The sequence below is a fragment of the Dioscorea cayenensis genome, chromosome 10, assembly GCF_009730915.1.
Source record: "Dioscorea cayenensis subsp. rotundata cultivar TDr96_F1 chromosome 10, TDr96_F1_v2_PseudoChromosome.rev07_lg8_w22 25.fasta, whole genome shotgun sequence".
Taxonomy (NCBI): domain Eukaryota; kingdom Viridiplantae; phylum Streptophyta; class Magnoliopsida; order Dioscoreales; family Dioscoreaceae; genus Dioscorea; species Dioscorea cayenensis.
The window spans coordinates 20,305,158-20,365,827 of NC_052480.1; the positions used below are offsets into that span (position 1 = coordinate 20,305,158).

Genomic DNA, 60,670 nt, shown 5'->3' on the forward strand with positions numbered 1-60,670 from the left:
TCATCACATTGAATGATTGTATGTTTTATTGTGTGATTACTAAAATTATTTGTTACTCTTCATTTTTCTTTGACATATATTGTCAACATAATTAGTTTATTATTAAAATGATGTATATATAATTTAAATTTTAATACATTTTTAGATATGATCCGTATAAGACATACCTGGTAAAGAAAAAGGTATTAAATAACAAATCTGATTCGGTTAAGTATAAGTTGATTATTTTTAGGATTGATGAAAGATTTTTAAAAAGTGTATAATTTAGGATTTTGTGTGTGTTTTTATATTATTCTCAAAATGTTATGTTAAAATATTTTCTCAATTACTCTTTGTGTGTTGATTTGTTTTATAATGTTGATCTAATATTTTTAAAATTTAAATGGATTATAAATCTAATGGCTTTAAAATTTGAGCAATTGTTTGTTTCAATTTCTAAATTTTAAAAGAATTACTTTTTTGTTCCTAGGAAATGTGACACTTGATGTAGTAAGACTTGTTACATTTTCATGAGCCAGAGAAAAGCTAATTAAAATAAAATGTTCATTTATTTCATTTTTTTTAAAAAACCATTTTAGACATTTAAAAAGACAATAACTCAAACTTAAAAATAATATAATTAAAATTTGAGAGAGGTTGGACAATTAACTTTTAGGGGTTGGTAGGGAACAAAACTCAAGGTACATTAGATGTCTATCGCTAAGGTTTCTGTGTGAACAACACTTATGAGTATAACGTTGAAATGTTTGAAGGAGAGCATGAAACCCTTTTAGACCAAAAGAAATGGAATCTCTGAAAATCATGCATGATTTTAGTGAAAAGCATGCCCTTCTTGAAAGTTCTTCATGATAAAGGTACTCTGCCATCCTCCAATAATTCTCAAAGCAATAGGTTCATAATTATTCCAACCAATCAAATTCATAACATTATTATATATATATATATATATATAATATTACTGAAAAATTCTTTTACTTCAATATCGATGCTAGAGTAAAATATAAGTAGTTAATTTAAAAAATATATTCTTTGCATCTTTGTAATAGGAGAATGAAAATTCATTTTTCTCTAATGCGAGAAGTTGAAATTTTAACTCCCTCTCACAATAATGATTGAGGATTTTTACTTATCCACATTTGGCTATGCCTATATTAAAAATAAGGGAAAATTACTGTTCACCCATCGTAATTTTCAAAACTTCCCAAAACCCCTCCTCACTTTTACACACCGACGCGCCTTCAGGTGTTTTAACTTCCCTTTTACCCCTCACCGCTTCACTTGAATGGGTCGTATCGTGAAATCCCATTTTTGCCTTTCAAAATGGTGGGAAAAGCGACCAAATCACATCATGTTCAACCTTTTCAAGGGCTTTCTGCTTGGTTTCGATAGACAATGCCTAGGAGTTGCATTACATCTTGTTGTTCTCCCTCATTTCTCCTCATTTGAGTTGTTTCGACTTCGCCCTGCCGGTTTCGTAATACGGTGAGAATCTCTTCGATGCTATCAGCTTTGACCATTCCGCAGGTGTTTATTATGGCGTACTCATTTGTGGTAGTCTCGGGTGAAAGTTTATCATACCCGAAATATATAAACTCGGTTTCTCCAACGTAAAATGAAGTTGATTTCCATCTGATCGGGTCAAGTGCACTTCATCTTCAAACGAGTCGTAGTCGATTTTATCGTCGATGCGAGCATGTGCCATTGTCGCCTCCGCTTTGAAAAACGAGTTCATTTCGTCAGTAAAAGTTCTTCCTCGCTTATGGTTATCTATTTGTATATTTTAAATAATGTTTAACTATTTGCTATTATCCGCTTTAAATATATTACCAATATGTTTAATAATTGTCATCTCCGCTTAACTACTTTATCTTTACATGTATAACTATTCATATTAACGCGTAAATTCTCAAAGTCTCGCAGAAAACGCGATCTTTTTCGCTTGATCCGAATTGTCTGGCGCGGCACGTGGCGTGGCAAGGTTATGGTATCCCGCAGCATAAGAATTAATGACCGCGATTAATTCTTATGCACGCAGTAACATAAATATCCCGAAACACCCGCTCGTTGTCATCAACAACGCTCGGGTCCACCGTAGGCTTAACTTTTTTTCTGGATATGAAGAGTCACCGCTGGGACTTCACACCATAAATAACCAGGAAGAACCCTTCCCATGGACAACCACTCCTCGTCGTCCCTCATCATTATCCTCCTCCTCCTCCTCTTCCTCCTCGCCATCTCGCTTCCTGTATGATATTCACCGAGTCGACGAAAGTTCAAAGATCAACTCTCATCCGAAAGGATGTTTCGTGAACCTCCTTCCTTATCTTGAGAATCAATCGCCGTAATCACGCAAATAGTTAAACTATCTTTTTCTCGCTTCAGTCGAAATGCTCGCATAATCGCCTCGAATGCAGAGGATTCTCCACGATGGACGACGGGCAAGCAATTAAGCTGAGCATTTCGACTGGGTAAGAAAAGAAAGTTTTCACGTATCAGCGTGATTAGTGAGGATTCTCTAGAGGAGGGAGATCAGAAACATCCTTTAAGACGGAGTCGATATTTATCACTCGAGACTTTTTGTTACCGCTTAAGAACATTACGCCAGCAGTACAACTATTACGCTCGTGTTTAACTATCGTGATCTTCGCTAAGTCCCACCATGACACATCGATTAATAGTCGCTTTTCATGAATGTGTTTGTTTAACCTTTTTAATGTCAGTACGTCAGTGTGTTCAAGTTGATGCGCATGTTATGCAAACCGCCGTGAGCATTCGAATGCATGCACACTTGTTTCGTTATACGAGGGTCGAGTCGTGAGTGTCCAAAGTCCCGAGAGGACGTTGTAAATGTTGTAAATGTTTTATAAATAAAACGAAACAAGCTTATTTGAATGTGAACTTCTGAAATTTAAACAGAGACCTAGTAAAAACAATGTGGGAAAACAAAAAGAACGCCATTGTAAACAATAGAAAAAGTTAAACAATACTCAAGTTACTCTTTAAACAACGACAACGGTGTTTAAGAAAAATACGTAAAGATGTTTAAACAAATGACTCAGAGGTACCCATCTTCAACGCCGATGTCAGCTGAAAGCATTCAATTTAAAACAATAACATATATTTTAAACAGCTTAAATCACTATATTTAAACGCTTTTACGTATTATTTACATGATATAGACTTTTATTTAAACCAGTAATCGTTATGTTTAAACACTATATGTATCTGCTTAAACATAAAAAAAGCTCGACGCTTAAAACAGATACTCACTGTCGAGCGACTGACAATATGTCTTCATCGCGACAAATGACATATATTTTTCCTTTTTGCCCTTGGGATGGAGGGAAAAAAATACCGCCCAATCACATCACGCCTAGTCTAACCTCTACGCACTTTTTGTCTTCATCGATGACATAGATATATATATATATGCACTTTTTTTGTTTGCCTATCCGACTCGCTGTTTGTTGTTTACATCTTCTTCTTCTTCTTCTTCTGCTTATTTTTTTGCTTCTTCATTTTCATTTGGTTTAGTACGATTTCGGTTTTCGACCGATATATTATGGAGAGTTTTTGTGGTATTGCTAGATTCAACGGGAGGGAAGAGTGCTAATGTTCACGGCTCGCACTTCTGGGAGTTGGTGTTAATGAGATACGTGAGCGATGGGGTCCTCAAGTTTCTCTTGTCGTGGTTAAGTTCATCACACCGTATGGATATAAAAACGGTTTGTCCCAATAGAAAACGATGTCGACTTCCAAATGGATGTGTCACGTGCACTCCATCTTCAAATGTGTCAGAAGTGATCTTGTCGTCGAGATGTAAAGATGTGCCATTGCCGAATCTCTAATGAAAACGAGTTTTACTCGTCAGAAGTTCCTTCTCTTTAATTTGTTCCAGCTTGTTCTGGGGTCATTAGTGTTTAAATATGTCCGGCAATCGGTTAACATCTTGTACTAGTCGCTTACGTTATTAGTTAACTCGCTAAGTATTTAATTTAACGCTTTAAATATTGTCATTATCACTTAAACATTATATTCTCCGCTAACATATTGATCTTTTCATTCGATCGAAGTGTTGGCGTGAATTTAGATTCTCGCGAGTGCTCCCTGCTCATCCCCATGGTGACCCTCGACGCGTGGGATGTCTTCCTTCCTCGCCGATCATTCTCGCGTCGCTCGCTGGATATTGGACAACGCTTTTGACGGTGTCGAACATTTCGTGGACGTATTCTCAAAATCATGCAATCAAAACGGAATTTTGACTTCAAATTCATAAAGAACGAAAAACATCGAGCGATCGTGGAATGCGCCGCCGATGGTTGTCGCTGGCGCCTTCATGCATCAAAAAGAGTATAACAAAAATACTTTCGTAATCAAGACAATCAACCCGCCACACACTTGCATGGGTGGTGGCATAGGTTCGCGCCACATCCGAAAAGCGCCCAAAAATGGGTTAGCGCACGAGTGATTCGAAGCTCAAGGACCGCCCTCAGACAAGGCCATCGACATTCGAAGGACATGTTATGGAACATGGTGTCCACATACCATACAAGCAGTGCTTGGTTGGGAAAAAGAGCATGCCCGGGTGGTCCCTCGACTCGAAAGTGACATCTCCAGCCCACGATCGCTTGCTTTGGTATGTGGATAAGGTGGTCGAGACAACCCGGCAATGCATGCGATCGTGGGAAAGAGACTATGATCGCTTTTAAACGCGCATTCTTTTCTTTCAACGCTGTATTGTGGGATTCAAGAGGGCTTGCAGTCAGTCAGCTTCTCGATGGTACCCACCTCCTTGAAAAATATCGGGGTACACTCATCGGGCGCCACAGGAAAGATGGAAACAATGGTTTTTTTTCCACGCCGCCTTCGGGTATAGTCGACAACGAGACCGATGCCAATTGACTTGGTTCATATCTAAGTTAGGCGATGCTTTATACGAGGATGGAGATTATCATGAGATAATTACCTTCGTGCTCTGACAGTCCAAGGGCCTTGTGAGCGCAATTGCGAGAGTCTTCCTTCTTCGCCACACGCATACCGCCTTCGACATTTGAGGCCAATTTTATGAAAAGCCAATGTCGACTTGGGAAGGCATTGAGGGAGGAGTGTCGGTCTATATGCTTCCGCATCATGCGGGCATCCACGGCTAAAGATTTCGATGATACCGCTGAATGAATCGGCAGCCACATCACCCAAGCTCATCAACGGGTTGATTAATAACCTGATATGGCACATTGGTCGAATTATCTGCTCAGAGGTGATCGCTGAGTGAGATGTATTCAAACGTCAGCGAGTCGCTCAATGCTTGATCAAGGAAGCTCGCCATTTACCGTGACGTAAAATGGTCGACTCCATAAGGTCTCGCGAATGTTGATTTACACTTAACATTTAGTGTTACCCTTTTAAACATTCTCAATCTTTGTTTAATTACACTTGTCTCGACTTTTAAATATTAATCCTTTCGCTTAAATATTTACAATAATGTTTAAAACATGTTTACGAATTATTTAACCATCACCGCCTTTGTTTAACCTTATTTGCCGTGTTCAAGTCGATGCGCATGTTATGTAACCGCGCGTGAGCAAGCGAACAAACGGGGAGACCCTACTTATGCCCGCATATACATTCAAGGTAGAGATCATTGTCGAGGATGACCGAAATCTTCGTGTTGGTCGTCAGGTCGATGATCGCTACGAGCGATCGACCGAAAGCAAAGAACTCCGTAGATCTCGCCATCGTAACTTGTTCATGTCGAAGGTGGCAAGTTTATGGTATCCCTCAGAACACGCTCATAGCCGCAATAATGCGCATGCACACCAACGCACATCGATTTATTAGCGGGTACTTCACCGTCGACAATTACAAACCGGCGTATAAGGAAGCTATATTCCCCATACCCGACGTACGACGTGCCTTCGGACGGAAAATCGTGAGCTTCACTTTGCGATCACCGCTGACGAGAAGGCACCTGGGCGGCCTAGACGAAAGAGGATCGAGTCGCAAGCGCTTTGATGTCCGCGAAGTTACATTGCAGCCACCGCCATGGATCCGTCACAATCGAGATCTTGCAATGAAACTCGTCCCGACTAGGCATTGTAAATAAGCCGATCGACTGACGTGGAAACATCGTGTATTGATGGGCAACTTTCCATATTTAAACTCTTACTCTTTACAACGAATGCATTTATTTAAACAGAGACATTGTTATTTTTAAACGGACTACATCGAATTTGAAATATTTTCAAACCCGATGTTTAAACGATATATGGTATATTTAAACAATGAAACGGAAATGTACACAATTACAACGTAAATTAAACAATGAAATGAAACTGAATGGAATTTAACCCGCTTTACAATTGAAAAACAAACAAAAATTTACATTGAGATATACAAGTCATGTTCTTCCGAAACCAAAACAATGAATTGAATGTCCAGGTTTACATTCGAAAACAAAATTGACATTGAGATATACAAGACATGTTCTTCGGTCACAAAATTTAACCCGCTTAGTGACGAAACCCCTTTCTCATGGACGCCACGCCTCCCTCCTTAAGTATGCGGGTAACATACCTTAATCTCGAGGTAAGGAACGCCCTCGTCTGCAGTAGCCGTAACTTCTCACCCCAAAGTAATTGCTCGATAAACCGCATGACGAGACTCGCGCAATCGACGCTCCTTGTTTTTTCGGGCGTGGGTTTCCATGTCGCGCACGAGTGGGTACTTTTGTCGTCGCCGACTCGCCAACTCCATATCGACACAATTGTCGAATAGATTCCACTGCCGAGATATGCAAGTTGAGATTAGAATACCGATTAAATACCAAACACTATTAATCGGACATAATTAAAGAACTTACCATGTCCAACGCGCCTTTATCGCACTCCTGACACGAAGAATAATGCCTCAGTATTCTTGTTTATCATTGTCGAGGACGACGTACATGGAAGTGGCCATTCATGATTATCCGGAGGATGACAATTTGAACTTCAGGCAGGTCATGCGACAAAGATCCCCGACCATAGCCATAATTGTTTCATGTGCGCCGTCCTCGCTGACATAAACAAAGCGCAAAGCGGTCTCGAGTGATGGAGGCGCTCTTGTAAGGATATGGCTTTTCGCTCACCGACTTTTTGTATTATGCATACGAAAGCGTCCATCACATCATCTGTGACCATCTCCTTCCCCTCAAGCAGCGTGTACAATTTGTCCCGTGTGGTGCTGACAACGTCATTCTTCCACACGACAGTGCTGAGGTTAAACGATAACAGATATAATAAGACCATATTGTAAATGTTTAAATGATATTATCAATTGTTAAATGATATTATATATAATTAAACGTTAAGTAGACAAATTAAATGATAACATAAAGACATTAAACACTATTAGAAAATCGTTAAACACTATAATAAAAACTTTAAACACTATCATAAAAACTTTAGACTTACCCGTCCATAGAGCAGTTGAGGAAGATCCTCATCAACTCCTGCTCATATTTGTTAAGACGAGACATGCCAACCCATGGGAATAAAAAGCTTTTTCGAGCCGTCTCGTCCCATTGTTGATCGGGCCTTGATCATCTCTCTCGCCGCTTCGGCTCGGGGTCTTCATGGGGCACGCCATCAGCACCTTCACGGTGTTCGAAAGACCAACAAAGATCTTCCTTCGATGCGAGGACGATCGGCGACAAGATCAACCTGCACACATCCTTACATGGTTGTTCTTGTCGTGGGATTGTGCTCCGCTTCGACGCGGGACAACGCCGACAACATCAACCGCAGACACATCCTTACATGGTTCTAGTTGTGGTGGATTGTGTCCCTCGCTCGATGCGTACATCGTCGGCCACGCATGACCAGCAATGCATTCAACGATCTTCTCAACCGCTGCCACGACGACAAAGATCATTGGGAGACACACCCTTAGCTTGTTCTTGATCCGCAAGGATTGTGTCCATCTTTGATGCCGCATCTTGAGCTGGCTCCACCGGTCCATCGATTCATTAAGAAGAGAGACTTCCCAACGAATGCCACATCATCACGATGTCCTCCACCGTCATGGCTATGTCATCAACAACGATGCACTCAAGAATAAACGATCACCGCCGATGGTGTTGCTATTGTTTTCATCGTCACCGCGCGTGGAGATAGAGGCGATTGTTCTCCTCTTTTTCGCAAGTCTCTTCGAATGTGGCCGCCTTGGAAACGACCTTCCCGATGATGTCATCGTCGCCAAATCCCGACGCCTCGCTCAGTCCCGGTGCTTCAGCTTTGAGGGATGGCGCAGTTGGTTGTGAACGTCCTTCCAGTGCCTCAACACGAGCGACAAGCTGAGGAAACTCGGTCATCAATATCTCGCACGCCTGCATAAGAGTCTGCGCTGACATCTTCGCCTAATGTCACCGGGCTGGGGTCGCCACTGGCCGGAGGGGCCGCCATGGTCGGGGGGCCGCCACAATCGGGGGACCGCCGCTGTCGTGGTAGGGGGGTTGTTGCACCGCCGGGTGGGGAGGGCCTCGAGCCGAGGATCGCGTGCGCGTGGTGGGTCGGAAGTAGGAGAATCGCGGCCGAGCGCCGCATGATAGAGGCTCGCCTCTCATCCTCGCCTTCGAGCAAGTGGTTCCCGAGCAATAGCATCCATCCGCTCGGTTGGCCCCAATAAATATTTCTTCTTCAAAGATTCACGGAACCACTCGTAGAAACTAACATATGTAAACCAAAACAATTTTCAGCTAAAATCATTCATTTTAAACTATAAAAACTATATTTAAACAGTAGTGGTTATATATTTAAACGTTATAGAATATATTTAAACGGAGAACAAAAATATTTAAACCAAGATGAATAAGTTTTTAAACGTAGAATACTAAAGTTAAATGCTAAATAATATGTTTACACATTAAAGACTTATGTTAAACATTGTCCATGATTTATTACCTCTTTCCCATCGAGCGATGACAAGTCGGTTTCACCGTCGCTCGCTTCCGTAAGTACTTTCACCGTAGCACAACATCCTTGGGATCTTGCCAAAGCGGACTTTCTTCCCCGCTCCGCCACTCAGAAACCGGGACGTTAAGCGCGACCGAGCAACCCTTAATGTACTCGTGGTTGGTCTTCTTCCCGCAGCGATCTATCTTGCACTCGGGACGGGTCGCTGTGGAATATCCTCCATAAGCCACTTCAGCGCCGCTCGCGCCCATGCGTATCGCCCCATGGCTGGTAGATCATCGACATAATCAACGATCCAGTTCGAACCGAGCATGACGTATTTGGGAAGAGGATCGCACTCCATGAGGTACACCATCGAGTTTGACAAAAATTATCTTCTTCTCCCTCCATCGAACAAGTTGCACCCGTAATCGCTCTTAATGGAGTCTCTCGTGTCTCTCGAGGTTTTTGATAGATACCTCCCTTCGAACGCCGACCGGTTTTCTTCTTCCGAAAGACGATCGTGTCGCCATCGCAACGCAGTACCAAGAACGAGGGCCACATCTCGAGGTCTCGAAACTCAAAGCAGCTTTTCCCCGATCCTCGAATTTATTGGTGCGCCCATCGTATCTTTGCAAAAAGAGAATCAAGAAGGGCATTCTCTTGGTATATAGCTTCCACTCAAATGAACGCCGCAAACGGTGTCCTTCGAATAATCTCCCAAAGGTCGAGGGGTCATGTTATCTTTCAATTCAGCCTAAGGTCTCCACTATCGGTCACAAATAGCATCACCCATTAACTAGGGTCGACCGCCATAATCACAAGCCTCACGACAATAACAACACATTCAACATGCAAGATTGACAAAAAGTTTAAGCTGAAATATAATGTTTTTAAATCGGTAACCTCTCGCTTATTAAACGTAGATATCAAATGTTAAACAGAGACCCATTTTATTAAACAGAGACGAGAATACTTAAACCGAGACAACAAATTTTAAACTGTAACATCTCATTTCTTAAACGTCAACCTCATTTGTAAAATTGCAACCATATCAAACGAAAGGGGAAATGTACATTATAAATATTACACAAATCATAACAATCGAAAAAAACTATTTCGATAGTGTATACATACGAAAATGCAAAAACAAAAACAAAAACCCCTAGCCGAGAAATCTCACTCGAAGACTAACAAAACCCCACCGAGAAATCCCCTCGCAGACTTCAATATCTTCCAACAAAAAAACAGAGCACAAAACAAAACCGAAAAATCTTTCTTTGTAATGTAATCAGCTAATATAAAACCATACTCAATACCTTAGATCGCAAACTCGATGAAATGCCAACTAGTTACGCTGGGGACTTCTCCTTCGAGATACCGTGGAAAGGGAAAAAGTCGATGAAATGCCAATTACAGAGGCTTTCACGCAGAGACAACTTCGGAGATGCTTTCGAAATGGAAAAGTCAAGACGCGAGTTGAGAAAAAAGCAAAGTAAACGGCTCCAATAAATTGCCTCTTGGGGTTACCCCTACCGAAAACCCACCTCACTTCCTCTCAAACCGCCGAGATGGCTACAGCCACGACTCCCCATACAAGGGCATTTTTCAGTCCATAAAATTTGAAACTCACCCGCTCACATCCGCTATGCCTTTTGGGGAGTTTGAAAAACATAGAATTTAAAAGGAGGGGGTTTTTAGGGATTGCAAAACTAACGGGGTGTTTTTGACAATTTTACAAACTTAGAGGGTTTGTTTGGCAATTTTCACTAAATAAAACTAAAAATTAATGAGAAATATTTGGTTTCTCATTTTAGACAAAATATATTTATTTTTTAATGAAAATCACTACAAATATCTTAAAGAAGAAAATGAAAAACAATCTCACCAACAATACCTACCTTTGGGTGGTGGTATTTGGTGTGCTTTGGATGTGTCCTTGTCTTGAAATCCTTGTTGGGTGGAAACTGTGTCTCAAGCTTCTTTTTACCTTCAAAATCTGTATATACCTTCAATGACACTCTTCCTATTCTTTCTTTTTTTATTTTTTTCCTTTTAAATGTATCCTTTTAAAAAACATGATTTGAGATAAAGGACAAAATTGCTTGTATTGGCCTTATATAATTAAGTTTTACCATTTTACAATAAAATATATTTATTTATATGCAGAGTGCTTTTTTTTTTTAATTACATGACCATAAATGAAAAATGTAAAATATACATCTACATTAATATATGTTTTCTTGGTCTCATGATATACAGATTGTTATTTATAAAATTGATGTGTAAATTTTACTATTAGTTACTATGGATAATTATTAATTACTATTAGATATTATACACGAATAGATAATGGCCATTAAATACAAATTTTACGAGAGAATAAGCCCTCTATCTATATATGTATTTTCAATTTTTTTATTAACTTATGTTAATATATATATATATATATATATATATATAAGTATGTAACAAAAATAATTTGTGATACAAGGAAAATATCTAAAGATAGAGTATGATGTGAATCATTGACACATGGTCCAGTCCAGACTGTTAAATCCAATGTTCAACCCTAGACCATCTAACAAGGGTGAATAAAAATCAAGAAGTAGAAAAGCCCAACCAATCATCTAATTTAAGGTGAACAAATATGCAAATGTGGCCTTGTCATTTAAATAGAAGAACTAATCTCGACAAATAATAAAACTAAATCATTTGAGCAAGTAATATATAAAAGAGGATCATCATCATCAAGGTGAAATAGAATAACAAGAGAACACTTAACCTCATTATTATTATTATTTGAAAATCTGTTGACTGACTTAGGCATAGGAGCGTCCCTGATCCCCAAGACTTAAAATTAACTTTATTTTTAAATTTATTAATCAGAGGGAAGCGTTAAAAAGAATGAGATGACAAAGGGAGGCATTAAAAAAAAAAATGAGACCACACTACTAACTCATTAACCAAAACCTTGATTACTTTGCATCTAACTCATTAACCCTTAGGACGTGTTTGGTTCATGGTAGTGAGCCCAGAAGTGATGGAAGTGGCTCACTTCTGAACACTTCCATGAGTTTGGTTCATGGTAGTGAGATTAGAAGTGGGAAGTCACACTTCTAAAAAAGGTTACTTCCGGGTTTTGACTTCGGAGAAAAAATCTCAGAAGTCCAACTTCCGTGATATTTTTAAATTTTTTTAAATATTTATTAAAATGACACCGAACTCCCACTTCCGTAATATACGTCATTGCGATAACCCTTCCATCTGAAAACCCTAATCGCGCCGTCGTCTCCTGATTGCTGCCTTTTTCTTCCCATCTTTTCATGGTTTCTCAAAGGTTAGATCTACTTTTAAACCACCATTAAAGTCTTCTTTTTCTGTATTTGAGCTCTTGCAAGAGTTAAAAAATTTTCTTTCCTATTTATCAGGTTTTACTGAATTTTTCATCCGGCGGTGGAGTGCGGTTAGCTCAACCTTCTCTTCGTAGGTGAGTTTTTTCCCAAATCTAAAAACCCATAGCCAAAAGTGTTATTTTTCATTTTTTCCCCTTTAATTCCTTGAATTTTTTTTAAAATTTCTGTTTCTCTGATAAGAAAATATTTGATCTACATTTTTTTATATTTAATTTGTATATTGTTGAGATATTGATATGGTTTTGTTTTACTAATTTTAACTCAAATCCGTAATTTTTTAAAAAAAAATTTAGATCATGTACATATTTCATATTTTATGAGGGTTTTTATGATTATTTTTTAATTATATGGATATTTCATTTGTTTGAATATATCTCATCAAATCTTATTAGATCTAAAAGTTTGTGATGATTCTGTGTTCATATTGTTGATAAAAATAATGTTATTGGATATGATAATGATTGTTAGGATGCTTGGATATTTCATTTGTAATTGTCTCGAATAGATTTCATTAAACTTTAAGTTATATGTTGTGTTGTGATGATTTGGTATATTAAAATTGATGTTGCTCGATGCTTTTTATATATTTTTTTAAATCAATCATGTTAGAAGTTTTTTTCACTCATATAAAATGGAGATTATCATGTATGTTCAAAGTTTTTTTAAATCGAGATTATATATATATATATATATATATATATATAGGTCCATATATATCTCTTATATATATATATATATATATATAGCCACATTTTTTTTATAAAAAATTTTTTACGAGATTATATATATATATATATATATATAGGCTACATACATTATAAAATAAAAGTTTACAGCAATGTGATTCAAACATGATTATATATAAATATTATTGACTAAAAGAAAAATGATTTAATATTTAAAACTAAAACATTATTTAAATAATAATAATAATAATACTATTAATAATAATAATAATAATAATAATAATAAACACTTGTCCATCTTTTGATATCTTTAATGACAAAATGGTAAACATGTATATCACTAATTTGATGAATGTTTATATCATCTTGTTTGCACTTCAATGTTCAATGATACATAACTTTAACAAGAAAATTGCCTGTTATGTAGATGGATAATTGGATCTCAAACAAAAGGGGGAAATATTATGCTACCACATTTACAATGATGGTAGTTATTATTTGGATTATAAATGAACAGATAGGGATGCATAAATCATCTAGGTCAAAGGAGCCTTCTGTGTTTAGAGACTTGACTAGGAAGCGACACATGCACCGTATTTTAAGGAACGGGAAAGATTATTGTGTGAGCTACCTCAGAATGGATGTGGGGCCCTTTATGCATCTTGCATCAATCATGCGTGATAAATACCTCTTACGTGATACAAGAAATGTGTCCATAGAAGAACAATTGGCTATCTTTTTGCATATGATTGGGCACAACACAAAAAATAGAATTATGCGAGTTGAATTTTTACGATCGGGGGAGACTATTAGTAGATACTTCAACGATGTTCTACGAGCAGTTTGTTACATTCGAGATGATTTTGTACAACCTCCACGACATAGTTGCCATCCAGACATAGAGACCAATCCTAGTTGGTATCCATTTTTTAAAGTAAGTGAACATTTCTTAAAAATTACAATCTTATAAAACTAATGTAGTTATGCCAACTCATATGAAATAATTAATTGCAGGATTGCATTGGATTATTAGATGGAACACATATAGTGGCATCTGTCCCACCAGAAGAGTTACCACGTTTCCATGGGCGTAAAGGACCAACCCAAAATGTGCTTACTGTAGTGGACCCAAATCTAAAATTTACTTATGTCTTAGCAGGGTGGGAAGGGTCAGCAAATGATTTTACAGTTTTGAAAGATGCTATATCACGCCCTCAACCTGAGGGGTTAAGGATTATACAAGGTATGTAGAAAATATTTGAAGGAAACAATTATATAAAGAAATGTTCTAAACTTTAGGTGCTTGGTGTAGGAAAATATTATTTGGTTGATGCTGGCTACACCACAATGTCCGGTTTTATTGCACCTTATCGTGGAGTTAGGTATCATTTGAAGGAGCACAGTGGCGTGCAATCGACAAATTTTTAAAGAATTGTTTAATCTAAGACACGCATCTTTACGTACAAGAGTCGAGCGTGCCTTTGGTATACTTAAGAACCGTTTCAAAATTCTGACTTCACAACCATTCTATCCATTTAAGACTCAAGTGAATCTAGTACTAGCTACTTGTATCCTGCATAATTATATTTTATGTGTTGACCCAAATGACCAGATCATTCAACTTCCAGATCCAGAAATTGAAGATGTCCCAATCATTTCTCAAAACCGCTCCCAACGTGAACAAAGAGAAGAAAATAGACTGTGGGTTGAATTGAGAGACAAGATTGCCAATGAGATGTGGTTACATTATACAACTTCTTAGATTGGGCCATTACTATGTTTATTGTAATTTATTGTTTTGTCAATATAACTATGTTTATTGTATTGGAGAGTAAATAATATTTGATATGTTTGATGTTCATGTTTATTTTCTTCATGTCAACATTGGAGAATAATTGTTATTTAATTAGCTTAATATTCATGTGTGAATATGGTTGTTTATATCATACATGATCATTATTGATAATGCAGGATTTTTATAGCTCACAACAAGATGGATGGCACCACAGTGGAGATTGGTAGTTCATCTGGGGCACGTGCCAAACGTGGCACACCCAACAAGAGCTGGAAAACTGAGTATGATGATTTTCTCATTCCTGTTCTTGTGGAACAGGTAAAGAAAGGCATGAAATGTGATAAGACTTTCAAGAAACCAGCATTTGTATATGCTGCAAGTGCTGTCAATGCTAGGTTTAAGACAAATTATACAGCTTACAATGTTGAGAATCACTATAGAACATTGAAGGCACGATTCTGTGAGATAAAGAAAGCAAAAGGATTAAGTGGTGCTGGTTGGAATGATGCAGAGAAGATAATCACCCTTTCCGCAGAAGTGTACAAAACATACACAGAGGTAATTTAAATACAAATAAATTTAAATGCTTCCACACATTGATAATAAGTGTACTATATATATTTTCTTTGAGTATTGTAGGCTCATCCAGCGGCAATACCATTTATTAACAAGCCACTAAGCAACTATGATGGGTTATGCATTATTTGTGGAGATGATAATGCTACTGGATCCTATGCGACCTCTATGTTTGCAAATATTGAAGAGAGATTGGAAGAAGAAGACATGGAGTTAGAAGGTGAGCCAAATGAAATACCTGTCAACAATGAAGATAATAGTGACCAAAACATAAGCCCACCAGTTCATAGTAGCTCATTACCTTCGACACCCATTAGAACCCAACGAGGCACAAGAAGAGGTAATGCTCAAGTCAATGGTGCTTCTATAGCAGACTTGATACTTGCAGTTGATAGAATGGGAGCAGCAATGGAAAATCCTGCACTTATGACATCCATGATCTACAACAAGGTGTTCGAAGTTGAGGGATTTGAGGATAATCAATTGGAAGAGGTGTTTGACTACCTTGATGCACATGAGGGGGAAGGTCGGAGGTTTGTCCAGAAAAAACTTGATATGAGAAAAAGCTTGGATCGAGAGATTCCTTAGTTCTCCCATGGCCTGATATGCTATGTAATATGGAATGCTTTATTTATGTTGAACTATTAGCCATGATGTTGTCATAGACAATGCTTATATGAACTTTAACTATCAACTCCTTTGTGTTGTTTATTTTATTTTGTGTTTGAATGACTCAATGGTAATCTATATGCATCCTATTTTTGAATTATTCCTGGATGAATCAATCAATGGATGAATTTATTCATGTTTTGGAGTGATGGTTGTTATGCAGGAAGTGTTGAGCCATGTTGTCATATGTCTACATTCATGTTTATTTCTTATTGTCTGTGACATGGATATAAAAGATGTTATTGGCACATTGATTGTCAATGAAAGGATGCTCGAGTCATATGTGATTACAAGAGATAGGTTTCTTGTTTCAAATGGCAATAGGATTATATTGTTGTTATAAATTGTCTTTCATATAATTATTATATTTACTATTGATATGTTAAATACTGTCGTATGTTTATAAATTCAACACAGAGTTTCTTGGTGTTTTCAGTTATTAGTGCCTAAATTGTTGCTTTTTAAAACCTGGATATCTTATAAAAAAAATTATGAAATTTGAGTGATTCCAATGTGCTAATGTTCACTTAGATATTTGTTTGCATTTGAATACCATATTCAAATGTAGTTTTTGGTAAAATTTACAATGGAAAACAAATTATTTATACAATTTAGAAATTTACATAAAAATTTATTTTTAATAAATTTTTAGGTATTGGTTGGTAACTACACAATTATAAGAAATTGGTGATTTTATACCTACTTCTATGCCAGCCAAACACATGGAAGTCTTGAAGTGAGAATTCCAAGCTTTCACTTCTATAAACCAAACATGAAAAGTGGGATAGAAGTGCATGAACTTTAGTGTGCAACCAAACAGCAGGAAGTGACACTTCCATATAGAAGTGGGACTTCTACAGAAGTGGGAGTTCCTTACTTTCTCACTTCCATCCCACTTCTATAAACCAAACATCCCCTTATCTATTCAAGTCTCCACAGAAAGACAGATTTTATTATCAACAATTCCTAAAATATATTAATAATTACATATTTTATGAGATAATTCAAGTGAAAATCCATGCACCTAATTATAAATGATCATTTTTAAAAAAATAATATTTATTTATAAAGCTTTAGAGTTTTTTTATCCCTCCTCTCCCTAACTCAAATTCAATTAAAATAAGACAATAAAAGAATAATTCATATTTTTATAGATTTTTTTTAGGTTAAGTCCCGTTCATGAGAGTATATAAAACAAATAAAATTGCTTCATAAAATATTAACGTATTTTTGCATGAAATTTCATGCAAAAATCTTCCTCCTTTATCATTTTTTTTAATATTTATTTATATATCTTTGGAAATGTCTATCTTATTATTTCCTCCATCCAAACCCAATGAAATAAGCAACGAAGAATAATTTACTCTTTTATAATTTTTTTTTTTACTTTTGATCAAAATTATGTATAAAAAAACAATTAATAATTACATATTTTTACATACTTCACCTTTAAGGTTTACAAGGATAAATAATTTATGATTAATGAAATGATTATTAAGGCTACCCCTACATTATTTTTAAAATTTTAAAATTTTAAAATTTTTTAATTTTAGTCAAATGATGACTCTTCTTTAAGGACACTCTCTTTGATATCTCTTCTTTTTGTCATTGAAATTAGAAGACCTACAAGAATTTCAATCAACCTATACTTGTACCATTTGTGTCTCTAGGCTTCATACAACCTCATAATGTGCTTTGTACTATGCTTAGTAAATGCATCTTTACTTAAACTTTTCACAAACTTCTTGTCAACAACTACAGCATATGGTCAGTTGTTTAATTAATTTCTTCTTTCCATGCTGCAACTTGTTATTAATGTAACATTTGAAACTTCAACCTTATATTTGGATGAAGGGTGTGATCCCCAAATAATAGGGATTAATCTTATTTTTGGTTTTGGTGCATACCTGGGTATGCACCATAAAATGTGGGACCAGTTATTTAATTAATTTCTTCTTTCCATGCTGCAACTTGTTATTAATGTAACATTTGAAACTTCAACCTTATATTTGGATGAAGGGTGTGATCCCCAAATAATAGGGATTAATCTTATTTTTGGTTTTGGTGCATACCTGGGTATGCACCATAAAATGTGGGACCAGGTTGGGAGAGGGTTATTATCCCTCCATAATTTGAAACCAGCATGCCCCCAATTTTAGAGGGAATGCTAATACTGGTGACCCAAAAATACTAATTTGCCCTTAAAAAGAAAAAAATAATACAATTTTAGTCTTAATCTAAATCTTCATACTTTCATCTTCACACTCTACCATCATCTTCAGAATAACCTATAGCCATCTCCACCCTCCACTTTCGCACTTGCTGCTCCGCCGTTATGTCCGTTGCTCGGCGCCGCACTTGCCACTCCATCATCGGCTCCGTTGCTCACCGCCATAATTGCGACTCCACCGGCACATCCGTTGCATCCATCTAGTTCTTTCTTTTGCAAGCTGTTGTTATTTCTTCAAGTATCCTCAAACTTTTCAAAATGCTAAGCATGTTTGTTTTACCATTTAACATCATCACACCAAGGATTTAAAAACCGGACTGAACTGACCGGTTTAATCGGGAACCGGCCGCTAGTTCGATTCAGCCATATATATTGAACCGGCTCTTGATCGAACCGATTATGAACCGGAATTAGATAGGGAACCGGCGAACCGGTTTGACAGGACCGGGTTTAAAAAAAAATTCAATGTGCCAGACTGTCTCTCACTTACGAGCATGATGCCATGATCTCACTTCTGACTTCTCACAGTTCCCACTCCCTTTTCAGTTTTGAGTCTTTTGACCATTTCTTGCTTTCTTTGTGGAGAGAATACAGTATAGCTTGAGGGCCTCAACACAGAGAAGAAGAAGAACAACGGCAAGAACAGAGAATCCACGGGCTTCGTAGTTTGTAATATCTCTCTTTCCCTTTTTGTTTTCTGGTCTTGATGTTTGTTTTTTGTTCATAGTATATGATCCATGATTTATTTGGTTTTGATGATGAAAGTTGTAATCTTTTTCTTCAAAGTATATGATCTAATGTATGCTTAGAGGTGATCAAGTTTTTGTCTTTATGGATCTTATTGTTGTTGATTTAATCTCTTAATATTTAATGCCAAAGCTTGTAAATTGTTTTGATGTTCTTGTTTCAACTCAAAACTCAAAAGCAAGTTGCTGTCCATGTTGTTCTCTTTTGAGATGATGATGATGATGATGATGATGTATCTCCTGCGTTGACTGTGATTGTTGATTTCCTTCCTTTTTCCTAATTATTAATTACTAATTTTTAATATGTAAGTGTTATATAAAACATTTGGAATTAATTAATTAATCGATCAATCACCAACCAAACCAATAATATTGTTTCCTAATTTGAAGTCTCACAATTGATATTATTATATAAATTTTTTTAGCATTGTTAGTGCAAAAAGGGTCCATATCAATTCATTGATTGTCTTATAAAGTATCTACTGTGAATCTTCTCCTTGTTGGTGCCAAAGTGAAAAAAAACGAGAAACATGAATGGCCAAGTTAACAATATATATACATATAGATAAGATCAATGGCACAATATGGGTGCTAAATTAAATTAAGAAAAAAAAGAAGATTCCTAAATATTAATAATATTAATAAATAGCCAAGTTGAGTGTCTTGAATAAATATCATACCAATAAGTCATTAATGGGGTGTATCATTCACAACCCTTTTACTTAACCACTCCTCTCCTACTTTCATTGACTAATAAAATTTAATTATATAGTTATATTTATTAAATTTCTTTTTTCCCCATTTTTTTTATTTTTCTGGATTTTTTTATAATTTTATGAATTTTTCTTTTTGTTTTTTGAAATTTTATACATTTAAAAGAATAAAAAATAATAAAAACTGTTGAACCGGTTGGTCAAAACGGTTGGACCGATTGAACCGCGAACCGGTTGGCCAACCGGTTCGCCGACCGGTCCGGTTTTTAAATCCTTGTATCACACTTAATTTACTGACAAACAACAAACGAATAATATATCTATAATGATAATATGCAAATACATACATAAAACATTGGTTGTTGCTTGCTATATATAATGAATTAGTACAACATACGGAAGTAAAATGGAAACAAAAAAGTTTGGATCTTTGAAAAAAACTTCAATCTTTGTAAGCCAGATCCAACACATAAATGATATTAGAAAATCAAAATATGGATAAATTCTAACAAAATCTAGCATAGAACCCTCATGAAATCCCTAAAAAAAAGAACACAAGAATCCTTTCAAAAAATCAAAATTTAACTAAAATAACAACCATAAAAGAAATATGAAAGGAAAATGAGAAAAAAGAAAAAAAGTTACGGGATGTTCTTGTAAATAGGCAATGTGGTACTAAACTTTATTGGGAATGTTTTGAAACAAATATGGGCCTAAAGTATATGGGCCCTCTAACAACGGTAAACCTTATACCTGCATGACAGGCAAAATTATTATGAAGTCCAAGAAGAAGCACTTCATATTCTTGAGGTAACCAAGCCCTTTACCATGAAAACTTGAGTTAGAGTGGATCTTATTGCTTCCCTCTTCTTCCTCTTCATGGGTCTTTTGGCTTTGTAGGTAAACTTAAGCTCATCTTCGAAGCCAAAGCATGAACAACCTCTCCACAATGATCACCAAAACTAAGAGAAGGCAAAGATCAAGGCTATCTCTCTGATGGAAACCTTGCTACATCATCCAAAGCTAAGTCAAGAGGATATGTGAGGAAGAAAGGTGATCTTTTATTGCTCTTTTTAATGCAATTTTATATAAATTTTAATATGATTTTGAATTGGTTTTAAATTAATTTTGAAAATAAAAAGACCATAGATAACAGAAGAACACATGACTTTCTAGATAGGCATGGAGAGACTTGGGAAGGGATATTGGAAAGGGATATCAAAGAACTTTGTGAGAACAAGAATTGCTTCTCAGATTGCAAGTCATGCTCAAAAGTATTTTCTCAGCCATAATAATCCTAAAAAGAAATGCAGGACCAATCTCTTTGATGCACCAGCCATCCCTATGGTTTGTTTTCCTTTTTCCTTTTTTTTAATATATATATACAAGAGATTGTAAAAGAGAATGATGTAATATTTGATGATTGGTGTTCTCAGGTGTGTTCTTTTGGAGCTTCAAAAATGCAACATTTGCATCAAATGGTAAAAGTTAGTTAAAGCATTGTGATTAAGAAGTGTTTGGGGGAGTTAATTATGTTGAGATTTGGTGGTGTTTTATTTTGTTGTTGTTTTCAGATTGGAGGTGGTGATGATGAAATCTGGAAAAAGGAGCATATATATAAGAAGGGCCAGAGATACAGCTTGAAGAGATTTTCTTATTTGTTTTTTGTTTCCGTTTTAGAAGGAATCATAACTGTTATTTATGTATTTTTTTTGTTGGGTTTGGGTTTGGGTTTGTATGCAAAGATCAGAAATTAAAAGAGATGGACGATGAGAAGAGAAGCAAAGAAACAACAAAGTATGAGAATAGTTACTTTGATGTTCTTGGGCTTTGCTGCACTTCGGAAGACCCTTTAATTGAAGAAATTTTGAAGCCTCTTGAAGGTGTTAAAAAGGTTACTGTTATGGTCCCATCCAGAACTATCATTGTTGTTCATGATTCTCTTCTCATTTCTCACCTTCAAATTGGTAATTTTAATACAAAACTCATATTCTTTATTTTTTTCCTTTTCATCATATAATCAATCATGCATCTTCTTAGAGAGATTAAGCTTCTGAGCCATTTGGATCATGAGAATGTATGTGATTTCATGTTTTTGATTTTTTCCACCTTTTTAGATGTTTGATATTCTTAGTTTGTAGACTGATTGGTTAGTGTAGTTAATATAGAATTAAACTTCAAATCATACTTTGTGGATTGAAAATTAGTTTAAAGTTTTGACTGCTTGAAAGTTGGTGAGTGTTTGATGATTTAGTTGGTAAGAACCCTTATGTCATCGGTGTTATTGTTTATTATCATTTTCTTTCTTGAAGGCATTATTGTGGCATCTCCACCAGTTAATGTTGCATGTTACATTTGCAGAATTACATTTTGTTTTCCTGCATTTTTTTGGTTCCATGGAACAATAATTGAGCTTGAATATTAATTCTTATGAACTTATCACAATAATCAAGTCTGTGAGCTAAAAATAATGTTGTCTCTTCTGATTGCTAATGTGTTGTTACACTAATGACATTTGAGTATTAAATGATTGATGTGATGCTGTCATATTTACTAGCATGCTTCAGCCTAAATTGTTGACATTTGAAACTGATATAGTATATAATTGGTTACAAATTAGGTGTTGATGTCAGTGATTTTTTTGTTGACTTTTTGATAGACTGCTATAGTGTATATATATATATATAATCATATAATCTTTCATCGCTTATAAAATGGTGTGATTGCATTGTAAGCCATTGCATTCCGGATTGAGGCTATCCCTCATTCAGAAAAATCAGGTAAATTTTATAATTACTAATTTTGTATTTGATAATGTTAATAGATATATATGCTATTTTTTCATTCATTAGCAACCTTCGTAAATATTTAGCTCTTAAATGGAATGGGTAATATTTAGCTCTTAAATGGAATGGGTAATGATATAGTTTGGTGTTGAACTTTGGATGCATTCCCATATTGGAACATGATGTTCATGATTGAAGTTTAGCTTCCAAGTTTGAAAGGCCTTTGATATTATAAAAAATTAGATAATTATTGTTTTCATGTACATATATATATATATATATATATATATATATATATATATATTGTGCTTATGCTTTTCTAGCTCCTTCTTGATCATACATGACTCTTGCTAGATATATATATATATATATATATATATATATATATATATATATGTATATACTGACCATCATATACGGATATCATTAGTTTGGTGTCAAACTTTGGATGCATGATCTTTATGAATTAATGTTGTTATGTAGAATAATATTGCCATGATAAGAGCGTATGCATGCATATAGATTGTGTGAGTCTCATAGTTATAGGTTTTTGAACCTTAAAATGTTTGGTACCAAACTGTTCATATGTACTATGCATTGACTGTGTATAATTTATATTGTGTAGTGTGTAAAGAGCCTTCAGAATCTGTTTGTTTTATAATCACACAATTATAATTTTATATATAAGCTTCGATCATCTATGCATTTTCATAACATGCCGTTGGATTTCAATCCAACGATTCTGCAACCATTTCTACTAGACCTACAATGAAAAACACAAAAACTTAAATAAAACCACAGATCACCACACCAACCTAGTTGAAGCAAGTACCATGGTTGGTCACTGTTCACTGCATTGTTCATCTATCAAATTATCTTTATATCTCTCCTCTCAATCTTCTCTCTTACTTTAAATTACCTGAGGACGTTCTGTGAACGTCCCCAGAGAACACTTTCTCTATATATATATATATATATGTATATGAGCCTGAAGTGAAAAAATAAAAAATCTAATTATAAGGTGAACTTGAATATATACTTAAAAAAGTGGTCAACCAAGTTATTAGTGTTAGGTAATATCGCAAAAATCAAATAACATTAAAAGGGTATGCGGAAGCAATAATATATTTGCAATATATATTCTAATTGTTTTAATGAGCACCGTAATTTAATTAAAAAGGCCTAGAAAATTACCTCTTAATGATTTTCTTTCTTTTGATGCGCCGAATTTATCTCTCGGATTGTCGTAGATCTCCTAGTGTCGAACGAAAGTTCCACGCCTCTAGATCACACGCCGGAATTAAGAAACAATCTCCTCTTCTTCTCCAAATAGCGGCTAGGGTTAGAGAGGAAGAGGGAGCTAGGGAATTTTCTCACTAGAGAATTAATTGAGTTTATTCTATAGTTGGAGAGGAGTCATATTTATAGAAACTTCATAAAACATGATAAACATTATTCAATTATGAGTTCTATTCGAAATATGAACCTTCATAACATGATAAAACATCATTTAATTATGAAGTCCTATTCAAAATATGAACCTTCATAATATGATAAACATTACCATAGAAGTTCTATTAGAAATATGAGTCCTAATCTAACTAAAACCGCTTTTATCTTTGAGTCCTCATAATTTTGATTATCTATTCAACTCCATGAATTTAAATCAAAATTTAAACTTAAGACAAAAACCCTAGATCAATTTACAATTTCACTCATCCCATGAAGTAAAATTGTAAATTAACAATTTTACCCCTGTACTCAAAACGAGACTGATTCTTTATCCCTTTAAGTGTGACTCCCTAGGTTCGTTTCGATTGGCAATGGGAGGATACCAAAGGACGTGGGTAACACCTAGCCAGCCCCGTGGCCCCATGTCGTAGCCCAATTGAACACGAATGAGTAGATCATTACGAACCTTTCCGATTATGATTACCATATATGTATAAACCTTTCGTTCTTGTATCCCAACCGAGTGAGAGCCATGGTAATTGTCAAACTCACTGAACTCGATCATATGCAAATAACTATAGTGGGGTGAGATTACCAAACTACCCTTCGTGTCCCACACGATTAGTTTGACTGCCTTGGCCAAGGTCTTCTAATCTCACATACTTATAGTCGCATAGGATACTGAGTCGTTTACTTCCGAGAGAACAAATTCCTTCTTGGTGATCACTCACAACTGCTACCTGCCCGACATAGTCACACTTCGAGGTCGGCCCTACCAAAAGGTGAACTGAGCCTAACAACTCTAGTAACAGACTAGACGTCACAAGTACATTGTGATCATGATACCTCAGGTCTAAGGTCCACTCATATAATCATAACCAACAATCCCAATCATCGACTGTCAAAGAGTAAAACCCATGTGATTGGATTGTTGCGAGTCATGTTCGAATACACCAATTCCCAATGATGCATTTATGGCATATGCTCCCACTATTCCATAGTGTTCAACTAGCACTCTTTGTCAAAGTATATGTCATACAAATCCTTATGAACCTTTAATGCCCAATTAAAGGTTCTCCGATTTGCGAACTATTTAAGTGTATAAGTACCAAACCCTTCTAGTGATCTCCTCTTTATTCCACAAAGAGTAGAAGTTTTAACTTAATACACATGGACTATGATATTCAAAACTAATTATAATGCCATCACAAGATTTATATGAACATCAAAATAAATGCCTACTAAATAAGAATGTATAATACAAATGAAATGCCCTAATACAAGTATCCTCGTTGGCATTCGAGGGCATAATCCTAACAATTAGATGTTATATATATATATATATATAATGTTTTCCAAAGAAGAAACGATAGGTTTTTTTAATTTTTCCCCCCATTCGTTTTTTTATTGATTCTCGCCATAACTTTTGGCCACCAAAATGGGTGTGATATAATGCACATGTATTTATTTGATTGTTTTTTTTATAAAATAACCATACACCTCCACAATATACATATATGTGCAAATATTATCATTTGATTAATATTATGAAAAAATCATTTTGCAAAGCTGCTAATATATATACGGATAATATCTACTAAAATAATTATGAAATTTTCGAGGACTAAAGCCAAGCAAACTTAAGGCCGGAAGGAACCCTTTTGATGGCAAGAGGAACGAAAGATCGGCTAGACCAGCTTTACAAGCGATTGGAACAACTTGAAGGTGTCATTAAGCGACTGGAGTCTTTGATCAATGCATTTCTAGATGATAAAAAAATGCAAAGACTGGACTAATCGTTGTGGCGAGCCCGACCCTGTCCATGAGGTCGCAAACTCACGATCGTCAAGGGTACCAGAGACGCAAAAGTTTGAAAACATACCAAGAAAAAGGAAAACGATGAATCATGCGTTCTTTCATCCGTCTTTTCAAAAGAAAGACTGTTGTTTTCATAAGAATAAAGACCTGCATAAGCAATAACAGCACTCGTCATTAGTCCAATATAATGCACACAAGTGGAGATGATAGTGGACCCCAAAAGACCGCCCTGATGGGGAAGGTTGCCCCCACTTATATGCACACAAGAACTCCATCTTATAGCCAATGTGGGACTAAAGGGGTTCTATTACATTACCCCACCGATCAAAGACTGGCGCCCTCTTCAGCCCGGATTAATCTGGGTGTCTGACCCTGAGGCCAGATTCTGGGACCCACCATGGTTTTTCACCCACTCCGCGCATCCACTCGGGCACGACACGGACCCGGCCCAATCATGCCCACACATCGGCTCTCAACGAAAAGCACCAATGTAATGCACACAAGTGGAGGGGAGAGCGGACCCCAAAAGACAAGCTTGATGGGGAAGGTTGCCCCCAACTTATATGCACATAAGTACTCCATCTCATAGCCGATGTGGGACTAAAGGGGTTTTATTATAGAACCTTTATTATTATGGCATCTAGCGTATTTTGAACTCGAGCAATAAATCGTCTAACTCTTATTTTATTTTGAACTCATAATTATTTTAAAAAATTTGGATTATTTTTTAACAAACATACAGTTTGAAAATATTAGGTTAAGGTTTGGATCAAATGACAAAAATTTAGTATACTATATATATATAGGTAATCTAGTTTTTAGATTTTGAGAGCCAAATATACAATTGTAGACTAATTAATCTTTCTATTCAAATTAAATATCTCTACCTCTTCCCTTTCTTTAGTTTTAAATAATGGAATTTGAAGATTGCAACCAAAGTCATGGTCTAGTTAGTCTTATTTATATATAGTACATCTTTAGTCTTCTTTTCACATCAAACTATTTGTTTTATTAATAGTGAAATTCAAAAATGGTTTATTTAACGTACTTATGGGTTCATTTCAATTTATATTTACTTAATTAATATTATAATTTATTACATCTCCATCAATGCTTTATGACATTCTAACTTTGATCCATTTTTTTAGAACAAGGCTATCATCATATGGTTTTCCTATTCTCACCCATCTTTCTCTTGAGTCAGCTGGTGGACCATCATTATTTTTCACATTCTCGCTTTTTATTTTTATTTTTGCTTTCAATGATATCCTTATTTGACCCTCAACTCAGGATTAGGTGTGAGCATTAGATTATTAATGGTTTTCTTATAGCCACCAATGTTAAGAGAATAAATTAAATTTGGATTAGAATTATCATCACTCATCAAAATACGATAATTATTTGTTTTCATATTTTCATTTTCATTTTATTTTTTAAAAAATATGGATAAATCATGAATTATCAACCATTGAATTGGGACGAAAGACAAACTCTCAACTTTTGACCTGGAAATTGAATGTAATATCACTCTTTTCGGATAGTTCAATTGCAAAATATTTATCTTCGCTTCTTCACTCTTTAATATAGTAATATTCAAGTACGTGATTTATCTATTCACATTAGTCGTCACATAACGTAAGTAATCACTTTATTCTGAACTAATTTATAGAGTACGGTAGAAGGCCCAAAACAAAAAACAAAAAAATTTAGATAAAATCAATATTTTTTTTTGGTTAATAGTTGAACTTTTGTTTAAGTGACATATAAAATATATCTTCCTTCCACTTCATCTAATTATTTTAATTATAGTTGAAGTTTCATGAAGCCTATATCATTTTGCTGTCTTTTGTCATTTCCGACAAAATCAACACTTAGGAATGCAATTTTTCCATTATTGGCCCTTTTAGAGAAATAAAGCAACCATAAATCTTTGATTTTGGTAATATATAAACAATTTAATTTTACTTGGATATGATGAACTTTTTTCCCCTTAAACTTTTTGAATCACGGAATGAATGGAGGAAAATGATAGCTTTTATTTTCTTTTAAAAGTTTTCCTTATTACATGTTTTGACAATGATCTTGGTTTTCCTCGTTTTTCTTTTTTTCCTTTTTATATCCATTAATTATTTCCAAAGTTCCACACCTGCATTAGTGGGACCTATATATATATATATATATATATATATATTCTCAATTAGTTGAAATAATAACCATAATAAAATTTCATTTATTTTCATAATTGTCATTTTATCACTATTATTTCTCTTACTTTTATTATTATTATTATTATTATTATTATTATTATTATTATTGACAAAATAGATAAACTACGTTATGAGTGTACATAATAATAGAATTAATATCTCAACATATATTCAAACCTACTTTTTTAGCAAAACACGAATACTCTACACATAGGACTTGAAATCAATAAATTGAGAGGTGATTGCCTATTTTTCTCACTTTGGCCCACATATATTTTATTTTAAAAATTTAATAAATTTATCATATGCTTTTTTTTAATGCTCATTTATGTAATGGGTGATAATTAAAAATCCATAACTATTTTTATTTCCCTCTAATTTTTCAAATTACTTTTATTGCTCACGGTTAGAAAAAATATTAAATTTTTTTTTAAATAGAAAACTTGGTTTCTGAAAATGATAATTTCTCAAATATATTTAGAAGGGGTAGATAAGTAGAGGAGACCAGCCAACAATTTTTGGTTCAATTGGTGTCGGATCATTTGTGTAGGGTGTTCATTTTGGGAAGAACCCGGGATCAAATCTCACGTCCCCACGTAAGCGAGAGCAGCGTGAGTCGGCAAGTGTTCTCGCCTCCCTCACACGCTGCACGCCTCCCAGGGTTTTTGGTCTTGTCCTCTCATAGAGGGGACCTATAGAGAAGTTGGAAACTTTTTAGGGGCTTTGAAATAATTACACCTTAATTTTTAAAGTAATAATTAAATAAATTCAAAGCGGTATTGTCACCGAAAAATTTACACACATCCACTAGACCTTATCATCTCAAGGGAATCGAACGGTCATGAAATGGCAAAATGGTAATTGTACAGTACTTTGTTCTGAAAGAACTGGCGAGCAAGAATATGCCTCTCTTCTTGTTGGACGCTTCTTGGACAATAAAGCCTTTGATATTCTACTTATTTTCCAAAATGCCATTCTCAAAAAGCTTAGTTAGGTCAAAGTTCAGTGTTCATATTTAAACATGTCCAAATGTTAATTTTTAATTATTAATATAAAAAATGACTATTTTGATCATCTTTTTATTGTTAACAATGGGGTGCAATTTTTATATGCGTAATAAATTATTTTATTTTTTTATTTGTTTGAAAAATATTATAAAAGAACTAATATAAATATATTTCATAAAATAAAATAGAGCCAAATTAAGACCTTGAGGTCATTTTGATTATTTAATTTTGCATGGTTACCATAGAATAATACATATAAATAAATACACCTTGAACCTAATTAGATAAATATTATAATTTCATAATAAATAAAAAAGGTGAAACATAATGTACATATTTTGTATATATATATATATATATATAAACATGTACCATTACTGGGAAATATATTGCATCTATTTACTGAACAAAGACAGTTGAGAATAAAATTTTCAAAATATTTAAATAAAAGATAAAAAATATCATTTTTCAATAAATTTAATAATTTAGTATAATAACCTATAATCAATCATAATTAACTCATAAAAGAACTTTCAAATTATATGTGAAAAATAAAATTCTAAGAACAAGATTGAGACAATAAAAAAAACTCAAATTCAAAATTTGTTGGAATCAATGATGATAATGGATCACTGATTATGGGTGTGAGGTTTCAGTTTAAATCTTAGTTTTCATTTAAGGGTGTGCAGGTTGGACGATTAATTTCCAGCTTAGCCGTGCATATGAAAAAAAAATTTAAAATAAATGGTTTTTTTTTTAAGCATGAATGTCTAATTTTAAGTTCTCATTTTTTCTTTCACTCAATTATATTTTTGCCCTTATGTATTACATGAGCAATATTGTGTGTGAGTATCTATAATTAAAAATTTCAAAGACAGGAAAACAAATCATTTATCATAAAAGATAATAATTAAAAAGAAAAGAAAACGGAAAATTCGAGATTACACAATAAAATGAGACAAATTTACAAAAAAGGTACATGGTTGAAAAGTGAAAACCAGAGAAGATCAAACTCCCAAAAAACAAAAACCTCGACCAAAATTCTCAATGGCATCATCCGTAAATATCCTCATCAACGAGCCCACTTTCCAAATCCCATCACTATATAAACCCTTCCTCCCAATCTCGCTTTGCTGACGTATGAACCAGACGAGGTCCTCGCCGGAGATTTACCGAGCTTGGTCCCCGGCGGCGGTGGCATCAGCGTCGGCGGCGGATGGAAGGTGGGTGGCGATGCTGAGGCAGCTGATCGGCCAGGTCGAGGAGCTCTGGGAGCTCTACGGTCCTCGTAGCCTCGATCGTGATGAAAGGTATCTTCTATCAATCTCTATCTCTCTCTCTCTGTTGCTCTGATTGTTTGGAGGTTTTAATCGATTTAGAGATCTGTGAATTGTTTGGATTTCTTGATTTCTTTGCTTTCTTCTCGTGTTTCATTTGTTTGTCTTGGAATTTTTCTTGTGGTGATGGTTCCTAGGGCTCCGATTGCTTCTTCGATCATCCTTTTTTTGATTTGAATCTATGTTTTCTTGCGATTCTCGTGGTCGATTGGGGGTTTTGTGTTTGATCCTTGATTCTATTTTCCAATGTTATTCTTTGAATTCGTTTTATCAAGTTTCAATTATTTTGCCAAATTAGCCGGGACTTTGTGTTTTATGACTCTATTTACCTGATAAGTTATTTAAAATGTATTTTTTTTTCCGTCTGAATGTTGATTTGTTATGTTATTTAATTGTAGGATATGAATCTAAACATGATGTATTGGTAAAGATTTTGTAATTCAGATTGAAGAAAATTTTTGTGTACATGACTGGATTTTGTTTGGACTTTGGAAGCTAAATTAGTTATATCTTTTTGTATCCATTGATTATACTATGTACAATGACTATAAGCTCTAGGTATATGGCAAAAAAAGGTTTGCAAATTTAGGCCTTTTTAAGTATGCATCATTATGTTTTCTTATGAAATTGTGTAATACATTTTGTGATGTTGTAATAATCTCATTGACTAATACATTATTTGAAAAAGGTGCTATAGAAATTCAACAATCTTATTGAGAAGAAATGGTTAACTTTCATCATGCTATTTGGGTCACTTCAGTCTTGCTTCATTTTGAAGATATTGTTATTAAATTACCATATTTTGTTCAGATGTTTTTCCAGTTTAAGTTCCTTTTTGTTCTTGATCAAACCTCCAATTTGGAAGTGAATTTATTTGATCCAGATTTTGAAGTGATCTTCATCAGTTAAAATTGACCATTTTGACTGATATACCCGAAGCCTTGTCCTAGATGTATTGTAGTGTATACCATGGTACAAGTGTTTGACTTTATTAATCAGTGCAATGTTGAATTTTGTGTGGAGTTCTTTGGAGTGAAAGAGAAAACAACAATTAAGTTATTTTAGAAAAAGCTACTGAGCATAGAATCTTTCAGTATATGATGATTTAAATTTGGACCACAATTTTTGGTGCATTTGCCTTTGCAAAAGTTATTTTGATTTAGTGGTTGTGCCGGGTCTATTTTGTTAGGTTTATCGTTGGATTTTGGAGACTTGGAGTTTTCTTTTGCGTTGTTTGAATTATCTAATATGGTAAAACTGTACAAAGTAGGTTTCTCTATTTTCCCAGAATCTCAAATGTTGGCCTGTTTATCTTTTCCTCCTTGGTAGGCTATTAGTTTTATAAAATAGAAGTAGCTATTATTATCACTGTCACGAAATAAGGCTTACCCAATGTTACCAGGATCGCTACAACCCCCTTGGAACCACAAACCAGTTCGTGCGATCTGGATCGTGGTTCGTTTAAGTTCTGGGGACGTTAGGAACGCGAATTGGTTCCATGAAAGAAACGATCCAAGAGTTTGAAGAAATTAAGGGAGCATGAGTTTGAAAGATAGGAAAGGCAATGCTTCTAAAGTTTTAAACTTAAGACAAATGTGAAGCTTAAAGCCACCAAAGAGAAGAGAAGAAGGTTGCTATGAGTTGCTCAAATATGAAGCTTAAGCTTGCCAAATATGAGAAAGAGGGAAAGGTACCACTAGTTGCTCAGATATGGTGCTTAAAACCACCGAAGATGAGAAGAAGAAAAGAAGGCTAAGGTTGATATTAGGCATGATTTTTGAGTTTTGATTGTATTTGTTTTTCATAGAATTTGAATGGTTTTTTTAGTGTAACTAGGATGTATAGGAAGAATAAAATAGGTTGGAATAAAACAAAGAATAAATGACAAAGGGAAGAGACAAGCAAGAGCAATTCTCTTTAGTGGATAGAAAATCAATGTCTTGAATTTTTAAAAACTTATAGTAGTGGTGGAAAATCAATGAGAAAAAAAGTGAAAAATAAATGGGGTGGAAAAACCAAGAATCCAAGTTCCAAAACAATAAACTAGGCCATGATGTAGCTAGAGCCTATGCCTTGGTTCAATTATGAATGCCATTAAAGTTACACTTACACAACAATAACAATGCAAAAAATAACCAATAGTCAAAATCTCTAGAGAATTAATTACATATTAATGAAAACTAATGACCTTTCATCTCCTAATAGAAATTCTTAGTCTCTCTTTTTTAATGAATTACATATTAATGAAAACTAGTGACCTTTCATCTCCTAATAGAAATTCTTAGCCTCTCTTTTTTAATGAATTACATATTAATGAAAACTAGTGACCTTTCATCTCCTAATAGAAATCCTTAGCTTTTTAGTCCGAGAGTAGAAGTGTAGAACACTCTTTTTTCCCTCTCACAACCATCTTTGCAGGCAAATAGTAATGGTGTTTGGTAAAAGAAGAAAGGAGCATCTCGTTGCAGATTCAAATGATTCAAGTGATGATGATAGTCCACAAATGATTCAAGCAACTAAGAAAGCAACAACAACAACTAAGAAGTGTTTTCATAATATTAATGCAACTGAACATGTTATTAGACCTTTATATTTATCTTAAACTTTCATATTAATTTTAAAACTTATGCAATGTTATGTCTCATATTAGCATTTTGTGGTAATATTTCAACTTTCAATGTTAAGTAAATCAACTCAAACTTTATTCATACAAAATTGTTTATATTTTACAAAGATTTTTATCCTAAAACTATTATGAAGCGTACCACGACCCGAAATATCGTACCAATTAAGCCTACCCCCTTCGTACCATAAAATTTCCAAGTTAGGTACCCAGCTCCCGTTTTCGTACCACGTACCAAGACGTACCCCGTTCCTGGTAACTTTGGGCTTACCTCCTAATCTTCTTAAGCTAGTATGGCCAATGTTCTGCTGAATCTTATCCTCTTACCACACATATGTTTAATGTGCTAAATTAGTAGCTTCTTCGTTAAATTTTTTTTTTTTTTTAGAAAAAAAGCTCTTGGAGCGTATTATTTATGATGCATGTTATTTCACTTTTTTTTTGGGTTCAAATACTAGTTGTCTTGATGGTGTCAGCTTGTTTTTCTTCTTTTAACAACTTCGACATGATAAACCTCAACAATATGCAGATTATTGTGATAAATGTGTCATAACTCTGTGGATGAGTAAATATACATCTCAACTGATCTTCAACTTTAAACTCAATCATGCTAAGGTGCCCAAATAAATATATATATATATATGTAAATTCCACTGGAGTGACTAATATAGAGCAGCGTTTTGATCAGGTAAGTTAGCTTAGCTAAGGGATTCTTAGTAATAACCTCCGCATAGGATGTATTGACAGATTACCTGTTTCAAAAGCATTCCAGTGTGAACTCAATTTCAAACTTAGATGATTTGAGTTTGAGGCTGTTGGATACTGTTTTTTTTTTATTTGGTAGATGGAAAATAAGTCTAGAAGAGAAATCAGTTAATTTTGAAATATTTATTTTAAGCATTATTATTTATGTCAAAGCTTGGTCAACCTCAGGCAAAAGTTCTCTTCAAAAAAATTTTTACTCCAAAACTCTAGCCTAGCTTTAAATTTTTCCAATCCCCAAACGAATTTCCCCGTAAGACTAATTGTAGCCGCCTCAATTAATGTTTTGGCCTCGGCTTCATTGTGTGAAACCTTGAGACAATTGCCTTCAAGTTCTTCTGATCTTAATTTAGTTTTGGACTACTGACCTGCAATGAATTACAAATGGTGCAGATATTGAGAAAGAGTACTAGCGGGTGGAGGGTTTATGTGCGACCATTGTTGGTGAGCAATCCAAGGCTAAACTTTCTTAGCAATTTTTTGTTTCTGTAGAAGTGTTTGATTCCTCTGTCAGTCATTTGCAATTTTGTTCATGTTAGGACCATTGCTTTTAGTGTACTAATCTTTTTGTGATCTTGTTATAGTCATAATGGAATCTGGATTTCAGATATTACCTTCTTTCTACAGACATGTTTTTGCTCATATCAAACTAAGGAGTCATCTTTGAGCAACCACGGTGATTGCGTCCCTGAAGCCCTTTGCCTTTAAAGCACTCTTAAAAGTGAGACGTGGTTAATATTAGATTCGTAGATGGAGATTGAATGGCTATTTAATATCATAGTTCTTTGCTTAGTTTTGAGTGAGGAAGTGTATTTTTTGCTTTTATTTTTGGGATGAAGCTAAAAATCTTGTAGCAGATGCACTGTCTAAAAATGAAGGTATGATAATTTAAGCAATTATGGGATATACATTATTCCTGACCAGCTGCTAGCAGCTATTAAATCTTCTTGGCAAGAATATGCAGTGTTTAAGAAATTAATTGCAGATTTAATTGAAAACCCTGCCACACCCCAAAATTTAGTTGCCACAATGAAGAATTAAGAAGAAAGGGTAAGTTAGTGGTGAGAAAATCAGATCCTCTTAAGACCAAAATCCTGGAGCTCTATCATAACTCAGCTATGGGTGGTCATTCAGGTGTGATAGCTATTGTAAAAAGGATAGCTTCCATATTTTATTGGAAGGGTTTGTGGGGTACTATTAGAAATTATATTTAAAGATGTCTGAATTGCCAGCAGAATAAGTATGAGAATGTAGCTACACTAGGGAAATTGCAACCCTTACCTCCACCTGCAGGGATTTTCACTGATATTACTATGGACTTCATAGAAGGTCTACCCAAATCTACACGAAAGTCTGTGATAATGGTAGTTGTTGATAGATTGACAAAATTTGTGCATTTTGTGTGATTATCTCATCCCTATACAGCCAAAGATGTGGTCGTGGCTTTCCTGAACAACATATATAAACTACATGGGCTGCCTAGAATCATTTATGACAGAGACACCATCTTCACTAGTAATTTCTGGCAAGAGTTCTTCAAGTTACAATAGGTATCATTTCATTTATCCACAACATATCACCCGCAAACCGATGGCCAAAGTGAAGTGGTTAATAGGTCCTTGGAGACCTATTTAAGGTGCATGACTAGTGAGATTCCAAATAAATGGTTAAGATGGCTGAGTCTTGCAGAGTATAGGTACAATACCTCTTACCATTCCACAATTAAGATGATTCCATATCAGGCCCTATATGGAGTTCCTCCACCAATACACATTCCTTATATTCTTTGAGACTCTAAGATTGAGAGTGTGGATGTCTTCATGAGGAGCCGGGGAAATTGCCATTGAAGTCCTCAAACATCAATTGGTTAGAGCAGCAAATCAAATGAAGCAAATTGCCAATGGGAAGAGAACTCAGCGCTAGTTTCAAAAGGATGATTTGGTTTTATACTTGAATTGTAACAATTTTATACTGAAACCCCCGCTCACCCCCTTTGGTTCCGCCACTGGGAAGAACACATTGTTACAATTCTATAATAATAATAATAATAATAGTAAAACCTAAATCCAAGTATAAATATTAAGCCAAAAAAACTAAAACTTGAAGACAAAATTTAAACTTTCCGCTCTAAAAATTAATTTCTTTGTCCAAATAACAAAAAGTCATATCATTCAATACGTTATACTCTTAAGGTTTCAAACCAAACACAAAATTGAACATCAAGTTCAACTTGAAAGAAAAAAATCTAATAAAAAGAGAAGTGGATTTACACCCCAAAGCAACCAATCGAGAGCGAGGGAGTAGTCGTTGGCCGGTTGCCGGACGGCGAGGAGGCCACAAGGCATGAAGGAACTACGAAGCATAACTCTTGTTGGCTAGGGTTTTGGAGGAAAAGGCAAGGATAGAGAAAACGGGTCTTATGCGGATTCGGGCGCACAAACCAAAACCCGCCAACGAGAATCCGAAATCCTCTACCTCTTAGTTATTTCGAATTTCAAATAATAAAAACCAATATTTTTCCCATTGTCTTGTTTAATTATATATTTCGAATTTGAAATGAAGAAATAAACAAGTGATGCGCTTCGTCAGAAATCCTTAACGAATTCCTCGTCAGAGGTCACCTGAAACAAAAGAGTAAAGTGGAGAAAGGGAATTGTACCAAACCGAATCCCAAAGTTCTGGATACAAGTACAAAACAATAGGGATAACTAATAGTAAGAAGAAGTGGATGGCTAAGATTGGTGACTTATACACGTGTCATCATCCCATGGCTCCTGCTGATTCGACCTTTAAACAAAACAGGATTCTATATCTTCAGATTATAACAACCCCTCCCTCTTAACTGGCTCTTTGTCCTCAAGGAGTAAAAGTTGGGTATCTCTTCTGAACATCATCAGCCCATTTTCAGGTAGCGTCTTCAGGATCTTCGCCACTCCACTGTATTGGCCATTGTGTACAAGCTTGGTTCCTGTGTTTCACAAACCTTTTGCTCTTCACCCCCACTGGTTGCTTGTCTCGGCCCTTTATGCTTTGCTTGTTTAAAGGTTTGGGATGGTTTTATAAAGTATGGTATAGTATGGTATGGTATGGTAAATGAGGTTGTAAACCATTCTTTGTTTGGGACAAAGGTAGAGTAAATGAAGGTTTTTGAACCATGTTGTGCTTGGTTTGAAGGTAAGGTAAGGTAAAGTTATATATTAAAATTACAAAAAAGCCCTTTGAATGTTAAAATATATACATATCAAACATAACTTCTTAATAATATATTTTTATTTATTACAATTAAGTAATAATCATAAATGGTAAAACTTTAATCAAGTGAAACAAAATTCTTAGTTTGGAGTGAGTTAAAATATAAGGAATGTATGTAATTATTAAAAGTGTAAAAGGGCATTTTAGTCAAGTGAAAATATAAAACCCTCCCAACCCCCCAATTTGGAGGGTTAAGAAGTGGGTAAAATGGAGGTTCTCAAACCTCCATTTTACCCCCCATTTTACCCCCATAAACCATACCATGTAAAAAACCTTGGATCCAAGCAAGGTTTATGTAAAACCATACTTTACAAAACCATGCAAAACCTCCAAACAAGCAAGGCATTAGGATGGATGGTAGAGTGGTGGATACCTTGTGAGAATAATGTGTCGGTTTGAGCAAGGAAACATGGAACACATTGTGAATTTTGGAATTCTCTAGTAACTTCAAGCGATATACCACTAGTCCAATCTTTTCTTCTACTAGGAAAGGGCCATAATACCTCTTATGTTGTTTACTGTGACTTCTTGTGATTGAATGCTGAATATGGGGTTGTAATTTAAGCAAAACCATCCTTTTGAAACTGCCACTCAGTTCTCTTCCCATTGGCAATTTGCTTCATTTGATTTGCTGCTCTAGCCAATTGATGTTTGAGGACTTAAATGGCAGTTTCCCAGCTCCTCATGAAGACATCCACACTCTCGATATTAGAATCTCGAGGAATATAAGGAATGTGTATTGCTGGAGGAACTCCATATAGGTAAGAAGTATTGTACCTATACCTTGCAAAACTCAGTCATTTGGAACCATTCACTTGGAATCTCACCAGTCATGCACCTTAAATAGGTCTCCAAGGACCTATTAACCACTTCACCCTTGGCACCGAAAAGGTTGCTGCTAGGCTGGCCCTATAGTTGCCAAAGCTTCTCCGACAGTCCGAGGGAAAGCCTCCCTTTCTAGCAAAAAAAAATTCAATGTAGTTCTTCAGCCCCCGTTACCTCAGACTCAGACTTACTGCCTAGTCACTTAGTCACCGACATAGCGACGCTTATATGCTGTGAAGTTTGAAGAAGAGACTCAAGAGTGGACTGTGATCCTATGAACAAGCAAGGCTGCAAAGCTTCAAAGATGAAGACGTAGAAGAGTCAAACTGATGGCTTCCAGTTTAATGATGTCGTGGGCCCGTGGGTGTTTAAGTTTGGATCCGAATCCTATAAGATTAACCACAATATCGGATTTTCGGATTTAAAGTTTGATTCGAATCCAATACCCAATATCTCTCTTCTCAGCCTTTAGACTCAGCCCTCAGGTTGGAATGATCTCTTCTAAGTTCTCTTGCAGCCTTGTTGATCTCTGATTGAATGATTGTCAGTCTAAGAGTCTTCTCTTGCTTTTAGCTCAAAGGCTCAAAGTCTCTCTTCTCCTGCATAATCTTGTCTTGATTCTTGAGATTTCTCCAAAGTGTAAGACGTGTAAGTGTGTGTGTGTGTGTTTTTTTCAGGTTTTTGTTTGAATTAAATACTTGGATTTTGTGGTTTTTCATAGATTCATCACTAGTCATTGTTTTTTTTAAGAAAATCTCACATCTAGTCCAGATTTGGCTTTAAAAATGAGTAACAAGATTCTCATCAGGCCATATTTGTAAGTCTTTGTTGCTTTTGTTTAGAATTGTGCCACTAATTCACTATGTGCTTTTGATATTTGTTGACAATTAGCTTGTTAATTTTGTTGCATCACTAAGTCTTTGTTGACATTTGTTCACAGTTAATCTGCTACTTTGCAATTAGTTAATCATGAGGACACGAAAGTCTTTCCAACCAATTACTAGATGAAAAAAAAATAGTGGCAATCTAATCACCAAAACCCCTAAAATATTAACCAAAAATAAATAAATAAATATCAAGCAGTAGTTTTAATTGAAGAAACAAATGGTATCTTCATAATATAATTAGATTTGGATCATTTGATAGAAGGGAACACTAATATACATGCATTCAGATGTTTTTTTTTCATGGTTTCCATTAATCAAGATCCAAGATAAATAGTTTAAGTTGTTAATATTGAAATTTTTTGAGTGATTCCTCATTAACCAAATTGTCTGCATACAATCGCCGTACATACACAAATGATCAGTTATGTAGATAGAAATCGAATCTTGACACACAAAACAATTACAGATAGCCACTTTCCACATTATTCTAGTGTTATTAATATTAACATTTTAAAATATAATAAGTAAATATATTATTCAAATGATTAAGGAAGGCGTTACTTGCCCTAGCACATCTCTAAGATGAGGACGTGGATGGATGAGAATGAGGAATTGGATGTAGATTTTTTTAATGTTTGACAAAGCAATAATGATGAATAAAAGAGTGGGTGAAGACCTTTTGTTGTTTGATTTGGTATGGATGAGGATGGATATGGAGTGAGGGCCACATTCTGGAAGATTTTAAGATTACCTTTTTATACATGATAGTGTTTGTGATTGAGCAACTTTGATTAATTAGCTCCAGTATCATGATTAATATAATTTGTTTTATTTTATAATAGATAATTATATTTAGTTAGGTTAAAAGTGAAATATTGTGTATGAATTGATTTGGAAATTAGTGAGATGACTAATGTGGTTAACTTTTTATGAGGTTTTTTAATTGATTTTATGAGGTTTACTTTTTGAAATAATTTGATAGTTTTGGTTTTCTAATTTTTTGAATGACCAATGAACCTTTTAGATGAGTTATGTTTCACAAAATTCCATTCTATATGTTCAAGTATTACATTATCTTACTCCTATTTTATGTAAATAAAATTTACAAATATTATTGGCTTTGAATGTCTAGCTACTATTTCCTTATACATGTTTACTTTGATCTTTGGATAGCATTCTATACTTATAAAGCCAATTGGCACTGGTTCTAGTTCAAGCATTCATAAATAGCTATTTTATGCTTTTCTTCCCATATATGTATTCAAATTTCAAAGTGTTGTTGTTTTAATCAAAAGTTATATTATCTCACTATATTACATTTTGAACAATTGCTTTTTTTGGAATTAATTTTTTTTATTTTATTTTTTACATTTTGAATCCCCCCAACCTATTAGTAAATCTTGGTTCCGCCACTGGTTCTTCCCTCAAAGTTAGTGAGAAATTTTGTTGTTTAATTTTTGTAGTTCATCTGTTTGATTTAAAACGGATATAGAAGGGAGAATTGGGAATTGAGCAAATGCGATGGAGAGCAGGAAAAGTGAGGAGAAAAGTATAGAACCAAGTTGCACTCCTTCATCGACAATGCGAAAGAAGGGATTGGAGATTGAAGGATATCCAATTGAAGGGTTGTCTATTGGTTGGCAAGAGACTTGTGTGATTTTTCCTACTCTTAAGACGGCATTTGATATTGGTAGATGCCCGCAACGAGCTATTTCTCAAGATTTTCTCTTCATTTCTCATAGCCATATGGATCACATTGTAAGATCAGTTCTCCTGTTTCACTATCATTTCACAAGTCCTGAGAGTTTCTTAGTATATACATGTTTACTATAAGCAAATTTTGACATATTTTCCCTTGTTTTGTATGTTTGTAGATGTATTAGAAGGTTATTGTTATTGGCTGCCTGATATTGTTGTTTTTCTAGGGAGGGCTCCCTATGTATGTTGCTACAAGAGGCTTGTATAGTATGAAACCACCAACTATTTTTGTCCCTGTATCTGTGAGAGAAAATGTAGAAAAACTTTTTGAAGTGCACAGAGTAATGCATCAATCTGAGTTGAAGCACAATCTTGTTGCCTTGGATATAGGTACCCTCAAACTTTATTGGAAAAATGTAATCAACTGTCTTGCTGAATTCAATTTCTTGATATTCTCCTCAACTTATTTACCCAGGGGAAGAGTTTCAGATGAGGAAAGACCTCAAAGTTAAAGCATTCAGAACTTATCATGTCATTCCAAGCCAGGTTATAGACATTCACGCTATGCTGGTTCAATTTTATAATCTATAATTATATTGAGCTAAAAACATGCTTTCCAATTTCATTCTCTAACTAAAATAGAAGTTCCACTTTGCGAATTCTGCAGGGTTATATCATTTATTCTGTGAAGCAGAAACTTAAGCAGGAATATGCAGGTCTGTCTGGAAATGAGATTAAGAACTTAAGGTTATCAGGTGTGGAGGTCTGTCTTTACTGGTTCTTCTATTGTATGGATAAGGTTTTTGTTAAAATTGTATTGAAGAGTTCATTTATCATTTAATTGGCAGGTAACTTATACCGTGTTATCACCTGAAATTGCCTTCACTGGGGATACTATGTCAGACTTTGTAGTTGATCCAGAAAATAGCGATGCATTAAGAGCACGAGTTCTTGTAATGGAGGTACTCTATTCATGATTAGTGAAATTGATTACCTTACCTCGTTTTGTGGCATTCATTTTTGAAATTCTGTAATTCTGAGCATCCTGCTGATAAAACTTGAATAATATAGACATTATCTAATACTTCAGGTGTTTTCATTTTTTGCATGACAAGTTGCATTAACATCATAGCTACTTATTTATGCTTTTTTAATCATGTTATTCTCCAAATATCATGTAGTAAACTATTTGTTGTGTGATGCTGGTGTCTAGAATTCATTTTGTGCTACAGACCTAACTTGTTAAATTCCAGCTATTGATATCATCTTGCATAAGGAATTTGCGTGAATTAGGAATGTACCTCCCTGTAGTGTTTGGGGACTGAACCATCTGGAATCAATGAGAGTCTTGTAGTTAAGCGGAGCACCTTCATTGGGGAATCATCTTTGATTCCCCAATATGTAATATAGTAAATGTTGTGCCATGGTTTCATTAAGGTTATGGACACTGAAATCTACTTACAAATGTTTTGGAGAATATTTACTTAAATGCCTTAAGCTTTTGTTTATTGAGGAATAATTGATCTACTAATCTCTATTCACAATTTATTATATCGAATTTTTTTTTTTAAAATTTTTTCATGTCAATAAATTCTAATGTTAATGAATTAGGAAATGATTGGTAAATGTAGCTTGACATTTTGTTTCACTTTTACTGAATTTTTGCTATCTAGCAGAGTACTTTTGTTGATGATGCTGTGACAATAGAGCACGCAAGAGATTATGGCCACACCCATTTGTTTGAGGTTATTTCTTTGCATTCCTGTTTTCCTGTCACAAATATCAGTTTCTTATATTCCTGAATGTTAGTCAAGATCTATTATTAACTTTCATATTAGCCTAACTCATCATCAGTTTCTTCATTAAATTGGCAGATTGCACACTATGCTGAAAGATTTCAAAACAAAGCAATCCTCTTAATTCATTTTTCAGCTCGTTACCAAGCAGATGTATGTCATCTCATTTCTACAATAACTGTATAATCTAAGTTCTATAAATTGGTTTACATCATTAAATTGTCATTAACTTTCATGTCAGGATGCATATTTTGCATGCTAGTCATCAATGATCCAGAGTTTTAAGTTATGCCACTGTGATTTCTTGTTCTTCAGGAAATTAAAGAAGCTATTGCTAAACTTCCACCATCTTTTTCTGGGTGAGTTTTTGCTCTGCTGGAAGGCATCTAACTGTTGCTTGTATGCTCATATCAATTTACTCATACACGACACGGAACCGACTTCACATGACTCGATAAACATCAGAATTCAGGAAGGGGAAGCACAAGTCATCAGAAATAAAAATGATATTTCATGCCTCATTCATAATTCTTTCTCACCCCTTTCTTTTATTGATTTGAAGCTGTAGTTGATGTCATACTTATGAGGAAACTTCTGAACTTCCATGGTTCTTGCCAATTGTATGAATTACATACTCTTGATCTATTTTGTTATCATCTTTGTATTGTATTTACATGTGATATTGGCTTCACTCTGGCTCTATTATATTTGAACATAGCTACTGCTTCTTCAGTGGCTTTTAATTAGTTTTACTTGAAAGGATTAAATACATTTATAGTATTATTTAAGTTAAATCAAGGAGAAATTGTCTTGAGATCCGAGTGTGATTTTTGTCTTGTTGAAAGATTTCTATGTTTTTTTTTTGTTCTTATCCAAGCCCCCCATGTTTGAAAAAATATTGAAATTCAAGAAGAAAACAAGCTTATCTTGATATAATATCCTAAAATCATGAGGGAATAAACTTGAGAAAATTTTTGTTTTTGTTCCCTAAATTTTACAAAAATAACTTTGTTATGTAACGACTTTGTGAGTGCTGCAAGCATTGGTGATCAGCACACTCATGTCAAGTCTTCTATTAAATTGTAGCCAACGACCCAAGTCAATGCCTTGGCATGCTTCACCATCAATGAGGAATTATCACTGTGATATAATAATGCATGTCTCTCACGGTTGAACATTCACCTTATTTGAAAGTATTGGACTAAATTATAACAATTAACAATTTTTTTTTTAAACAAATTCAATGTCATTAGAATTCTTTCCATGTTGTAATGATGTTGCCGCCTGCGGGGATTTCTTTGGGTAGGAAGTGGGGCAGTACGGGTATAGTAAATACCTCAATCCATCCCGCCCCATGTAGTACTGTAGATGTTGATGATGAAATACTGTTCATTACTATAGTCATATAATAGTATAGTATGTGTATATACATTAGAGCAGGGTGGTTATGGTATTTGATAGGCGAGATGGATCGGTGTATATGATAGGTGGGGCGGGGGCAGGGCCAATACCACCCCCCCTTCCTTTTGCCATCCCTTGGTGTAGGGTTTCTCCAAGCAGTCAGGGCAACCTAAAGAACCTCACAATTTTTTCGTATAGGGTTTCTCCAACGCTAATGGCCTAAGCAGTCAGGGCAGCCTAAAGAACCTATGCCATGTACAATTTTTTTCGTTAGAATTAAACCCTCAAACACAAATTCAGAGATATATAAATACATAACAAAATGGTATGGTAAGTTAATAACAAACTTATAGGGAAGTCTGATTTGGAAAATACAAATATTACAAAAGAATTGCGTGGAATAGGTTAACTTAAGATATGTTACCTTTTTTAACTAACGTCAGTTATGGTGAGATGAACTCTAAAAGTAGGATAAACTTATTTCTTTCCTTGCTTTGAATAAGAATCCTTCAATGTGACAATCTATTGGGTCCAACCTATTTGTTGCGTTGGATGAATAATTGGGCTCCAAGTCCATGATGAAAAAAAAAATGAAGCTATGTCAACAGTGGAGAAGATGGAGGGCAAGGAGGTAATTTCATAGGGTGAAGTAAGAAGAAAAGAGAGGAAGGAAGCTACCACAAAAGAACCCAAGTGAGAGGAGAAAGAGAAGAGATAGAGCTAGGACAAGGAGATCGGATGGCCAAACATCACCGGATCTCACTCAAACTCCCGGAGGAGACTCCTTGCAAGAAACCCTACCTATTGATTAGGTTTGATCCTTCCTTTACCTCTACTTGTTGTTTGTTAACCATCCTTGTTGATGATGATGGTGGTAATGTCATACAAATACCTCTTATGAATGTTGTTGCCTTTATGCATGTAAACCTCTAGTTAGCTAGAGAGGATCCATTGTCACTCATTATTGACCTAGTGGAAGCATGTTTAAGAGGCTCTAAGAAGTCCCGTAGTTTTTTCCTCGATTTATAGGGTTTTCACGCTAAAAATCGTTGTCTTGAATCGTCGTATGCTTGTTCATCTCATTCTAACAAGAATTGAGGGGTTTGATAGTGTTTTAAGCTTATTTTGAAACTTTGAAGACTTGTAGAACACTTGGGAGGACTTTTGAAGCCTCAAGGATTTTGCGCAAGATTGCCAGTGAAGCACGCGGGCTGTATACGGGCCGCGCAAGGTTGCCAGTGGAGCACGCGGGTGTTTCGCGATCGCATGAGACCCGTATATGAATAGTGATTTGCTACAGCGACTTCCACGCAGTTTTTCATTGTTCCAAAAACCGTTAAACCCCAACAGAATCCTGTTAAAGACCAGCTTTTCAAATGTGGAGTCTGGATCGACAGAAAAATATCCTGGCAAAGGTAAAAGATGAATAGAAAAAAATGAGCACACAAAAGTGAATAGATGATAACTACTACTTGGGTAGGTATGCGGCATTGAACCAATACCTATTACTTTACTCAATCAACAATAAACTAATAATGTATAACATATTACTGAGCCTTGTAAGAAGAATAATAAAAAAGAATGATAATAGAAATGACTAGACCCACAAGCTTAAGCACAACTAAAAATGGTGGCAACAAAAGTACTTTTAAAAAAAAATAACAGCAATAAAGATGGACACATAATTTACGTGGAAAACCTTGGGTAAAAACCACGGGCAAGGTAGAAGAATTTCATTATAGTGGAAAATAGGAGTTACAAGCTTTATATTAACAAGGAGAACACCAACTTATTCTCTCCTGTAATAAAAGGAACACAAACCCTCTATTTTTTTTTTTCTTCTCACTATTTTTCCCCACTTTCTTTCTCACCCTCACTCTTCTTCAGCTGGATTGGTGCAATGAAAATGTCCCTCATTCCCTCTATTTATAGCAAAGAGGAATGGGGATTAGCTCACCTAATCTAAAGATTTGGTGAGGATTAGGTGAAGATATAAATATATATATGTTATAAATATATATATTATAAATGGATAGCTATATTGATCCTACATGTGAAGATCACACTCATCGTAGCAATCATCTAGAAACACTGTAGTAGCCGCAATACTATAGCGACCACGTGTATGCATCGCTACTATTCCACCTACCAGGGCATTTTGGACCGTCGGATCAAATCGATCCTAGCTGTTTATTCAACCCTTGTAACCTATAAATACCCCCACTCATTTGTATATTTTGGATAAGAAGAGAAAGAAAAGAGAGAGAAATAAAGAAGAGGGAAGAAAAAGAAGAGGTGAATTTAGAAGGGTTTTTGATAAATTTTCTGGCTTTCTATTCTTATTACTATCTTTGCATTTATATAATATTCTTAACACGTTATCAGCACGAACTTTGCTCATATGGCTTTAATTTTCCTGGCCTCATCTAATATATATCTTATATGTGGAATCTATTTTTAACACTAAAAGAAGGGAGGTCCGGCAGGTAACATAATACTGCTAGCAAACCATACATTTTATTTAATTCATAATTTTAGTCAACCATACATATATAGGATTTTCTTAGAAGCATACATAAATAACATACAGTACAAATGTCACTGAGGCTAACAATACTAGTACATCTAAAATAAACATGAAAAACAATAATATTAATATTACAATGAGTGTTTTCCATCAAATCCAAATCATCTAGCATGGTCTTCTCCAAGTTTGTCATGGCGATCCTCGATCCAGGCAATCGTTGACAAAATTAGGTAAAAGTCCATTGGGCCTTTTTCTCTTCTCCGTTGGCCCTTCTCTCTCCTCCGTCGGACCCTTCGATTTTCTCCATCGGCCGGCTTCTCTCCGTCAGCCCCTATTCCCTTCTCTCCCTTATCTTTCTTTCTTCTTCCCTCTTAACTCATACTCACTTTCAAACAAAACTTCATACCCAATTCTATAATAATTGCAGCGTTTGAACAGTACCGTATATGAATAGTACCATATATGAACAACACCGTAAGTATATACAGTATCGTATATAAGATTTATATTTTATTATGTACTCTCTATTCTAATTACCTGCTATATTATTATTTTGAAAAAATGGCAAATATCGTAAAAAGAGAATTTGAGATCCTTCAAATCTCAAGGAGCAATTATATATCCTGGAGCCTCGATATCAAGTTCCATTTGAAAGCAAGGAACCTAAGCGAAACTATTGAGGCTAATAACAATGAGCTTAATGATAATAAGGCGAAAGCCTTAATATTTATAAAGCATCATATTGATGATGGCCTGAAGAATGAATATATGACTATTAAGGATCCACGGGAATTGTGGTTATCCCTGAGGTAATGATTTGAACATCTCAGAATGGTCTACTTGCCCAAAGCACGTAATGATTGGTCAAGCCTCAGGTTTCAAGACTTTAAAAGCGTGTAAGAATATAATTCCGAGCTATTTAAAATTGTTTCAGTGCTTCGTCTCTGTGGAGAAACAGTGACGGAAGGTATGATGCTCGAGAAAACATTTACAATATTTCACACAGGAAATGTTATATTACAACAATAATATAGAGAAAAGAATTTCACAAAATTTTCTGAATTAATTTCTTGTCGTTGTGGCGGAGCAAAATAATGAATTGTCGATGCAGAATCATCAATCTTGACCATCTGGATCAGCACCACTGCAAAAAATTAATTTTGCGCAAAGAAGATGGCGTGGTCGCGGTATTGGTTTTAAAAACCACGATAGACGAGGATATTATGGTGGTCGAGGATGACGCGGTCATGATGGGGGCCAAAATAATATCGGACCACGCGATAGCAAAATTGATGTACATCAATAAAAGCAATAAAGCCACAAGATGGGGTCAGAGACAAAGAAGAATACTTGCTATCGTTGTGGCATGGAAGGCCATTGGTCTAGAATTTACAGGACCCCTAAACATTTTATCCATCTTTACCAAGAATCACTTAAAAATAAGAAAGGTAAAGATATTAAGGCAAATTTTGCTGACAACCCTATAGTTGATCCAATTGAGAATAATTCTATAAATAATTTAAATATAACTGAAAATACATATTTAGATATGTCAGATTTCCTTATAGACTAATTTGTAATATGTCTTTATGTTTTATTAAACTATGTTTTTCTTCTGTTTTGTTAGAATATGGCTGATGATGAATGCATTATTGATTGCGGGACAACGCATACTATTTTGACAAGAAAAATATATTTTATATCCTTATCAATGAGAAAGGCATGTATAACCACAATAGCAGAGTCATCAAACCTGGTTGAAGGTTCTGGAGAAGCAGCATTGATGTTGCCAAATGGGCATCCTTGCAGATGAAAAATGCTCTATATTCCTTAAGTTTAGGAGGAACTTTTTAAACTTTAAAGATATACGTCTCAATGGATATCATTTAGAGATGGTTGATAAGGAAGGAAAAGAATATCTTTATATTACACAAGTTATTTCATGCCAAAAACGTATACTTGAAAGCTTTCCTTGTATATCCTCAGGATTATATTTTACACGTATTAAAGTGATGGAATCGCATACGGTATTAACCCAGAAGGTTAATTGCCTAGAAATATTTAAAATATGGCATGAAAGACTTGGACATCCGGGTGCTATTATGTTGCACCGGATTATTACTAGTTCTCATGGACACCCACTGAAGGATTATAAAATCCTAACACATAATGAATATGCACGTTCAGCATGCTCAATGGGAAAGCTAATAACCAGACCTTTTATAACTAAGGTGACTGATGAATCCTTTAAATTTTTAGAAAGAATACAAGGAGACATATGTGGACCAATACATCCATCATGTGGACCATTTAGGTATTTTATGGTTTTAATCGATGCATCGACTAGATGGTCATATGTTTCACTTCTGTCTACAAGGAATGTAGCATTCGCAAGGTTATTGGCACAAATTATCAGGCTTAAAGCACAATTTTCAGATTATCCCATAAAGACAATTCGTCTTGATAATTGTGGTGAATTTTCATCAAAATCATTTTATGATTATTGTATGGTAGTTGGAATACATGTTGAGCATCCAGTAGCTCATGTAAATACCCAAAATGGGTTGGCAGACTCATTAATTAAAAGACTTCATATTATTGTCTGTCCAATGTTATTAAGGACGAAACTGCCTACAAGTGCATGGGGTCATGCTATTTTGCATGTTGTAGCTTTAATACGAATTCGACCCACTGCATATAATTCATATCCACCACACCATCTTGTTATGGGTAAAGAGCCTGATATTTCATATATAAGAATATTTGGTTATGCAGTATATGTGCCAATACAACCACCAAATCGTACAAAAATGGGTCCACAATGCAGACTTGGTATATATGTTGGTTATGATTCTCCTTCAATTATACGATATTTAGAACCATTAACAAGGGGATGTATTTACTGCAAGATTTGCAAATTGTCATTTTGATGAATCTATCTTCCCTTCATTAGGGGAGAAATGATTACTTAAAATGAAGTAAAAGAAATTGATTGGAATGCATCACGATTACATACATATGATCCTCGCACCAATAAATGTGAACTTGAAGTTCAAAGGATCATTAAATTGCAAAATATTGCAAATGAAATACCTGATGCATTCACTGATACTAAAATGGTAACCAAATCATATATACCAGCTGCAAATGCTCCTGCAAGAATTGAGATTCCTAAGAATCCATTGAAAGAAAATCAAGTAGAAAATAAACCACGACAAAAACGTGGAAGACCAATTGGCGCCAAAGATTCAGTACCTAGAAAAAGGAAGCAGAAAAATAAAGAGAAAAGATCTCCTATGTAAAAGGGGAGAGGAAATTATAAAACCCTCAGAACAAGTTAATGAAGAATCAATGGAGAATGATATTTTTGAAAATATTGAAAATTCAATTTGCTATGTAGATGATGGTCAAAGATTGAATCGGCATGAGACCGAAATAAATGATATATTCATCTACAATGTGGCTATAGATATAGAAATAAATACTTATAATGATCCAGAGCCACGATCTATTGAAGAATGTCGACAAAGAAATGATTGGCCAAAATGGAAAGAAGCTATCCAGGCTGAGCTAAATTCCCTATCAAAACGTGAGGTGTTTGGGCCGATAGTGCCAACACCAGAAGGGATAAAACCAGTCGGTTATAAATGGGTGTTCGTGAGAAAAAGAAATGAAAATAATCAAATTATGAGATACAAAGCAAGACTGGTTGCTCAAGGTTTTTCTCAAATGCCTGGTATTGATTATGAAGAAACATATTCTCCTGTAATGGATGGAATTACTTTTCGATTTTTAATTGCCATGGCAGCAAGTAATAAATTAGATATGTAGTTAATGGATGTTGTCATAGTATATCTATATGGATTACTTAAAAATGACATATATATGAACATCCCTGAAGGATATAAAATAACAGACATTACAAATCAACAACATTTATACTCTATAAAATTGCAGAGATCTCTCTATGGATTAAAACAATCTGGACGAATGTGGTATAATCATCTTAGTGAATATCTTATAAAAGAAGGGTACTAAAATGATAGTATATGTCCATGTGTGTTTATTAAAAGTTTTACTAACAGTTTTGTTGTGATAGCAGTATATGTGGATGATTTAAATCTTGTAGGCACTCCTTCTGAAATTGCAATTGCAGCATCATATCTGAGAAAAGAATTTGAAATGAAAGATCTAGGAAAGACCAAATTCTGTCTAGGTATACAAATCGAGCACTTATCCTCCAGAATATTTGTGCATCAATCAACCTATATAGAAAAGGTGCTGAAGAGATTCAATATGGAGAAGGCTTATCCACTGAGTACGCCAATGGTCGTCCGGACTCTTGATGTTCAGAAAGATCCATTTCATCCACCTGAAGAAGGAGAAATCATTTTTGGTCCAGAAACTCCATATCTAAGTGCAATTGGTGCATTAATGTACCTTACAAATAATACAAGACCAGATATAGCTTTTGCAGTCAATCTTCTAGCAAGATACAGCTCTACACCGACACGAAGACACTGGAAAGGAGTAAAAGATGTGCTACGTTATTTACGGGAAACTACACATCTGGGCTTATTCTATCCATAAGAATATTCATCCAACCTCACACGCTTTGCTGATGCTAGGTATCTGTCTGATCCAAACAAAGGGCGATCTTAGACTGGATACATATTTTCTTACAATGGTACAGCTATCTCATGGCGTTCCACAAAACAAACTCTTACAGCTATTTCATCAAATCATGCTGAAATTCTAGCTCTCTATGAAGCAAGTCATGAATGCCAATGGTTACGATCTATGATTGGGCATATATAGTCATCATACAAATTGCCATCAGTAACAATAAATGCTACAGTAATTTATGGAGACAACAGTTCTTGTATTTCTCAAATATAATGAGGTTATATTAAAGGTGACAGAACTAAGCATATATCACCAAAATTTTTCTACACTCATGATCTCCAGAAATAAGGTGTTATAGAAGTTCAAAAGATTCAATCCAATGAAAATCAAGCTGATTTATTCACAAAATCACTTCCTAAGTGCATTCACCAAAGACTTATACACAAAATCAGTATGAGAAGACTTAAGGATGTAAGTACTTCTGATATAAGTTAGAGGTTATTTATTTGAGGGGGAGACTGTACTCTTTTTCCCTTCGCCAAGGTTTTTGTTCCAATGGGTTTTCGGAGGCAAGGTTTTTAATGAGGCAGTAACCCTCAAATATAACAAGGATAGTGTATTCTTTTTCCTTTGCTAGGTTTTTATCCCACTTGGTTTTTTCTAGCAAGGTTTTAACAAGGCATATCCTTTGGAAAAATCTGCAAGATTATTCTTTGTATGAATTTTCTACATATCCACTATTCCTTCTTCCACTTTCTCTAAGACGAAGTAGTACTGAACTCTGATATGTTTTGTCTTTTAATGGAATGCTGGATTTCTTGCAAGATGCAATTCACTCTGGTTATCACAATATAGAGTAATGTTCTCTTATTTGTGTCCGAGTTCTTCCAACACCATCTTCAACCGTACTACTTATTTACTGGCTTGTGTAGCTACCAAATACTCTGCTTCTATCATTGACGTAGCCACGACTGAATGCAGTCTTGAAACCCAACTCACAGCTTCTCCTGTTAATGTGAACACATATCCAATAGTGGATTTGCTTTTATCAAGATCTCCTGCAAAATCAGCATTAACATATCTGTTTACAGAAAAGTCAGATCCCTCATAACATAATGCAACATCTAAGGTTTCATTTACATATCTGAGTATCCTCTTAAGAACATTCCAATGATCTCGACCAGGATTCGCTATATATCAACTTACCAATTCCACTGCATGTGCAATATCTGGTCTTGTATAGAACATGGTGAACATTAGGCTTCCCGCCGATGATACATACGGTACTCGAGACATCTCCATCCTCTCTTCGTCACTGCTAGGACACATACTTAAGGATATCTAGAAATTGATTTAAAGTGGGGTAGAAATTGGCTTACAGTCTTGCATGTTGAAGCGTCGCAAGATCTTCTTCAGATAACTCTTCTGAGAAAGCCAAATCTTCCTTTTATTTCTGTCTCGGTGAATTTGCATCCCTAGAATCTTGTTTGCCGGTCCTAAGTCCTTCATTTCAAACTCCCTATCCAATAATGCCTTCAATTTCTTGATACGATCTTTGTTGGGGCATGCTACCAACATGTCGTCAACATACATCAATAAGAATATAAAATATTCTTCTTCAAACCTCTTGACATATGCACGAGGGTCTGTATTGAATCTACTGTATCCAAGGCTCATGGTGAAGGAATCAAATCTCTTGTACCAACATCTTGGCTCCTGCTTTGGACCGTACAGAGATTTATTCAACCTGCAAACTAAATTCCTTTTACCTTTTTCTTCAAAGCCTTCTCGTTATAGCATGTAAATCTCGTCTTCAAGATCTCCATGAAAAAATGCAGTTTTGACATCTAACTACTCAAGCTGCAAGTCAAATGTAGCACACATTGCCAGGACTACTCGGACTATTGTGAGTCGAACCACAGGTGAAAATATTTCATTGAAATCAATTCCTTCCTTCTGAGCATATCCTTTCACCACCAATCTAGAATGATAACGATCTACTTGATCATCACTATTGTGCTTGATCTTGTAGACCCATTTGTTGGCAATGGGATTTTCACCCTTGTGGTAGTAACACCAGTTCCCATGTCCTATTTTTATGAAGGGCTTCAATTCCTTCTTGCATTGCTGCCATCCACTGAGATGCATCTGAATTGTTCAGTACTTTTTGAAGAGTTGATGGCGCTCCATATTCAGTTAGAAGACAGTACGCAATACTACCCTCCATAATATAGTCAGAATGCCAACTTGGTGTCTTTCTTGTATGAGTTGACCACCGAACTTCTAGAACTTCAGATTTAGCTGACGCTTGTACCTCGTGCTTTGGTGTAGCTTCAGCTTCTTTTTCTACCTGTAGTGTTGTAGTCTCTGTGCTTTCTTTTGAAGTGTTTTCACCATCCTTTTGCTCTTGTTCTTTGTCTTCTATGAAGATAACATCCTTGTTGATTACAACCTTGTTTGGGCAGTGGAATCCCACAGGCGGTACCCCTTGACTCCATTAGCATATCCTAAGAACATACATTTTCTGGATTTTGAGATCCATCTTTGTAGTTTCTTGGGTATTGAACATTACATACATAGGACTTCCAAATATATGAAGGTTTAAATAGTCAACTGGCTTACCAGTCCACATCTCCATCGGTGTCTTCAACTCGATTGTTATTGATGGAGCCCGATTCACCACATAACAGGCAGTGCTGACTGTTTCTGCCCAAAACTTCTTGTTTAGGCCTTCAGCTCCCATCATAGCTCTTGTTCTTTCTAATAGAGTCATGTTCATCCGCTCCGCCACTCCATTTCTATTGAGGAGTGTATGTTGTAGTGAACTGTCTTTTGATGCATTCTTGCTTGTAGAATTCATCAAATTCTTTGCCAGTGTATTCTCCTCCATTACCTATCCCTCAAGCACTTGATCTTGTTACTATATTTAAGTTCCACTCGCGCTTTGTAAAATTTGAAGACTTGAAAACACATCTGCCTTTCTTTTGATAAGGGTATACCCAACATCTCATGGAATAGTCATTAATGAATGACACAAAGTAATTTGCTCCTCCTAAGGATGTAACTGGTGCTTGCCACACATCAGAGTGAATCAATTCTAGAATTGCTTTGCTTTCTAGAATTAGATGTGTTGAACTTCAGTCGATGCTGCTTACTCACAATGCAATGTTCACAAAATGGTTGTATTACCTTTGTGAGACCTTGAAGTAAATTCCTCTTTGCAAGAATCTTCATTCCTTGCTCTGACATATGTCCAAGTTTCCTGTGCCATGTTATTGTGCATCTTTCACTTGGACTACTTGTGGCAATTGAAGCTTTTCCTTCTTGCAAAGTTTATCCCTTCAGCGTGTATAAATTTGTAGCTATCTTCTTTCCCTTCATACATACAAGCGCTCCTTGAATTATCTTCATCATCTTGTTATGGACTTCAATTTTGCAACCAAGATCATCAAGTTGTCCAATAGACAACAAGTTCTTTGTTAGGCCCTCCACATGTCGGACTTCTTAAATTGTCTGAGTTGTACCATCATGCATCTTGAGTTTGATGTTGCCAATACCAACGATCTTTAGAGCTTGATCTTTGCAGTTGTACACAAAACCTCCAGAGATAGGTTCGTAGTGGTAGAACCATTCTTTTATGGAAGTCATATGAAAGGTTGCCGCTGAGTCTAGAAGCTAAACATCAGCAAACCTTTTCCCTGTGCTTGTTGCTACTTCACATACCATGGCATTTCCATCTTCTGAAGTGTTTGCAACATTTCCTTGAGGATTGGAATCCTTTTTATTTAGATTCTAACAATCCTTCTTACCACAATTGTAGCATTTGAAGTTTTTCTTGCTCCTTGATTTAGATCTACCTTGATTGTGCCTCGCACTTGCACCACGTTCCATTGATCTTCCTCTCGTCACCATCAAGGCCTCCGCTTGTTGTGAACTTTCTGGCCTATCTTCCTTGTTCTTGCGTCGACTTTATTCCTCCAGAATAGCAGCTGCAATGTTGTCGAAGACTAGAATGTCCGTAGACATTATTTGTAAAGTTGATAACAAGTTGATCATATGAATATGGTAGACTTTGGAGTAAAATTTCCGTATGTTCACTTGACTCTACTGTATGTCCCAATGATGTAAGTTAGGAAAATATAGTGTTCAGTTTGCTCATGTGCTCTGTCACTGAAGTAGATTCCACCATACACAAGGTATAGAGTCTTCTTTTAAGGAAAATCTTGTTGTGGAGTGACTTGGCCTCGTATAGCTTTGTAAGTTGATCCCATATCTCTTTCACAGTTTTCTTCGCTATGCTTGATAGAACTCCATCAGCAAGCGCCAAATGAAGATTTGCAACGACATTACTGTCGATCTCATTCCACTTGTCATCTTTAACCTCAGCTGGCCTTTCAGTAATAGCCGCTAAACAATTATCCTTTCTCAGGATAGCCATCATCTTTAGCTTCCACAGTGAGAAATTGCTCCCATTGAATTTTTCAAGCTCATACTTTGCTGTCATTTCTTATGTCACAGACTGCTTCAAAGGCAGTAACCAGTTCCTACAAAGGGTTAATAATAATCTAACTTATTTTCTGATGTGGAGGATCCACTATTAGTGGCAGCCACAGAGCATACGATAAGTAGATATATATAGACACCCTAAGTCTGGCTCTGGTACCACTTGTTGTGAAATTATGGAACTAGGTAGAGCAAAGTCGTAGCAAAAGTACTTAAAAAAATAACAGCTATAAAGATGGACATAGAATTTACGTGGAAAACCCCCAAAACAAATTATGGTAAAAACCACGGATAAGGAAGAAGAATTTCACTATAGTGGAAAATAGGAGTTAGAAGCTTTCTATTAACAAGGAGAACTCCAACTTATTCTCTCCTGTAATAGAAGGAACACAAACCCTCTAATTTTTTTTCTTCCCACTATTTTCTCCCACTTTCTTTCTCACCCTCACTCTTCTTCAGCTGGATTGGTGCAATGAAAAATGTCCCTCATTCCCTCTATTTATAGCAGAGAGGAATGGGGGTTAGCTCACCTAATCTAAAGATTAGGGTGAGGATTAAAATGAATATATATATATATATATATATATATATATATATATATATCTTCACTTAATATATTTTAACAAAAGAAAACCTATTATTCATCTTAATCAATTCAAACTTTCAATCAACAATGACAACATAGGAAAAGAAAAGTTTTAGTGTTCACATCAAACTTCAAATTTAAGATTGAAGACAACCTAATAAAGACCATAAGAAGATAAAGAAAACCTATTATCTATCTTAGTCAATTCAATCCTTGATTCAGCAATGACAGTATAGGTAAAGAAAATGTTAAGTGTTTAAAACTATGTTGCGTCCAAGACATTAGAAGATGGAATGTGGACTTAAAAACTTTCTTTAATAACCTTCTGTCAAAAAAAAAAAATAAAAATAAAAATAAAAATAATAATAATAATAATAATAAAAATAAAAAAATAATAATAATAATAATAGCCAGTATAGTTTACAAATGAAAACTATCAAATAAACATATAATGTAGCCAAAATGCTGTGGAGCCACGATGAGTAAAGTCGGTTTGGTACTAAACAAAAGACGGACTAAACAAAGAAAGTCTGAAAAGAAGACTTCAATAATCCAATCAATCTAACCAAAGATGGACAACTTGTATTGGCAAAAACACTTTACACTCTTCAAGAATTCTAGTAGACCTTGCAATATAGTATGCAATCAAAAACTAAAAAGAGAGAACAATGACGAATTGCTTTTACCACAAACAAATAAATAATAGTAGCCGATTACATGAGAATTATGATGAAATAGTTCACATAGGAATAAAAAGAGCAAGTTGTTTCTATCAATAAAAAATCTGGAGCAATAAATTAATGCTAAAGCAATCACAGAATAAGGTTAGTCCTGATAGTAAAAAAAAACCATATATGAGAGGAAATATGACTAGCAGAAGAAATTCAATCATACGAAAGTGAAGAAACCAACACCAAATTAATAATATAAATAAATAAATAAATAATGTAAATGTTATGCATACCTCAGGTAACAAGATCCATTTCTCTCTCTTGCCAGGCCAAAGTCTATAAACATAGCCTGTGTAAATCATCACATAAGGACCCTATTCAGCAAATTCTATAGCCGGCAGTTAAAAATTTATAAGACAGAGAGTACCTTGGCATGGCCAATATGTAGATAACCATTTGGTTCTGGAGGAAAATGAGTCAAGACTTTACCACATGTCTTCTCAAGATGTGCCTTTAGCAGATCCATTGTGTTCCTAGCACTTAATTTAGGTCTCCCATCACTATAAATGATCTCAATGTGAACCTAGTAAAAGATAAGATTACAGTTGTTAGAAGATAATGACAATATGGTAGCATCATTCTTTCTTCAGCCTTCTTCTGTAATGAAACTTGATAGAAAAATTGGGTATACAATACAACAATCTCTTCTGATGAGTAAATACCATTAACTTATTTCCCAACAATATTAATTTCAGATTGTCAAGGTATCATAGATCAACTCATTGCTTTAGAAGAATTTGGTCATTTCTAAATAATGCTCTTGAGACTAGGAAAAACTAACATGAATAAAAAGGAGGCATGAACCAAATAAAGGAATGCAAAATAGTCAAAACAAACAAAAGATGTAATCATGAAGCATATATTATCTCATATAAATGTAACAGATACATCAGAATTTAGATTTATTTTCATATTACCCTCTGGTTGTGGAAATATAAAAAAAATTAATTTCTGCCTCAGTAGGAAGTGCAAAGTCGACCAGGGGCTTGCTTTTATCCTAGAGAAGAGAAGTTTGAACAAGAGAATCGGAAAAGCATGATTCTTCAAGGGAAAACCTAGCACATATCCTACCTCAAGTTTTGCAAGTTTTTCTTTCTTTTTCTTCAAGAGCTTTTTATCATCAAATTCTATCTTCTCTCCCAGTAATTGGCAAAGTTTATCATCAATCATATCTTGTCATAACATCCATATCAAATGAGAACTCAACAAAGTAGAAAGTGATGATGGAAGTTCAAGGCAGAACATAAAAATCACACCTTTACTATTTTAGCATCTGCCCATGGTCGCAGCTTTCTAACTTCTCCACATAGCTTGCCATCTAAAGAAAAGGATATCCTGAATGTCAACTATAAGAATTTTCAAGCAATAGTCTACAAAATAAATATTTAATTAACACGAACAGGGAGAGTGGACAGTGGGTATCTAATCAAAGAAACAAATAGTAGGTTAAAAAATGTCATGAAGACATTCTACTTTGGAAAATACATGATATAAGATAATTTCTTTCAAAGTAAGGACCTAAGAGGAATTCTAAAGTGAACTCTAGAACAAATGGGCACATTTATCACCTAAGAAAATGCATCTGCCATGAAAGTTCTTAAGTAATAGCATAACACTAGCAAGTGGCATTTAAAGACTTCCCGACCTTGAATAGAAATTTGAAGGCCACCGGAAAATAAAATGTAGCATGGCATAATAGAATAGGTCTAATTCTATTGGTCATTTCAATAAAAAAAATAATTAATACAAATTGAAGTATCTTACATATATTTGAACTAGCTCACAGAAAACATAATGAAGAGACAGAGATAAAATAAGGCATTATACATAAGCATATCAGGACATGAGTTATGGAGAAATACACAACTACCAAAAAAAAACACATCTCCAATCTCATAACCTACATACTGGCCAACATGCTTCAAACCTTGTTGCTGAAAACAGTCTTTCAATAAACAACAACAACAACAACAACAACAACAACAACAACAACAACTATGAACATCCCAATCATAATACAAATGAATAAATGAGACTAAAATTCCATCGCATAGTTTTGATTTGGTAAAGAAACTTCTATGCTGATATTGTGTCATATAAATTTTCAGCAAAACATAAAATATCATGAACAAGGGCAAATAATAATTAAAAACAACATAAATGAAAATTGTGAACTATACAATCATGATACCACTCATTAGATAAACTTTTGATCATGCTCAAAACAGAAAAAGATAATTAACTCCAACCATTTATGCTATAACGCTGCTCCAGAATGGCATTCATGTTTCCATCAAGAACAACATTGACAGTGGATTCTATTTCTTCAACAAAAGACATCAACTCCTGCAGAATAAATGTGTGAAGTCAAGCTATAACAAATTTAAAAAGGAAAAAATAAAGTTAAGTAGAGTAACTTAAGAGAAGCAATAATCTACAGTTCCATTTCTCACTGAAAGCACACCAATTTATAATTTTATATCTGAACTTCTTTCTAGTAACCCAATCACATATGCCCCATAAATTAAAAAAAAATCACATATATTGTTGTTGCTTGTTTCTCTCAATTCCTAATTGCATCTATCATAAAAGAAAGGGCCTAAAGACTAGCATAATCAAATAAATGTTAGCTTTGCTCCATCATTGTTAATTGACCATTCTTCCCCTGCAAACCAAATAATCATCATATGAATTTCACAATCACATAATTAGAGGTTATTTGTTTAACCAGATGGTAATTTGGGCATTTATTGACACCTAAAGACAAGCATTAAATTTAAAATGAATTGAAATAACAAAAGGCAAAAAAAAAAACACCTAAGGTTGTAATGTATGTATGGGTATGGCCACAACAATACAAGCTGAAGATGAAAAGTTCTAAAATTTCTAACAGAGGGACAATGGAATGTTTATGTTGTGTGTGCATATATTTATACAACATATACGTCATTCATGGACTTATATGAATATACCAAGCACATCTACTTGAGACCAAGTGGATATGTCACCAGATTTAAAGGAAATATTACAATTTCAAATGGAGTTTTTCTTACACATCATTCATGGACTTTTATGAATATACCAAGCACATCTGCTTGAGACCAAGTGGATATGTTACCAAATTTAAAGGAAATATTGCACTTTCAAATGCATCATTTCTTAAATGTGTTAAACAACTATTAATATCCACCAACTTATGGAATTTAGAACATTTATTGATTTTTTTCATTTTTAATTCTCAGTCTACACAAATAGGCATGTATCATTTACACTAAAAAGCAACACTCGTCAAACAACTTGAGCATGGGTTTGTTAGAGCAACTAGAATTCATTGCCTCATACACAATTAATGAAAGCATGAGTATGAATTTTCCTAGTATGCTTACCTACACCACAAGCTTCTTCAAATTCTTTCAAGTCAAAACTTGCAGCGCCAACTTTGACGAGAAATGAAAAAGATCCATCTAACTGTGCAGCCTTTTTAATCTGATTGAATGTGTTCAGGAGGCAAAGAGAACAAAATTAAACATTGCCAGTGTTATCAACAACCAACCAACCAAACAGCTACTTAACCTTTCAAAAAGATAATAACATGTTGAAAACAAACGGATACAAAATGCTGACACATTACAGATGAGAAATTTACCTTAGATGAAACAACATACTCAAGTAAAGTAGGCCGATGAGCGGATGCCGCACTATTGGGGTATTCAGTTGCAACCTATTTCAGAAGATTAAACAAAAAAATTACCATTGTTTAAAAATCTTAACCTATTGATCACTGCAAATGCACCATCAAAAGTATATAAATACCCTGTAAAGCAAATTGCCCACAGCCTTGCTGCAACCATTAGTAACACTAGCCTGTAGACCAAGAAAGACAAATGAATAAAACAACTTTCAACCAAAAACAACAAGAAAAACCACAAATCCAACCAAAACAACTAGTCAATCAATGTATTGAAAATGAAAAAATAAGAAATCATCCAATCAAGAGTACCTCCTTGATAACAGCCGTGAGGTTGGAGGTGACCTTGTTGTTGGCGAGGGTGTTCTTTACCATCTTCTGATCAAGACCAATAGCG

At 34.9% G+C, this 60,670-nt stretch overlaps 3 protein-coding genes across 3 annotated transcripts; all 3 read left to right on the forward strand.

Annotated features, from left to right (window-relative positions):
- The first annotated feature begins 15,025 nt into the window (after positions 1-15,025).
- LOC120270346 lies at positions 15,026-15,991 on the forward strand. The gene is made up of 2 exons (XM_039277346.1): positions 15,026-15,385; positions 15,467-15,991. The coding sequence occupies exons 1-2, from the start codon at positions 15,026-15,028 to the stop codon at positions 15,989-15,991; spliced, it is 885 nt and encodes a 294-aa protein (XP_039133280.1).
- A 4,952-nt stretch (positions 15,992-20,943) lies between these two features.
- Positions 20,944-21,886, forward strand: LOC120270347. Its single transcript, XM_039277348.1, has 5 exons — positions 20,944-21,108; positions 21,198-21,248; positions 21,336-21,464; positions 21,512-21,728; positions 21,879-21,886. Exons 1-5 carry the CDS (start codon positions 20,944-20,946, stop codon positions 21,884-21,886), a joined length of 570 nt encoding a protein of 189 aa, XP_039133282.1.
- Positions 21,887-30,176: 8,290 nt separating this feature from the next.
- LOC120270519 (tRNase Z TRZ1-like) lies at positions 30,177-42,963 on the forward strand. Its single transcript, XM_039277551.1, has 9 exons — positions 30,177-30,341; positions 40,181-40,475; positions 40,643-40,805; positions 40,891-40,961; positions 41,083-41,178; positions 41,264-41,377; positions 42,092-42,160; positions 42,290-42,364; positions 42,527-42,963. The coding sequence occupies exons 2-9, from the start codon at positions 40,239-40,241 to the stop codon at positions 42,572-42,574; spliced, it is 873 nt and encodes a 290-aa protein (XP_039133485.1). The 5' UTR covers positions 30,177-30,341; positions 40,181-40,238; the 3' UTR covers positions 42,575-42,963.
- The last annotated feature ends 17,707 nt before the right edge of the window (positions 42,964-60,670 follow it).

Coding starts and splice junctions, on each gene's coding strand:
- LOC120270346 (XM_039277346.1), top strand. CDS start 15,026: ATGGATGGCACCACAGTGGAGATTGGTAGTTCATCTGGGGCACGTGCC. Junction 15,386..15,466: donor TGTACAAAACATACACAGAG/GTAATTTAAATA, acceptor TGAGTATTGTAG/GCTCATCCAGCGGCAATACC.
- LOC120270347 (XM_039277348.1), top strand. CDS start 20,944: ATGGAGAGACTTGGGAAGGGATATTGGAAAGGGATATCAAAGAACTTT. Junction 21,109..21,197: donor ATGCACCAGCCATCCCTATG/GTTTGTTTTCCT, acceptor TGGTGTTCTCAG/GTGTGTTCTTTTGGAGCTTC. Junction 21,249..21,335: donor ATTTGCATCAAATGGTAAAA/GTTAGTTAAAGC, acceptor TGTTGTTTTCAG/ATTGGAGGTGGTGATGATGA.
- LOC120270519 (XM_039277551.1), top strand. CDS start 40,239: ATGGAGAGCAGGAAAAGTGAGGAGAAAAGTATAGAACCAAGTTGCACT. Junction 40,476..40,642: donor ATAGCCATATGGATCACATT/GTAAGATCAGTT, acceptor TTGTTTTTCTAG/GGAGGGCTCCCTATGTATGT. Junction 40,962..41,082: donor ATCATGTCATTCCAAGCCAG/GTTATAGACATT, acceptor CGAATTCTGCAG/GGTTATATCATTTATTCTGT.